Source organism: Protopterus annectens, chromosome 2.part1, assembly GCF_019279795.1.
Source record: "Protopterus annectens isolate FY-2018-M chromosome 2.part1, PAN1.0, whole genome shotgun sequence".
NCBI classification, from domain to species: domain Eukaryota; kingdom Metazoa; phylum Chordata; order Ceratodontiformes; family Protopteridae; genus Protopterus; species Protopterus annectens.
The window spans coordinates 1,573,469,241-1,573,541,329 of record NC_056729.1 but is presented as its reverse complement, the minus strand read 5'-3'; positions in this window follow the sequence as shown (position 1 = coordinate 1,573,541,329).

Sequence of the window (72,089 nt, the reverse complement as noted above, 5' to 3'; positions counted from 1 at the left end):
TTATAAAATCCAGTTTAAGACCTAAAATTGAATGAACCCAACCATTGTTAAGGTCACTTTGTGCTAAACAGTTTTCCAATTTACAGTTTTTTTAGTAACATTTATGGTTGCAGAGATATGAACAACTGTTTGAATTGTGAGGCAATAGCTTTATTTTTAAAAGGCTCAGGCCATGTAGATTGGGAGTTAAACACATAAGAGTATCACTGGAGGAAATTAATTAAAAATACATAAAGGGTGGACGTAGGACTTCTCACCACTATTCCAAATGGAATGCAAATTACCAAAATTGAAAACCTTAGAATAGCACAAATTTAATAGCTAGATTGCAGAATATATACAACATCCAAAGCTGTGGCATTTCAAAGACTCCTCAATGTCAAGGTTCAAAGTAAGAATTAATATATAAGTTATGTGGGCTGGGGGAGTAGAGTTTCTGACAATGTTAGGGTGCAGCTCCTCTCACAAAAATGATTGAAAACTGTAAGAGCAAGTTTCATAATTTGCAGTTGTTTTATTGAAATTAGATCTTATTTGTTGCATTTTCGGTCTATTAAAATATGCTTTCATACTTGTAGTAGGGGTCCATTAAACCAAGGTTTGTGTTGTCGCCTCCGTCATCATATTCCAGAGCTTATGGACTGTATATCAAGGAGCAGCAGAGGGTTGTTTGCAGATGATTGTGCCCTCAGAGTCTTGGTCTGCTGTGATCTGCAGTTTGCAAATAACAAGTCACTGCTGATTTAAAAATGGATGGGATGAAAATCAGCACCTACAAATTGGAGGGAGTGGTTCTTTTGTGAAAAAGAGTAGAGTGCTGACTGTGGGTAAGGGATAGAAGCTATCTGAAGTGGACAAGTGGATAAATTCAAGCAGCATCCATCCTTGTACATGAGTAAATATACAATGAATTGGGAGATCAGCCAGCAGGTAGATGAATGGGACCGTGGTGGTGAACTGAGAACTGAGTCATAGAATGCACTTAATTATCTTCCTCATCCTCACCAATGGGAAGGAGCTTGGGGTAGAGACTGAAAGGATGAAGTCATGGATGCAAACGGCAGAAATAACATTCATTCATTCATTCATTCATTCATTCATTCATTCATTCATTCATTCATTCACAGAGGCAGCCATACTCACTGTCCATGCTAGAGAAAGGCACTTGCCAATCTGGGAGAAATTCTGAGTATAGCCAATCCTTCTCTGAGCTGATGAGTCAACTTATGTGATTTTGGAACCTAATGAGGATGACTCTTGGTATCTTCTACAGCCCATGGAAGGAGGCTACAGGACAGACACAAGAAATGCTTAGGATTACTCTTGTGGTTCCCACAAGATCAGATGGATTTTGCTGCTAAATAAAGTCTGGTCTAACCCGCTCATTTTGCTATTACTGCAGTCCTCGAAGGAAATCATTGTTGCATTGATGTTATGTTACTGATTTAGATTTAGTTTGTATTCCTTTTAGACAACAATTCATAGATCAGCTATAATAAGTGAACTGATGAGTAACAGATTTATAATAGCCACTATTTATCACATTCATTACTTCAGCTGTTATAATTTTTCATATATGACTTTCCCATTTCTTGGTTCTCAACTCCTCTATCTCTAGTTTACTTAACTCGGTGTGCATCAGAACATTTGGTGGATGTTTTGTGATGCTGTTCGTCTTTATCTGAAAACAGTTGATAGTTTATACTATCTAATTATTTTGAGTATGAGAATGTTTATCTAAATGAACTAGGTCCAGGATAATATCACAGATGGAGAGATCCTGTTTGCAGTGCCAGTGACCAGGGTTCAGTCGGAGGAGAACTGGAAAGAAGAGGAACAAACTGAAGGCTCAACTCTTTCAGAAGGAAACTCAAAAATAACAAGTCACCTGGTTTCCTCTTCATGAAGAACACATGGACTTGAAGCTGGTAAGCAGCAGATAGCATTGTACCAACATGATATATTTGGCATCTCTGCATGTTTTTCATTCGGAGGAATGAATAAATGATAGGGAAAAATAAGAAGTCATTCCTCAATATAACAGAGGAAGAATGTGCTCAGATGCTAAGATTTTAAACCTATTTAATAAGGCATCCACCCTGTTTTTTTGTCTAAAACTGGTGCTAGAGACAGTGGACAATTTTATACCTTAACCCAATGACTGCATTTTTTTCACAGTTACAAAGTATCAAGTGAAATACTATTAACTTTTTGCCATCTTGGAACCTTCCTTAATGAAATTTCAGGTAGGTACATTTAATTATTTCTAATGTGTTTATTAAGTGCAAATATTTTGCTGGCACTGCAGTGTTCTAATTGTCTGTGCATTATATCTAGGGGGAGCACAAATATCTGCTGAATTATAAACAAAGGTACTGAGTAAATTCCTCCAGTCATGTAATGCTGTAGCCATAATGAAAAAAATACAAAAAAAGAAAGAAAAAAGCAACCAGAATAAAATAAGTAAAAGCAATACATTCTTAAAGGAGAAGAGTGGATGCTTCCTGATTTTTAGACTAAATTGTTTACCCTTAAATCTTAATTCAAATGGTGAATGCAAACACCTGCTGAATGGAAAAAGAAAGCTGAAATCTTCCATGATGTAGATGGGCAATTTGATATGAATAACCATCACCCTTTTCCATCTTTATATTATCTTCATATGTGGGATGTGATGACAGTCTACAGAAAATATATTGCTACTTTTTCTCTTATTACACTTGTTCTATTAAAGTGCATATGAAATAACTTTTAATTATATTGTTGGTGAAAATGTATGCAGGATCTGAATTTCAGGGCTTTTAAAGAAATGTTAGTAATAATTAGCTTTGCACATAAGCTGTTTGTCTGTTTAAACCTTATATTTTCAGCTGTAATATAGCCATTTTTTATTTATACAAATGAAAAGATCATGTTTGCTAGGTGTGCCTGGTAAACTGAATGTGGATATATCTTATGTCTTTAGCTCAGTGTAGCAAACTGCAAGCAGAAGCGTGAAGATGTAAGAGAGCTTCTACTAATTTTGTAGTATTCAGAGCCTCTCATGATATAGTAAATGAGAAAAAAATGGGAAAGCATCTAGGAGACAATAATTTCTTATCAGCACAGGAATTTGCGTTCTTAGGAAAGTCATTTACTATTTCAAGTATGACATTTCTTGCAATCACATAAATGCATCAGTCTTTGAATTTCAAAACGCAGGTTGTCCCTGCGGGTGGTGCTTTGAATGAATATATATGCATAAACAGTGAATGCTAATCATAAATTCTGAAAAAAATAGAAAACTGGGGAGTACATAATGAAATAAAGGTAACAACTGCAGTGATCTGCAATTGTTTTTTTTCTTACCCAAATTTCCAACAACCTTTTTATGAGACTTCATGAAAGACTTAAAAAAGTCCGCTCTTTCCATTTTGAATAGTTCTCATGCTGGATTACAATTTTCAATTTGGACCTGAAAAAGTAAACACTAACACATTTACGAGTTACTCTGGAAACGGCATTTTCCCAAAACATCTTATGGTCCATGCAGGATAATACTTTTATTCTCTGCCCAATTCCAAAAGAAGGCCACTATGATTCTTCTCAAGAGTAGGCAATGTGAAATCACAGAGGTCTAGTTATGTTTCCAGATGTTATTTGAACAAAGCTTACTTCAGTACTTTGCAAGTATATATTGGCATACTTACTGTGGGATAGTCTGGCCCACCTACTCCAGTGGGGGTGTTCCAGCATTATTTAGAACCTCATGTATGCTGGTACAGTAACTGCAGACATTGCATGTGGGAAATGCCCACACACCTACAGCACCACTGCCTACACACAGAGGAGCATCCCACACTGGCTAGCATTCATACAGGTGTCCTAGGTGACATGGTTTGTTCTTATGCTACAGTTTTGTGCCTCATTGACTTTAATGGAATATTCCAACATTGTTATGATCCCTCATATGTGAGCCGAGTAACTGCATACAATACATGACAAAAATGCTTAGAAACACTGCTGACAGAGACAGCACCCAGACTGGCTAGTGTGAACTGGTGTCATAGTTGACCCAGTACTCAGGTGCACTGGACTCACATGGTACCTCAGACATGTTGAAACTGGACCTGTATTGGACAACTGTCAACATTATAAAGGTACTGTTACAATCCCAAAAACAGGGCTACCATTTTTGTTTTATTATTTTTAGCCACATTTTTTAAAATTATCATTTTATTATCTAATCAGTCAGGAGGGTAAATTTACACAGAGAATGAAGAATCATTATGACAGAATTGCACACTGGGTTCTTAGGACAAAATTGTTAAAGAAACTATCACAAAAGCCTTTTATGATGAAAACAATCAGTGCAAAAGAACAATTATAAGTTCAAAAAATTGCTTTTCTGTGCAAGGGCAAATCCCTCAGCACAACCAACGTAGAGGATGTTATTTCTGCCCTTCCCAAACATAACATAATCAATGTGAAAATCATTGTGCTTTAGAGCAAAGGATATTTCACCCAGCTGCCCCATTTGATACTGGTACAGTAATCAAATCAATGTCCAGCACTCTGCTGTCCATCTGCCTTTCATATTCTTGTAATTGTTCATGCAGTGGTGTCCAAAAGAAATGTGCTGAAAATTGGCGATCAGCATTAAACAGAAATGGACATGTCATACCACCAAGAAGAAATGCACATTGAAATCCATGGAAATTAGTACCATATTAAAATTCACACTTGCAGTTACCCTTGCAACCAGCTTCTGAAGAGTGAAAACACGAATGTACACATGCATTTGGTAAGTATGGGTAAGAAGGATGTGACGCGGTAAACACATAGCGTGACACTAATCACGCATGTACACATGCATTTGGTAAGTATGGGTAAGAAGGATGTGATGCGGTAAACACATAGTATGACACTAATCATGCATGTACACATGCATTTGGTAAGTATGGGTAAGAAGGATGTGATGCAGTAAACACATAGTGTGACACTAATCACACATGTACACATGCATTTAGTAAGTATGGGTAAGAATGATGTGACGTGGTAAACACATAGTGTGACACTAATCACGCATGTACACATGCATTTGGTAAGTATGGGTAAGAAGGATGTGACGCGGTAAACACATAGTGCGACACTAATCACACATGTACACATGCATTTGGTAAGTATGGGTAAGAAGGATGTGACGTGGTAAACACATATTGTGACACTAATCATGCATGTACACATGCATTTGGTAAGTATGGGTAAGAAGGATGTGACACGTTAAACACATAGTGTGACACTAATCATGCATGTACACATGCATTTGGTAAGTATGGGTAAGAAGGATGTGATGAGGTAAACACATAGTGTGACACTAATCACGCATGTACACATGTAGTTGGTAAGTATGAGTAAGAAGGATGTGACATGGTAACACATAGTGTGACACTAATCATGCATGTACACATGCATTTGGTAAGTATGGGTAAGAAGGATGTGATGCAGTAAACACATAGTGTGACACTAATCACACATGTACACATGCATTTGGTAAGTATGGGTAAGAAGGATGTGACACGGTAAACACATAGTGTGACACTAATCACGCATGTACACATGCATTTGGTAAGTATGGGTAAGTAGGATGTGACGCGGTAAACACATAGTGTCACACTAATCATGCATGTACATATGCATTTGGTAAGTATGGGTAAGAAGGATGTGATGTGGTAAACACATAGTGTGACACTAATCACGCATGTGCACATACATTTGGTAAGTATGGGTATGAAGGATGTGACACAGTAAACACAGTGTGTGACACTAATCACGCATGTACACATCCATTTGGTAAGTATGGGTAAGAAGGATGTGATGCGGTAAACACATAGTGTGACACTAATCACGCATGTACACATGCATTTGGTAAGTCTGGGTAAGAAGGATGTGATGCGGTAAACACATAGTGTGACACTAATCACGCATGTACACATGCAGTTGGTAAGTATGGGTAAGAAGGATGTGACATGGTAAACACATAGTGTGACACTAATCACGCATGTACACATGCATTTGGTAAGTATGGGTAAGAAGGATGTGACGTGGTAAACACATATTGTGACACTAATCACGCATGTACACATGCATTTGTTAAGTATGGGTAAGAAGGATGTGACGTGGTAAACAAGTAGTGTGACACTAATTCCTGTTAAAGGAACAGGATGCTTACCTAGACCTTTTGCAGGAAAGGAATGATGTGGGACTGATTAGCTTGCAGTACACTAAAACTGGAAACTGAATAATGTCATATTAAGCACACATATCATTTACAAAGAAGTGTTGAAGACTGTAGGGGAACAGGCAGTACAGACAAACTGAGAAGAAACTATATCACCTTTTCCTGTAATCAGCACTGGGTGATTTGTTAAACCCTGACCATTGTCATTAAATTGTTGGTGACTGAGGGAAAAGAGTGTAAGGAGTGTGCATCATAGATTGGGCGTTACACTATCAAAGTAACTGTTGTTGGGGGGGGTGAAGAGGGAATAACATGGGAGACAGTCTGTAAATCGAGTCTATGGATTTTGTAATAACTCTATGAACAATTCGGTACACCTACTCAAAAATCATTAGGTAGCAATGCAAAGTTATCCTGCTGCTCACTTCAGCTACTTTCATTTTTTTTCTTTTAAGTCCTTGCAGTAAGTTCCATAGAACAGGTAGGTTTTAGGAAATGCTTCCGTGACTATTGTGCTGGAAATCAGAATGCTCCTATCCATATAACCGGTAAGAAGACAGTTACAGCATATAGGCAGCTTTACCAAAATGTTTTATATGTGTATACTTTAGTCTACATTTCATGTTAGAGGCCACACATTCCATCTCCATTATTTATTAATGAGGTCCCATACCTAAAAGTAGTATATTGCACTTGGTGCATGCACATACTTCTGCTGTTTTCTAGTCTAATTATGAGACAGTATAATACCACTCCAAGATGTTATGGTTTGTGAAAACAGAAGGCAAATAAGCATAAAAGAAGTTGCAAAAAAAATGCTCCTTATGCACGAAGATTTTTAAAACAGAAAGTACTGGGGAGACGACTATATAGTATTCATGCCTCTTAATCTCTTAGCACAAGAAATCTGGAAAAAGTGAAAACTAATGGTGGGAAAAGGTCCAAAATGAGGGACAGATATTAAATATTGCTCTTTTGAACATAGAAAACCGATAACATGTTTTTCATTGCAATGCATTTTCTGAAGGATACGAAGATTGAAACTGAAATATTTGCGATTATTTAGTGAGTTCATTCCTTAATGATTTGCTAATAAACCATAGATTTTATGAGGAACTAACCAAAATATGAGGCCAAAATCTGGACAGAAATTCTAGACAGTTGAGAGGTATGACATTACCAACAGGATATAAACTGTAAGAGGAATGCAAGCTAACTTCATCAAAAATATTTTTTAAAAACTTGTCTCAAAAGTGTCAGTCTCTTTCTGAAATGCGAATTCAGACAATCTCAAATGAGATGTTATTTTGAGACATGCAAAAGAAAAAAAAAAACTGGGAATGAAGACTGGATATCTTCCCTTTTATTTATTTTTTTTACTTCATCATTTTTATCTGTGTTTGTCCTCTATGCACAAATGTCTCTTTTCAAGGATAATGCAAAAACGCCACCCAGTTAAGTGACTTATTCACATCTGCACAGTATTTAAATGGAGACAAAGGGAAACAAACCCATGACTACAAGAGTGAAGATTGTCAGCTGCTGCTCCTAAACTTAACCCTTTTAATCTCTTTAAATTCTTATGCCATTTTAATGTAAATGAGCACTTTGCTTCACCACATCAACTGCCAGTGGGGGACTACAGATGGAATAATTTATTGAAACTGTTATGTATTTATTTACAGTTTATTATTTGAATCATACTACTGGGTTTTGGCCAATTACCAGTGAAGGATGAAGGATAAACGCTTACAAGAAATATAATATGGGGATAAAAGTACATAAGGGAATATATGGGGTAGTAGAAGACGAAACGTATAATGAATGCCACACTGTGAGATGTGTCTGCTGTAAAATATAAACATCAAAACACCATAATGATGAATTTCTTTGTCAAAGCATGGAATAACATGTCATGTGAAAATAGACTGTACTGTCCGAGAATAGCATAGTTTACTGAAGTGCTTCCCACTGATGTCTGATCTTGGAGTAGTTGTTACATACGTAAGGGGTGCAAGTGGGCCTACAAAAATGTCTTTGTTGCTGTTTTATTACATTCTGTGCTTTGTTGTTCTGCTCCATTGTTTTGATGGCTTATTCATATCTGTTGTAAATGTCGGTGATGTCCTGACATTCAATGTTGTGGCATTCGAAATTATAATGTCAATCGAAAGGAAGCATGCCACACAAAACAGATTTTTACATTTTTTAATTGTGTGTTATTTTTATTTATTTATTCATTTTATTTGTTTGACTATGCATTTATTTATCTAGTTATTTATTTATGTTAGATCCTAATCCCGTTCCATTCAAAAATAAAACAAAAATATTGCTCTTCTCCCAATATTTTGTACTCCTTCATCCAATCCTGATATCCCCCATCTTATAGTTCACCTTCTACTTTTCCTCAATAAAAATTATGAATATACTGAAAACAATATTTAAACAAATTCCTGCTGCCTCCCCCAGTACAGATAGCCTTCTTCTTTGGATTATTGCTATGTGTCAATAAGAGATAGCTTTCCCCATGTCATCACATCTATAAGGTCTGCCTTTGCAATAATACAATGCTAATATATAAAAATAAACTGTTTTCACTCCTCCCAAAAATCCTCTATCCAAACTCACTCACTGACTTTTGGACAATCTTAATATTTTTAATACTCAGTAAGCGTCTTGAGAAAACAGTATATATAATTAGCCAATAACTTACAAAAGTATGCAACCAACGGTGCTTTTGGTCAGGTAGAAGCACAAAGACTGACCTATACACTTTTACTGACAACATTCTACTCAACATGGACAAAGAAAACCTGTCAAGGTCGATTATCATGAGCCTCACATAGACCTTTGATTTCATAGACCATGATCTTTAACTGTTTAGTTATCGCTACTATTATTTTCAACCTTTTTTGAAGTGCTCCCATCTGCTTTAGCTGATTTAATAATCGTTATGCACAGATAACATGTACATCTGCAGATGTGGCTCCCTTACCTTCCAATATTAAGAAGGAGCTGGAAAATGACCTAAAATAACTCCCATGAAATTTATTCTAAACTTAAAACGAAGACCATGATCATAAGTACCCCAATAAAGCTATCCACAGTCTCCCCATTAAGAAATAGTTCATAATAACCATCAGTCCATTGAATGAACTCTTCAGTTCCATTACCTAGGTGTCTGGCTTGGCATTCATTTTAATTCCTGTCACTTCTTAAACAAGACTAAATCAAAGGTTAGCAATCTTGTTCTTTGGCCAGAAAAATAGTGGACATTCTCTCTCTCTTAAAGGTATAAAAGCAGCTTCTGGGCATTTGGTCTGTTATATCTATATTTTTCCATGAAACAATCCAACAATGTTTCAGATCATTGTCAAATTTGTAGATTTATAACAGTCTCACTTCAATGGGAATCCCATTATCTGATCCTTACAAAGGCTAAATGGTTACTTATCAAACATATACAATGCTTACTTGGTTTACTTCTACTTAAATTTCTAAATTTAGAATCTTTCCTGTTTCTTACCAGCTACCTCACTATCTGACTCTCTAGTTACCACCTTAGAACTCTCTCCCCAGCAGTATTGCATTACACGCCCCTTGCAACAACCTTCACTTCACATATCACATTTATACATGATTAGCACAAGAATTTGGAAGTCTCCTCTTTCTTGTTTAAAATCTCTTCACTCACATCCTCATTTCCAGTCAGAGCTGAAAAAAATGCCTCAAAGATAAATTAAATGTTCAGATTTCAGCACATTTCAGTTAAGTTTCTTAATATACCAATTCTGGAAGAAAATTTTATTCTGCTTTCTCTAATATACCCTTTGCTAAATATTAAAATTATCCTTCTTCCCCTCATTTCCCTTAACCCCTTCTCTCCCTCTCCATTTTTCATCCACTTAATTTGTAATTGGCAGTTGGTGTCATAGTTTACATGTTTACTTCACAAACACAAGGTACAGGGTTTGATTTTTGTCTTTGCAGGAAAATTATCCTTGCCTATGAACCTGTTGTATATACTGTAATTGCTGTGTATATCTATTGCATTCTATCTATAGAGATATTTTCACTAACTATGAACTGTATATAACACAAAGAAATCTTTCCTTTCACTTTACTATATTACTATTTTATCTTTCTGATTTATCAGCTATGTTACATTCTTTTCATATTTTGTGTTTATTGGCTATGTACTGGGCTGAAAATGGCTGCAAGTGCTGATAAATGGTGTGTCAATAAATGCGCATCTAGTTTTGTGTGGCTGGGAAATGAAGGCTTTTATAAATGTACATCAGAATGAATAATACACTTCTAAAACAATATTTTTATAGGATATCTATCTATCTATCTATCTATCTATCTATCTATCTATCTATCTATCTATCTATATATATCTATATTAACTTCAGAAGACTGAAAGCCCAAAATCTTGAATTTCAAAAGACTGAGACCAAATCTTGAAAGTTAAAAAGACTGAAAACTCAAAATACTGAATCTCAGAATGCTGAAAACGCACAGGATACCAATGCTTACTATATTCCAGCATAACTACATACAGAAACAAATAAAAGATAAACTGTTTACCACTTCAACAAGTATAAGCAGGGGGAGCAAGCCCCCTTGCACCCCCCATGTGGGGGGCTGTGCCCCCATACACCCCACACACATCCTGCTACTTAAATATATCAAGTCCGAGATTGCACTCCCAGTGGTGGCTGGTGACTTCAAATCAAAGAGGGGCTGCAGCAGACAGCTGAATGGGTGGGGTCAATGGGAAGGGGTGCAGACAACTAGAAAGGGGAAGAGCTATGCTCAAAACCACAAAAACTGTAACTTTAATTAAATACGCTGCCCTGGCTGCCAAACCGTCATTATGAGAATCCAATCAAGACAAAATGAAGTGCAAAAGAAAAAATATTTGAATGCATTGGCTGCATGACAGCTTACTTAATATGGAAACAAAAAGGTTGTGAGGCATGAAAAAAATAAATTACTTTTTAAATACAATACTGGAATGCCAGTCCAAAATCAAGTATAAGAAAAACAAGCAGCACTCAACTCAAACCACTTCTACTTGCACTCCAGTTCTAACTATAATTTATATTCAGCTTTATTAAAGTACCAAGTAACATGCTGAAAGTAGCAATCTTTGTGATACCCCCACTTGTAAAAATGTTTCTTATCCAAAAAAGACCTGCTGCCTGACAACTATCTACTTGTTTCATGGGGAAACATGATCAAAGTAAAAAATGAAAAGCAAACAAGAAACAAGCTCAAGATACATTGGTTAAAGGATTACTGCACAGGTTATAGACCACACATGATAGATTGGCATTCTGTTTAGTTTACAGGTAAAGCCTGCAAAGATGACTGTAAGTCTCCAACAAATGTAATGAGCTTCTTAAAATAATGTAATCCTGCCCTTTATTACAAATACTGTCATATGCATTTCAATACCCAAGGCTTATACATTATCTAGTTAAATATTCTCTGCATGGCAACAACAGGTTTTCAATGCTGGCAATTCTTTAACAGTATGCTTTCTAAAGCTTACTTGCATCTTACGATCTCAGACAAGCTTACCTGATGGTCATTAAAGCATTGCTACTTAAACACAGAGCAACAGGCACTTTCTGAATAATAATAAGCATAAATCAACAGTATAAAAATATGACAGAAACCAAAACATTTTGCAAAATCAAGGACAAATGAAAAGCCACTGTAGTACTTGTGTCTACCTTGGATGGGGGGAGTGGGGTGCAACAAGTATGTCACAATTTGAAATGTCTCTGGCTGACTGTGATGGCCCTGACACATTTGTCATACCTCTCAACCTCAGACCAAGAAATCTGGACAAAGCCATACATAGAAGTGGGACAAAAGCCAAAACATAAGGGCAATTTTTAAATATTGCTCTTATAAACTTAGAAAGATAATAGAATAGTAGGTATTACATTAGTATGAGTTTTCTGAAGGGTATGAAATCTGAAACTCAAATGTCTGTCATTGTTTTCTAACTTCAGTCTTTAATGATTTGCCACTAATTTGCCCAAAAAACACAATTTTATGAAAAATGGACCAACAATGTGATGCAAAAATATAAAATAGCCACACAATACAGCTGGGAACCTGTCAAAAAAGGACACTTTTTTTAATATTAGTACTGCTTACTTGAGCAGCTGACAAAATAAAAGAATCTACATGCATTTCTGAAATAAAAGTAATCGATAACTCTGATTATTACAGTTATTTATTAATTGTAAACCCTCCACGTTTTCTTCCAAAATTGCCATTTTGTGGAGGGATTATTAGGGGAAGAGCAACATTTTGAGCCAAAATCAGGGACAGTTGAGAGGTTTGGATATGCCTAATTCTATATAGCAATTTATTTGCACGTACCTCTCAACCTGTTAATGTAGAAAATCTGGACAAGGCCAAATATATTGGGGGGACATATAAACAGTACTAAAAACTGCTCTTGTATAAACTGAGACAGTTGATAGAATAACAGGTCTTGCTTTAGCATGCATTTTTCTGAAGGCTATGGAGTCTGAAACTCAGTGTCTGTCATTTAGTGACTTAATTCCTAAATGATTTGCCAGAAAACCACAAATTTTATGAGGAACAAACCAAAAATAAGAAGCAACAATCTATTCATTCTGTGAAAATCTGGACAGTTGAGAGGTATAGTTCAGCTGGGGTTGTCTGAGTTTGCCACCCTTCCCCCTCACAAATTCATGGTTGAATGGAGCCTCCCCCTTGCAGCCATTCCAATGAACCATTACTTGGCTATTTCATCCCATTTACCATAAACACTAATATGCATACTGCTTTACTTCTATGATGATATGGACTTCATTTGAAAGTTTTATTTTGCATTTTACAGCACAAACACTAAGACATCTGCTAAACAAAGAATGCAGTCTCACAATAAAAACAGACTTAGCATTAAAACTTCTCTGCCCTTGAAACTCACATTCATTGAAACAGCATTGAAACCCACGTTAAAAAAAATACATTTGGCTAGTGGCAGATAAAGGTTAACTTTGGGCTATTTTCAAATGATAGGCCCCTTGTACGCAAAACATACACATGTTCTGTGTTGCACCTTCCTGATTGCATTAAATTATATTCCTTGTATAATACAGTAAAGTTGTTAGAGGGTGTTTTAAATTTATTGTTTTGAACATTTTTCCAGTAAGCAATGAAACAAAATGCATGCACCAATAATGACAATACTGCCCAATTGAGAACATTTCCATCATAAAAGTCTACTCAAACTTCTACAATCCACCAGTATCAGTAAATATGCACAGTCTCTGCAGAAGTAAAACATTTTAATAATTCAACAGTAAAAAGATCTGTAACTAATGAAGAGGTTGCTGCTAGCAGACAACTTTATATTTCATTGTTTCATCTACAAATAAAGTGTATGCTGCCCTTGAGGAATAAATTGCCTGTATTACATTAAAAAAATAAGCTAGTAATCTTGCAATAGGGAATGGATGGCAAATAACGGACAGGTTCATAGTTACTAGGTATCCTCACCAAAGAGGACATTCTCAAGACGGCAGCATCCACCCCATTTACAACACAGTACAATATCAGCAAAGCATCTATATACTGTGGGAGTAGAAGCCACAGCCATCTGCATCAAAAGCAAGCACACTACCTGTTGTGCTATTAACAACACAAGCAGTCTCACCATAAGCAGCACTAAATTTCTCTTCCCCTGCACCTCTCAGCTCCTTGTAAAATCTACTTGACACTCAACTGTATCTCTCAACTTTACAGCACAAGAAATCTGGAAAAGCCAAAATATATTGGGGAGGGACAAAAGACAGGGACACATTTTAAACATTGCTTGTATAATCTTGGAAAGTTGCTAGAATAAAATGATGTGTTACCACCATGCATTTCACTGCCGAGTCTTGAACCCAGGACCCTGTGTAAAACAGTCAGAGAAACATATCACTATGCCATATCAGCTGCTTTGTGAAAGAGAGGAAGACTGAAACTTAAAAGGCTACCATTTAGTGAATTCAGTTCTCACCATAGCTGTCAACCTCTTAGCACAAAGCACCTGGACAAAGCCAGTAATGGGGGAATACAGCCCTCAAACATATTCAGTGAATTCAGTTCTCACCATAGTTCTCAACCTTAGCACAAAAAACCTGGGCAAAGCCAATAATGGCGGAATACAGTCCCAAAATTAGGGACAAATTTCAAATATTCATCTTATAAACTTAGAAAATTGCTAGAATAAAAGGTTTTATGTTACTATGTTCTTTCTGAATAATATGAAGTCTGAAATTCAAATGCCTGTCAGTTTTATTTATTTAACATTTGTTAACCAGAAAAGTCTGACTTGGAACAAAAAACAATTTTCAGCAGAGGCCCAGGGAGAAATACTGCAGACATATGTCTTTGTAACATGGGAGGACACCAGAGCAAACCCACACAAACACAGGGAGGACATACAGACTCCACACAGAAGGCACCCCAGCCAAGAATCAAACTAGAGAACCTCTAGCTGTAAGGCAACAGTGCTACCACTGCAGCATCAACTACTTAAGGAATTAAAAGCTCAGAAACCACAGATTTTACGAGAAACAGAACAGAACAAAATATGAGGCAAAAATCTGCAAAAATTTCAGAAATGGTGGTGGGTAGGGAATTCAGGCTGTTGTTACCTGCACCCAAGGTACAGGGTCAAGCCTGAGGTATTCTCTAACCACCACCAGCAATCTCTCTAGCCACCAGTATAAATCAACTGGGGATTACACACACACACACACACACACACACACACACACACACACACACACACACACACACACACACACACACACACACACACACACACACACACACACACACAGTCTCCCGTACCTGCAATCGGTCCATAACTCTTTCTTCTGCAGTAAACCCACAGCTGAGTCTCCTGTACCTGCAATCCATAGCTTTCTCCTTCATCCCGTAGCAGCTTCAGCTTTCTCCTGCAAACTGTAATCCTGCATTCGTGCCAGAATGCACACTTCCAGTTTCTCGGCTCTTTACAATGTTCCAAGACTGCTGACTCTGCAGTATTATCCCCTTTCAGTCTATGCGGTTAGCACAGCGTAGACTTCTGGGGAATCAGCAGTCTGCTTCCTTCTTCCTGAATCTGGACCGGTAAGGCAGCAGTCCTGATTCACTTTGTATGGAGGATTTGTAAGACTGTAGGACTGTACCCATTGTGGTTCACAGCTGGGGGGCTGCAGTCCGATATCATGAGCCACCACTGCGCACTCCACAGAACAAAACGGCAAACATACCATTACGTGTTTCATGACTTCCTGTTGTAACCTTACTCATGTTCCCTTCTAACTTGCCATACTACAACATAACTCATGTTAATGTAGTGAAGTGCGATCTCGGAGTTGATATATTTAAGTAGTAGGGGGCGTGGGGGGCGCAGTATTCTGAAATTCAGTATTTTGAGTTTTTAGTCTTTGAAGTTTCAAAATTTTGGTCTCAGTCTTTTTAAATTCAAGATTTTGGGCTTTCAGTCTTCTGAAGTGAATCCATATATACATGCATACATACACACACACACACACACACACACACACACACACACACACACACACACACACACACACACATATATATATATATATATGTATATTATCAAATGGTTGGGAAAGATCCTGATTCAGCTTTGGTTACTGCGTCAACCTTTGGTAGGAGAGGAGTTCAGTTTAGATCCTTTCGTTAATTCTGTGGAAGTAGTCAAAATGCATTGTACAGGTGCAATATTATAATTTGCTTCTAAGAAAAAAAATCAAGACTTATATTGAACTCATCTAATTGTGTTAAGATTTGCGTAAATACAGAAACAGTAAGTGCAGTATTTTCCCTTACATTTTCATTACATTTTAACCATGGATTGCTGTAAACTACTATAAAGTCAGATGCGGTCGTTAATATTTAAAAGAAAATCCTTAGCTCATGACAGTTTTCAAAAATCCCTACTGAGTTACTTATTGGAAAAAAACAGTTCTTCTATAAGCACTCTAGTCCCAGTCGTGAGGGTCTTGCAGCTTGTATGGAGTGCCACTTACACTCAAACTCAAATATGAGCTCGGGAAAGCAGCTACCATGCCTTACCTGAACACTATTCGAGTTCAAGCAAGGAAAGTGAAGCAGCCATGGGGAGGGAGCACGAGGCGGATTTTAAGGTTAGGGAGCAGGATGGGAGCTTTAGGGCTAAAGAGTGATTGGTGAATTTAGGCTTAGGGAAGGTAAATGGAGTTTTAAGATAAGGGAGTGAAGACTTGGGTTAGGAAATGGGTGCAAGTTTTAAGGTTAGGGCTCTGATAGGGATATACAGTTTTAGAGGGTCAGGTGTTAGAAGAGCTATGTAGCTATGAGAGACTGACCTAGTGGGATTTCGAACACTTGCTTATTTTGAGCAAGTGGTAGAGAGCAGGTGTGTCACAAGCTACTAGCATGCGATTACCTGTAGTCATTAGATAACAGATACGTTCTTATGTGGATTCATTTGTCCAAGATTTTAGAGAAGAGGAAAGTATAGCTATGGGCCTGTAGTTGGAGAGTTTGGAGATGCTGCCCCCTTTGTGAAGAGGTAGGATATAAAATTTCTTCCAGAGAGAGGGGACATAAGATTCTAGTGTAGATCTATTTATGAAACTAGAGACAAGATAGTTTTTAGCAGCAGTTTAAAGATAGTTCCCTTGAAAGCTATCAGTAAGGTGATGGGTTTACGTTTGAGGAGTCTTTAGGGTACAGGTGGGGATAGAGCTGAGGAACAAAGCAGTGGAATTGTAGATGGGTTGAGAAGTATTTTGTGGATTGTAATTGTTGTTTTTATTGAGTAATGATTTTATGATGCTTATGAAGCAGGAGGTGTATAGACTGGCAGTACAGCATGGATTGGGCTGTTGACATCTACTGGAGTTAATATCTTTTGATGGAGCTCCACAACTCTTTTGGGTTATTATGGTAAATGCTTTCTCAGTCACCTTACTAGTTCTTTTTGTCTGGTTTGAGTTGTTTTGGTAAGATTGTAGTGGTATCTAAAGTTTTGATGGTCATAGGTAGTTCAGTTTTGTTGCTAGATTTTCAAGACCTTATCCCTTTTATGCATGAGCATTTTGGTGACGGAGGACATCAAGAGATGCTTAACTCTCTTTTATCTGTTTAGAACATTAAAGAAAACTGTATTAAGGAGAACAACAAGATCTAGAGAAATGATTCTTCATCAATTCTAATTGATTGATGAATTTTAGTGTGACTATGAATGTATTGGAATTCAAGCTGGTTAGTTTACCATCAATAAATTGAGGTTTCCTGGATACATTTTCATACTTCTAATTTAAATATGGGGGGGTGATTGCTAAGTGTGTCTGGTAAGGTTCATGAGGATGATATTTTGTATGGACTGGTGGTCAGTATTCTGTCCAGAAGAGACCGTTTATTATGGGGCTTGTTGAATCTAGTTAGAGTTTAGATAATTTGAGTGTAGACAAATAGATTTAGTGATATGGTGGGGGAGTCAGTAGTGATGGAAAGCCAGTCTATGTTTGGGTCCCCAGAATGATTGTTTCATAATAGATGTTTAATGGTGTCTCCTGGGGGGATATATAAGGCAAGAGATACATTTTTCGTTGTACTTAGTTTGAGAAGGGAGATGAGGATTTCAGCATTCTTGAAAGCTGATGGACTTGCCAGGGTATAGGTAGAGTTCAAGGGTATTAGAAAACATTATAGCAATGTATACTTCTTCTTTGCTATATAAATGAATTTACAAATGCTGTAACCAGGGGAGCAATTTCTATATCTTTGATGCTTGGTTTCAGACAGGTTTCACAGATGGTGAAAATGCGTGTTTAGCTACATATGTAGATGAGTTTTTTTGTTAGCAATGCATCTTATGTTAATATGGAGAAACATCAGGTCTGAATGGGATGAGAAGTGGGTATACGAAAGAGGGAGGGTCATATTTTGTTACTGGGGGCAGTCCAGGATTAGGGTGAATATCACCACAGAGCTGGAGTTTAATGGGTGAGAGGCTGCAGGGGAACACCTCCTTCAATTTTAAATTTGTTTTAATGCAAAACTTGTATTGCAGAGGTGAGGATGCAGCACAGAAGTGTTTAAAGAAGTGAATTTAGGAGGTGCTATATAGGCATACAGATATATATATATATGTGTGTGTGTGTGAAAAATGCAGTGTGATTAGGGCAAGGCCTGTGGAAGTGTGAGGAGGGAAGGTGAACTTGATGTGAGGAGCTGTATAAAAGAATAATACATAATGTTAGAAACATATAAGACCCTTTGGTGCAGAAGGCCATGGGTTATATTCCCACATTGGGTAGATTGATTGCTGACACTGCAGTGTAGCATACTGGGGGTGCTGCATTTGTGAGTATGTCATCTTTCAGATGAGATGTTAAACTAAAGTCCCATCAGCTTGAGTTTGTGGAAGAAAAGGTGGATGTAAAAGATCCCCTGGCAGTGGCACCTATCAAAAAGAATTGGGGTCCTTTATTTAACACAACATAAAAACATTATTTCATTATTTTCATATTTATAAAATGTACATATTTACAAGCATATATATTTCCTTTTTGTCCAATATCTTTTTTTAAAAATGTGCCCAACAACATATTTATTAAGAATATCAATTAGATATACAACAATCAAAAAACACAATTCCATAGCACTAACTATATACAAAAAAATGCCAAATGCTTATACATATTTTCAGTTCAGCAAATACGTAATACGGTAGACACTGCAGTAAAACCAATCAAGTAAGATACAAGGTAATCTTATGCTATTTGGTAATGTTATGTATTTGAGATAGTTCTAAGCAAGTATATACAAGCAGAAATACATGAAATTAATTATATAATAACATTATAAAGGTTTTCCCAGTATTGCTTGTAGTAAGCCAATTTAGTTTGATTGGGTATTATTAATTTATGTGCTGATATATATCTTATTGCTGTTTGCTTAAATCCATCCCATGTCATTTTTGATCTATCAAGCAGGTTTTTGGTAATATAAAATTCAAAACAATATAACATATATATGGCACATGGAATTTACATAATCAATATAATATTTATTTTGTTCCCACATTTGATGACTTCACGCACATACAAAGGCATATATTAGCTATATAAACATATAGTTTATTACTATTACTTTATGAACAACATTGACATTATACATAGTTAAATATGACACTTTTTATATATATATTAGTTTAATTGAGAACTCCATTTCTTTTGTACTATATATATATTTTGTATTATATATATATATATATTTTTTTTTTATATCATATATTTTTCATCAGATGCATTTATATATACACATTAATGTATTTATTCCACAAGATTTATTTATTTATTTATTTATTTACATATACATACACCTATATATATATTTATTAGAATGGTTTTAACTGAATGGATTTGCACATTTGAAACATATTTCACTCTATGCTACAGAAATAATACAAACATACTTTTATTCATGGATGTATTTTTAAGATAGAAGAAATAGAATGAAAAGTTTACTGAGTTGCTTTACACTGCCTTCCCGTGTATACAGTAATTTTCATTCATTGCCCCAAATTGATTGAATTGATTAATTGAATAACTATTTAATTAGATGCTTAATTGAATTGCTACTGGGTATATATACTCTCAACATTTATTGTTTAAATGTGAAGATCTGAGGAAGCGCACTTTCGGTGCGTGAAAGCGCTTATCCACTCGTTATTTTACTGAATAAAGGAGTTTCTTGCATGGCATCTTGAAGTGGTTTTTGTTTCCTGGTTGCCGAATCCGTCAGTGTTCTATACAGCATAATATAAAATTCAATCATTGAGAAAATGGTAATTAATACATGTATATTAAGTAGTAGTAATCCAGAAGGGGATATATGCAGTAGTGCAAATTCCCAAGATAAGGCAGATTTCTCATATGCCATTTTCTCTAGCCTAACATTCAGGGAACACCAAAGCTTATAAGACCATATGCAGCTCCAGAAAATGTGAAGTAAATCCGCTCATTGATAATTACATACAGAGCAGTTAGAAGGTAATGCTGAGAAAAATGTACTGAGTTTATCAGGAGTCATGTAAGCATTATTTGTTAACATTAGACAAGTATATAGAAGTTTTTTGAAGGTAGAAATGTTAAAGATGTCAGAATTGATTTTATTTTTTGATAGTGTGTAATTGAAGCAAGCACATATATTTCTATTTTTACTTCATCATTGTTATTCTTCCGTAACTGACCACCACTTTTTCTTCCACAACCATAATTTAATTTTTCACAATATAGCTGCCAAAATATATTTTCTATTAAACAAAATTGTATTCAGTCTTTCATTCCAAACAAACCATATTATATAAAATAAATTCTTATCTACCCTTCTCAGATATTCTTTTTTCTTGCTCTTATAATATTCATATATAATCAAATTCATATTGATATCGTTTATGTCATTAGTATTCTCAAAAGAATTTTCTTCACACAACTTTTCCAAGAGTTTCACCACTCTTTTATACTTCAAAAAAACATAGTCTGTTGCCTCAAATAAACACTCTCTATCAACTTTCTTTTTATATGGAATATTCCCCTTTACTGGTAACGTATTTATTACCAGTCTCCTTAAAGAATCCTTACACTCCCTCCACTATCTTGGTGCAACACATTTTCCTTAGTTTAATAACTTTAATCACTTCTTCTGGTAAAGTTCCAATGGATTTTCATAATACAATTGTTTTGTCGCATTATTATACCACATCCTTCTATCTTTCTCTATATCATCATTTTTTAATTTCCAGTTTAGTATTTTTCTTGATAATTTTTAATTTCTTCATTAGCATATTCTTTTTCTCCTTTTCTTATTCACATCATCTCCCAGAATTTTTGCACTTATATTTAAACATTCTCACTATTAATTTATCTTTCTCTTCCTTTACCTATTTTCATATGCTATACAAGTTTGAAGAAGCAGAATAAACAACTGAACTTTGTAAAACCCCCCCCCCCCTTCATCTTCCCTCATACAGTAGACCTGTTTTCACTGGGTTTAGTCTTGAATGCCATATGAAAGAAAACACCAATTGCGCAATTTCCTTTTCATATTTTTCCTGGGATTATATAAAAATTGACATATATGCTATTCTCCCATAAATATAGAATAAACTAGATAAACCTTTTTCCTGAATGCTGATCTATATGTCCAACACAGAAGACATATTTCTTTTATTTCCTCTATCAAACCCTCCCACTGCATCATAACTATATAATGGTTCTCAAATGTTATCTGTAGCAAAGGCATATCATTTAGAAATACATACCACCAATTTTCACCACATCACTCCAGTCCTTACTTTTAGCTTTATTCAAGGTCATTCCTATTTCCTTTAAATATCCATTTAGACAATCCAACCTTATACTCATCCATAGTTTGTTCTTAGCACTAAAAGTATCTCATCTGTGTATGTCAAAACTATTTGAATCACCGCCTCCTTTTGCATCACATGTCTAGCATCTTTCATTTTATAAGCTACTTCACTCACTATTGCATTCATCACCAGTGCAGACAATATTCCACGCATGGGACATCCCTGTCTTATAACATATTTCATGCATATTTTCTAATTAGCTACCCATTACTTAACACTCCCATGCTATTATTTTGATACTCCGACATACACACTCTCTTAATTCTATTACCTATTCCATATTTCTTCATAACATCCCACAAAGCATCATGTCCTACTGTATCAAATGCCTTGCTAATAAAACTTACCATAAGTTTTGTATTATTCCTTTTACTCAAAATATCATCCACAATTTCTCTCACCACCAATAATAATTCTTCCCCTTTCTTTTTATATTTCCCTTTAAATCACAATTAAAGTCCTGTGCAGTTATAATTTTCATGTTAACTACCAAAAAGTCTAATATTTGATTAAACAGATTCTCCCCTTCCTTGATAGTTATATAATTCTATAAACATGTTCTCTCCACTTCACACCCACAACAGTTATTCTTCCCATCCTTACCAATGTTATATCTAGTATTATCACTGTTTTATTGCACAACATTGTCACTTTAAACCAATGTTCACTTCCTAAGTTCCATGTTATAGTTCCACCCCACAATTTTTCTGTTTGCTGTCTTTTTTCACTTGTCAGGACTCTTGCGTCATCTAACATAATAACATTCACATCACATTAAGCACACAATCCTAGTATCCCCAGCCTTCTTATACTATTAATAATACTGTTCACATTTACAAAGTGGCTCTAAAATTGATGTTGTTCCTTCTTTTTAAGTTTAGGGGAAATATATTTAAATTTTCATTTTTCTTATTTTTTTCTCTTTTCCCAATTAAATATTTTCCTTGGTTTATGTACAAATAATCCTTGACCCCAGATTTAGATTTTTCACTGGCTAGAATAAAAAAAGAATTAGTTTTAATCCATTCTCATCACCTCTCTTTCTGCATGTACTCTCTCTCCTCATTTTCACCACCATAATTTTTTTTCTTCTATAGTTTCTTCTTCAATTAGTTTACTCTCTCTCCTAGCCTCTTGTTGTCCTAACTCATGTATATTTTCTTCTGTTTCCACTTCTTCTTCATTGTTTTACTGTTTGCTCTTGACAAGCCATCTAAAAGTGCCCCTTTTTTAAACAGCCTGCGTTTAGGCACATACATTCTTGCTGTATGTCCTTTTTCCCCCCACACTGGTTACATTGCATTGTGTCACAATCATTAATTAAATGAGAAAAGTCCACATACAAAAAACATGATTTAGGTTGGCCAGCATAACTTTATGTTGTTCTATTACCAGTCACAAACATAATTATTGGCAAGTGTCTCACCATGTTATTTTAACATTTCAGAACAGCTTCTACCCACTAGCCTCCATTCCATAGGTTTTTCTCATTTCTAACTTTCACAGTATCATCAAAAGTTTCACATTAGTCCTTGCATGCATTATTTAACATTGTATATTGCAGTTCATATGTTCTAAACTGCAAAGTATTTTTTTATTTAAGTTACTACCAGAAAACAAATAATTGTTCCATGGATAAATGTCCTTTTTTGTTACACAGTTCCAGAAATTCCATCATTAGAGCATCAATTTCAAATGTTAAGTCGCAAAACTTCTCTGTCCTAATATGTATAAAAGATCAAATTTCTTGAGCTTTAAAACCCAGGCAGTTACCAAATTGTCCCATACATAAAGCTATTACAGTGCCAGATTTTGTTCTTATCCTCACAGTTGTTTTTAAAAGCAGTGTTACTTAGAGTTTATTGCTTTTCTTCCTTTTTTTCCTGCTGTCACTGCTGCATATGTTTTAGTTACTGCATTATCAGTTTGTTGCTGCTTTCCTCTTTTACTTTCTATCACTGCTGTATATGTTTTAGTTACTGCATTATCAGTTTGTTGCTGCTTTCCTCTTTTACTTTCTATCACTGCTGTATATGTTTTAGTTACTGCATTATCAGTTTGTTGCTGCTTTCCTCTTTTACTTTCTATCACTGCTGTATATGTTTTAGTTACTGCATTATCAGTTTGTTGCTGCTTTCCTCTTTTACTTTCTATCACTGCTGCATATGTTTTAGTTACTGCATTATCAGTTTCTTGCTGCTTTCCTCTTTTACTTTCTATCACTGCTGCATAAGTTTTAACTGCTGAAGTCTCTGCTGCAACATCACCTGGTTCATTTTCCACATTACCATTCTCAGCACTTCAGAAAGTTATCTGCCATTTTACCCCAAGAAACAGCAGAACTGTCATCCAGATCATCCCGCTCAATCATTTTTAATACATCTGCAAGCCTTCCTGATGCCAGTTCTGTTATTTGCAGCACTTCAACAAACTTGCTTACTTCCTTCTCCGTTGAGACAGCTAAACACTGCTCATTTGTAACATGCACCACACAGGGATCTTTGTTTATATTTTGAAGATCCATATTGTACAAATTTTACTCCAAACTCTCACTTTCCACCTCCAAAGTCTCCATTTCTTTTCTCTCCTCCTCTGTGCTACCGCTTCTCTTAGGCCTCTTCCTGGCTGCTGTAGGAGCCCTTCAGATCTAGCTACCAGCTCCAGACAGTAGGATATGTTTTCCAGTGCCCTGGCGAAATTTTCTCTAGTAGTATAAATACTAGCTCAGGTCTTCCCTGAAAAGAAGCTACTAGCTTAGTGGGACTAACTAGGTCAACAAAAGATAAATAAACTAATAAAATAAACATACAGGTAATGTGGTGCATGGCGACAGGTTTTAATAAAGAGTACAACACTTACGATGGAGGGGAAGGAGAAATTCAAAATAGGAGGTATAAATGCCGGGGATAATAGCTGATAGAGAGTACATGGGTAATGAACAAGTTAAAGAAAGGGGAGAATAAGGAGTTATGCTTATAATGGTTGATAGAGCAGAAGTTTAAGTTAGGTGCATAATGTAATGGGGGATACCTCCCGCTGAGTTTGTAGTGTTTGCTCCAAAACACTAGAGCTTATTATAAAATATTAGCTTAAAAATCAAATATCACGCCACAGATATAAATGTAAATCAGTATATAAAATGTGGCAAAGGAGTAGATGTCTATTTATGGGCATTAACTAAAAAAAAGACTTGGTAAGAAACTGTATGCAAGAGTATTTTTCAAAGGGTGAAAGAATCAGAACTGGAGAGAAATGACTTACCATGACCTGGGGGAAAATAAGAGGAAAAGACAGATAAATTAAATACATCATGAAAACAGCAAGATGGATGGAAATGGACCAGAATAAATGGGAGTTGGGCTTCTAAATGTTAGACCGAACAAAAAAATGACTAAGAGTGTGGAAAGAGCATTTGTGGATCCCCCACAGATACATAAACATCTGTAAAAAATGAGATGAGACGGCCACATGATCAAGGATGAATTTTAGAGAAGTGGATCTAAGTTGGTGGGTTTGCTGTACGTGCTGTGGGAATGCAAGTGGGCACACAACATTTGAGGAAATGTAATGACTGAGTGAAGAGTAATTTGGAGTACAGAAATTAGGAACACATGGCAGCTATGCATTCTTACATTAAATATGCAGTAGGCAAACATCAGTCCAGAGTTTAAGTAGAGTAGCTCAACAGGTTAAGCACAACAGCTGTAGCCTGGGAAACTCCCCCCTCTCCACTCAGACACTCCTCAGGAAATGCCCTCAGCCATAACTGTCATCCCTCTGCATAAGGACAGACCATCTATGGATCTAGCCAATTACAGACCCATAAGTCTGAATAGTTATGCTAAGCCATGGAAAGAATTATCATGGAAATGATAAACAATGATTTAGGAAACCTTCAGATACTGGATCCAACCCAGTTTGGTTTTGTCAAGGGCAGGTCATGCCTACTCAACCTGGTGGACATCTTAGAGAGGGTCACCAAAGCAACAGACAAGGGCAAAGTGGTTACCTGGCCAAAGCATTTGACATAATACCCCACTTAGTACTGCAGATTAACTTATGAATTAGATATAGGCCCTTCTAACACCTTCTGGATAGGCAGCTGGCTCACAGATAAGTTCTAAGAATTTAGGGTATGGGAGCCTACCTCCACAAATAAGACAGTCAATAGCAGAGTCTCCTAAGCCTTGGTGCTGTGTCCACTCCTTTTTAGCATCTACTGCACTGAAGTCAAGACCATCATCTAGGTACAGTCACAGAATCCCACGAACGATGCAAATACCCTCCAAAAAAGTCTGACACAGACTAACAGCTGGTGTAAGAAACATTGTCTGAAACTCAATGCCAATAAATGCATGATAGTATCCATTGGGAAGATAACTACCTCTTGAAACTATGACATTGATAAAATACCCCTAAGAATAGACCATATTGGGAATACATGTAGACAGTAATCTGGCCTTTTACTATCACGTGTCTATGGTAGTTAGGAAATCATTCTATATTGTGCAACTTATAATCAAACATATGTCATCTACATCCAAAGATGTCGTTGTTTCTTTCTACTCAGTCCTTATAAGACAAATCATTGAGTACACCCACTACTTTGGTATGTAACTGAACAGGCATACACAAAACTGAAGCATCCACAGAGGTACCTCACAGAAGGAATACATGGCCTAAACAATATGCCCTATGCTGACTGCCTCAAAACACTGTTTCTATACACAGTCCCCTCCAGATTGCTGAGAGGCGATCTATGCTTGACCTACAAAAGCTTCCTCTGATCCCACTCTGATGAATCTGGTGTATATCTGCAAAACAAATAGAATCATAATTACCCAGGCTAATTAAATCTGCAATATAAATAGGACATGTTGGAGGGCAGGTATGTCAGAGACTACCCCTTCTGTGGAACAGACTTCCCATCCATGTAAAGCAGTGTTCTTCCCTTACTCAATTCAAGTGTAACTTGGACCAGTGGATGGGGAATCAGAAATTTACCCCTGCTCTGGCATCTTATGTTTTCAGCAGACAGAGGCAGCCCGTAAATAATTGACCACACATACTTAAGGCAACAATAACTCTTGGGAATCACAACTTGTCAGATATATTTGGGAGATATGGGTAGGTTTAAAAAGGTCCCTTGGGATTGTTAGCCTAGTAATCACCTATGAAGCTATGAGATAACAACTTGAATTTCCTATTGGTGGGAGGGATCAAAGGTCATATAATGGCAAACTGGAAATGGGAAAACATAAGGGAGAATCTGGATATCATACTCAATAATGCGGCTATTCTAAGAAGCATGACTCAAAGCTTGACATTACTTAAGGGGGATAAGACAGTAAAGGCTTGGAAAAGTGGTCAAAGGAAAAACTAAAACCAGCTCTTCACTGAGATACTGAAAGATCTTTGGCATCCATTGCTTCCAACTAACCATAAGTGCCTGTTTCTGCTCTTATATTGCACTATTAATTTGTATTTGCATTCTAACATGTTTGAATTGTCGGAACTGTTTTTGGCCACATTTTACTGCATATTGTACTAGTTCAGCTGCTGCTATGCTGCCTCTGTACTAGTTCAGCTGCAGCATAGCCCACTTCCAGGCTTGCTGTTTCTGGGCTACATAGCCAAATGGTTAGAGTAACAGCCTCATGTGCAGTGGGTGCAGGCTTTGAATACACAGACTGGGTCTGTTTTGTAACCTGTGAACATCAAATTCAAGCCACCTTTGCTGGAGAAGGCCTTTCTGCACCCTTGTGGGAAGGGTGCTGTCTGAGTCCCATCTAATTGAGGGTGATTGGACTAGAGCTCAGAGAGTATATCCTTATTTGCTAGTTTGAGTTAAAAGGGTTATTTCTTTACATAAGCCATGCAGCTGCACTTCTTGCATGTAGTGCACCATTGTGCATTACCACCTAGTGGTAGTTACAGTTGGAGGTTATAGTAGCAATTAAAATTTCCCTTAGCACTTTGCTTGTGGTCCTCCAGAATTTTTTTTTGTGGCTCAGCTCTACTGTCAGGTAGAACACAAAGCCTAACCTCAGAGGTTCCAATACACCTCTCACCTACTAGCCATTCCTAAGTGTGACCTCTCTTCTCGAACATGTAAATTTACCTGACACTATGGATGTACAATTTCCCACAGTTTTTCCTGCCAGCTTGGCCGACATGGGCATCCTGAGACAGTGTAACAACTGCCTCATGTTCACCGACAACCTTCTGCTTCTACACTGCACAAATTCAACATGTGAGAGATGCATATCATCTACTCAGAGGCAATCTCTGCTTAACATGCAAGGCCATGTCAAACCCAGAGCTGTTGGACATGCTACACTTAAAGAAATCCCAATCCCTCAGAGCCACATGCTCCAGGGATCTAAACCTTGTCATCACAATGAACAAAACATGCTGGAAGGATAGGTTCCTGACCCAGAGACTCCCCAGACTCTGGAATAGACTGCCCATACTTGTCAAGCAGAGCAGCTCTTTGGCCCTCTTCAAAAGGAACCTTGACAATTGGATGAGAGATAGGAAATTCACCCCAGGGATCACATCAGTCACCCTTCTAGACAGCGGTCCAGGGAAGTAAATATTGTGGGAAGAAATAGCCAGGGAATTGTTATGGCTAGGCTTGTATAGGCCCTAGGGCCGATAGCCTAGTACCAAACCTATGAACCTTTGAACCTATGCAACTATATTAAGAACCTTGAATCCATGCTCTCTCACACACCAGTCAGTACATATGACAATGAGCAGGTCGTCAGCATGCACACCTTACCTCCTACTCCACCCAAACCCTCATCCTACACACCTACATATGCGGAGGTCCTTACCAGAAACATACCTAAACACCAGAGACCTCCCAAACACAAGCATGATACACATAATACTTCCTCTGCAGGACACAATACACATAATAGCTTACATACCAGTGTCTCTCCTGTCAAGCCCTTAAGGCAAAACACAAAACCAAACATATTAGTCATAGGTGAGTCCATAGTGAGACATAGAGATGTCCCTCTCACCAGGCTGGATAAGCAGAAGGTCACTGTCAGGTGTCTGTCAGGTACCAGGATCAGCCATATCACACATGCACTCAAGTTTCTCAACAACAGGTACTGATATGACTCTGTCACAGTCCATGTTGGTGTGAATGACTTGAGACTTACCTCTCTGGACTATATGAAGAGAGCTATGATTAAGCTCTCAGACTAAGTGTCTTAGGCTGGTATGCCCTAGCCTTAAGCAGCATTTTGCCTTCACCTAGGATGATGCCTTAATACAAACAGAAAATGATTGACTTCAATAATTGACTTTGTTTCTGGTGTCATTCCAAGGGGATACAGTATCTGTCAGCCTGGGATGACATGATGGAAAGACCTCAATGGTTTGTCAGAGATGGTCTTCATGTGTCACCCTTGAGATTTTGGCTACTGGCCAAGGCTCTTGCCATCTCCATAGTGCTTTTTTTAGACAGTGTCTCAAGGACAAAATTCCTGATGCAAGAACTCCATCTGAGAACAACCTCAAGGTTGTGCTGCTAAATGCTAGGAGTCTTAACATTTATTATTTATTTATTTATTATCAGTTTGATTACTGGGGAAGTCCACAGGGCCAAGAAGTGCCCATTTTCAGTGGAGGCCCGGGGAGAAAAGCTCCATAAGCAATACAATACAATAACGGTTAAAATACAAGAGGAGAAAAGCTCCATCAGCAATTCAATACAATACAAAGTGACATACAATACAATAAAGGTTAAAATGCAAGTTGAGAATAAGCTCCATCAGTAATACAATACAATAAAAGTTACAAAGTAGAAATTTTTTTTTTTTTTTCAGATGATTACAATATTTACATGTTTGGAGTCTGCTAGATCTGGATCTTGGAGCAATAAGAATAAGTAAGAGAGTATAGTGGAGTGGGAGTTAGCAGAGCCTAGTGGGATCCCAGTATTTTATGTGGGGTGAAGGCAGGAGCATTTCCATTTGGAAGATAGGTGAAGGAAAAGTTGAGTCTTGAAGGATTCAGTGTTGGGTATAGTCCTAAGTGAAGGAGGCAGGGAGTTCCATTTTTTACCTAGGGAGAAGGAGAGTAGATGCTGGCCAGCGGGACGTTTGGGTTTATGCATGGAGATTAGGTTTTGGTGTTCAGATCGTAGTGATCTGTTTGGGATGCATGAAACTGCATTCACTGGAAGTAGTCCTCACCTTGGAAGGCACAGACATTTGTGCAGCCACGGAGACCTGGTTCAAGCCTGTGGAGAGCACCCCAGCAATATCAGCCTATACCTCCTTCCACATGTTCAGACCACAAACTGAAGGCATGAAAAATAAAGGAGGCGGTATATCAATATTCATTAAAGTTAGATATACCTCCAGATTGGTTATACACCATGATTCCCTGGAGCTACTTCAGGTGCAATAACTGTTGGTAGGACACCTATTGAAGTCATTGGCAGCTAAAGGATCCACCCTCCATGAATCAGGACACCCACTCTTCCTATTTGGATCTACCTGAGTCTATCAAGATACATCAGAATACCATGGTGTTGGGTGACTTTAACTACCTATCCATTGACTAGGGAAAGTACTCACATGGAAACTCACTTACCTAAAGTTTCCTTGACTTCATTAACTCCTATGCCCTGGACCAGCTGGCTGACACCCCCACAAGGGGTGCTAACATCCTGGATCTGGTGCTTACCAATATGGGGGACCACTGTGGCACCCCCATTGTGAGGTCTTCCTTGGTGAGCTCTGACCATACATCAGTCTCATTAGAACTTACTATCACACCTGACCCTCCCATAGTACAAACTAAATTAAAATACTTCTCCGAAGCAGATTATAACCTCTTATTGGATGGTATAAATAGCTTCACTGTACCTCCTCCCTCAGATGGAACTGGCAACTATACCTAGTTCTACACAAATGCTTTATACAAACTCCTGAACAACTCAGTACTCAGTAGAGTATCTCTACTCTTTCACTGTTGCTAAACCCTGGAATGCTCTTCCACCTCTTCTCAGGACCATAACCAGTGCCCCCTTATTCAAAAAGTCTCTACATCAATATCTCTCTTCTCAATGGCTCTGCCCATGCACCATTTCCAATTCCTCTATAACCTGATGTCCCGATTGACCCCTTTTATCCCTATACTCATTATTCTCCCATCTTAAGTGCCACCCCTGAAAAGCGAGTGTATAGTACGTTATCGAATTTTTAAAAGTTCGAACGTCATAAGGTCGAAGCCATATGACCGAACTTTTAAAAGTTCGAAAAGCGGAAAAAAAATAAACAACAGAAAAAAACCTACCTGACCATTTTAAGCAGGGGAGCAAGACCTCTTCACCCCCCACACCCCCCACTCTTTAAATATACCAACTCCGAGATTACACTACAGTACAGGAAAGGGAAATCTTTCACTTTTAAAAGTTCAATCGTGTGGTGTCGACCATATGACATTCGAACTTTTAAAAGTTCAATAACATAATATGTACCCCTGAAAAGCATCTTCTTCCTCATTCTGCCTCACGTGGTATATGAAAACTTGTGTAGCTATTCCCACTTGATTTATGTATATGGTATAAGCTATGCACTTAGTCTATCTGTCTAATATGTACTATACAATTGCATATGTGTATAACCTATCTGTCATTTCTGTTACACTCTTCATATTCTGGATACCTTGCCATCTATCAAAGTTTCTTTCATAACATCCAGCCATATAATTGTACAATGTTCCAAGTGTTTCTACTGTTTGTTACTCTTTGTAAATAATCTAAACTTTGTATACACTTGTTTAACAAATGTCTATTATCTTGTAATTTTTGTTACAGAGCTTTTCTCCCTGGGCCTACACTGAAAATGGGCTCATTTTAGCCCAATGGACTTTCCTAGTCAACAAAAGCAAATAAATAAATAAATAAATAAATAAATAAATAAATAAATAAATAACTGCATTGACTTGGCCATATCTGATAGGACCAAAGCTAGCTCCTGAAGGAAGAACAAACCTGTTTGGTGGACAATTGCCATTAACAGGCTTTACAATAAGAGGAAGAAATTGCTGTCTAAGTGTAAGAGGAAGTGGGCCCCAAATTGTAAACACTCCCTCCTCAACTTAGACAAGCAAATAAGAGTCCTTGTAAAGTCCTCCAAAGCTAACTTCTTCTTCTTTTGGCTTTTCCCGGTTAGAGGTCGCCACAGAGGAACTCCAGTCCGCTAATGATTGACAGTAGATTTTTACGGTGCTGAGGTGCCAGCTCGACGCTCAAACTTCAACAAAGGCACGTCAGTTTACGCATGTCTTTCGAACGCCACTCGACCATGGGGAGGACATGCAGACTCCACACAGAAGGCGCTCCAGCCGAGAATCGAATGGGAGAACCTCTTGCTGTGAGGCGACAATGCTACTGCTGCACCACTACACCTTAAACTATGAATCCAAATTAGCCTCCTCAACTAAGGACAACCATAATACATTTTTAATTGCATCCATAACCTAAAAGGAAATGCTCAGATGTGTACCAAACTGGTAGTTGATACCACATATACTGAGCCTGTGGACATTGCTAACCTGTTAGCTGACAGGTTCTGTGAAAACTTCACTCCCCTATCCCTGCCAAACTTAACCCAAGATATTCTTGCTACCTGTCCTCTACCCTGTATCTCTAAAGACCAGGTTGTGAACGACCTCTCTAAGGTCAAAAATGCAGCATGCATGGGACCTGATAACATCCCAGGCGGCATCTTACATGGGCTCAAACAAGAATTAGCAGATCCATTGGGTACTCTTTTTAATCATAGTCTAAGTACTGCCTTCTTCTAAGCTGAATGGAAAAAGGCCATGGTTATCCTTTTGGACAAAGGTGGTGCTTTCACTGAACCCAGGAACCCAGGACCTATTAACCTGACTAGCCTTATCTGCAAGGCCATGGAGAGAATCATTATGGACCTTATCAACAAAGACATTGGTAACTCCAAACACTTGACCCTACTCAATTTGGGTTTGTCAAAGGAAGATCATGCCTGTTAAACCTGGTGGACTGCTTTGAGACAGCCACCAAGGTGCTTGATGTGGGAAATCTTTGCATATAGCCTTCCTAGACTTAGCCATGGCTTTTGACACTATCCCCCACTCAGGCATAATTGACAAACTCATCTAGCTAGGTATCAACCCGTATATCATTAGATGGGTCACTAACTGGCTCACTGATAGAACACACACAGTCAAAATTTGAGAATCCACCTCCAACAGCAGACCTGTAACCAGTGGTGCTCCACAGGGATCAGTCCTGGGACCTCTACTATTTGGAATCTATTTCTCCGATGTGCAAGCTAAAACTGAAGGTCTGTGGCTGAAAAAGTTTGCTGATGACTGCAAACTGGGAGAGGTCATAGAATCTCGAAACGATATCAACATCCTACAAGAGGGTCTTATACAAACAAATGACTGGTGCCAAAGTCATGGCCTTAAACGCAATGCAAAAAAAAATGTATTATTATCCATTTTGGTAAGAGTGATGTTCCTGCTAACTACCACATACGCACTCAGGGGTGAGAGACCTGAGCACACAGGTTGACAGCAACCTTACCTTTTGATCACCATATCTCCATGGTGGTAAGAAGGGCATTCTGTCTTGCTTATCTCATAAGTAAGGGCATTGCCTCCAGAAAAAAAGAAGTTATAGCCTCCATACCACTCCACAAAGGAGGCAGCTCCATTGAGCTGTCAAACTATAGACCAATAGCTATCCTTTCCCTTCTGGCTAAAATTATGGAAAAGTGTATCCATGAACAACTCTTACACTACCTTATTCAATATAATCTTCTGGCCAACTCCCAGCATGGATTTAGACTACAGTACAGTACCACCTTAGCCCTCCTCTCCTTTTCTATTGTCATAAATTCCAACCGTAACAACAACAAACTATCTTCTGCCCTATTTCTCTATCTTTCCAAAGCCTTCAACATGGTTAAGCACCAGCTACTCTTACTTACTCTTAATAAAATATCCCTAAACAACCATGCCATACAATGGTTTCAGTCTTATCTTAGTGGAAGACAGCAGGCTGTCCTTTGGCAGCACAAACTCTCCACCCTGCTCCCCATTACCGTTGGTGTCCCTCAAGGCTCCATATTACATCCCCTTCTTTTTACCCTCTTTATCAATGACCTCCACACTGTAATCCCAGACACAACCTGTATACAATATGCCGATGACTCCACCCTGATTTGCTCAGCCTCTACCCCTACAGATCTCCTTAGTTTAACCCAGAAAATCTTTAAAACAGTGGAAAACTGGATCTCTAATCAACAGCTGATATTAAACCCTAATAAAATAAAGCTATTGCTCTTCTGCCCTACTCACAAATCCTCTCAACCTTCGTTTACTATAACATCTAACAATGGGACCATAATCTCACCAGATATGTATACCAAACTCCTGGGTGTTATAATAGACAACAACCTCAAATATGATATGTATGTAAACCTAACTATTAAAACCGTTAATAAAAAAACTTGGCTTCCTATACAAAAACAAACCTTTTCTCACCCCTCTAGCTAGGACTGCCATTGCCTGTACCCATCTGCTTTCAACTCTACTCTATGCCTCGCTAATACTCAATACACAATACTCACTAATTTGGCCAAAACTGATCTCAGCAAACTCTCTAGCTGCTACAATCAAATTGCCAGGTTTGCCACAGGAACTCCCTACAGGACACACCATTGTCAAAACGTAAACCTCTTAGGATGGCTAGAACTCCCCAGGCTAATTCAATATAATCAACTTACTGTAGCATTCAAACTTATTAACCATCCAGAAAAAATGCCCCCCCCCCCCTTAAAAACATTATCCATCCCTACAAAAATACTAGGCCACTTTGTTGCACTACAAAACTTTTGGTTCAATCTGTTAAAGCTAACAACTTATCTGGAGAATCTTTGTTTGCAAATTTAGTAGGCAAAACCTGGAATTCTCTCCCATCTGACCTTACTCTGAACCCCTCCCTTAAACAGTTAAAAAAAAATCTAACCCAGTATTTTAAAACTCACTGGTTATGTCCTTGCTCTAACCCTGACTAAAGCCTTATCTACTTCCATATCCCTGCAATTTCTTATTCACAGCGACTAACCTCTTACACTAAAAGGTTTGAAAAGAGAAACTGTAACATCTTTGCAGATACTCTGTACATAAGTTGCACCTATAGGTTTTATAAGAGAAACTGTAACATATTTGTATATATTTCTGAATATAAACTGTATTCTTCCTAGGCTTGAAATGTGAGACTGTAACTTGTATGTTAATACCATATGGTTGTGCATATATTGTAACTTGCTTGTCTTTAACTGTTCGTAAGTTTGGAGCTTTTCTCCTCGGGTCTCTGCTGAAAATGGACATGTATCCAGTCGGACTATTCAGGTCAACAAATGTAAAATAAAATAATAAATAAATAAATAAATAAATGTGCTCTTCCCTCATCAGACCAATAATTGAGTACAATGCTCCTTTTGGTATGTACCTTTCCAAGCACCTGCAGCAATTGGAGAGATCACAAAGATTCCTGACAAGGAAAATTCAAGGTCTTCATCATCTGTCCTATGAGGATTATCTGAAATCACTGTCACTTTATTTGTTTCATACAGACTACTCAGAGGCAATCTTTCACCCTGCTTTATTGGAAATGCTGCATATCCGTAACTCAAATGGTATATGGGTTACTTGCTCTAATGGCCTTAACCTGGTATGTGACATTAATAGAACCTGCTGGAGGACAGATTTGTCTCCCAGAGGTTGCCACACCTTTGGAACAGAGTCCTGCTTCATGTCAAGCAGAGCACCTCATTGGCCTCTTCAAATGCAATCTGGACAATTGGATGGGTAACCGTAAATTCACACCAGGGGTTCCACCTATGTCTCTCTTTGACAGGGGTGATAGGTGCTGATCGTGGAAATAAGGGCAAAACCTGGCAAGGCTTGTAAGGGCCCTAGGGTTATTAGCCTGGTAACTTCCTGTGATCTTTTGATCCTATGATCCTCACCACAAATTTCTAAAGCCACAAACCTCTGGACTCTCTAGGCAGAAATGACCAACTTTAGAGAGTAGTTCACCCAGGCTAACACTGTGCTAAAAAGCAAATAAACTGTCTGTGCAATCCAGTAATAAAAGTTCTGTTAAAATCCAGAATTTAATGAAAGTAAACAGACAGCACTTCATTCCTTTCCTGCTATTTCGGGGACTTTAGGGCAGAAGTCTTCTTTGCTAGGGACCTCTAGGACCTTTCCAGTTACTTACTGTAATGCATCTAGAAAGGTACATCCTGAAGGGGATGTTTTACTCCATATTTGATGTAATTAGGGCTGCATACAAAGGGACGATAACTTCTTTTGACCTGGATTGTATGCCTTCGGATATCAGTTGTGCATTCACCGATTACTGTTGTTACATGGCATGGCAGTTGAAGGAGAGGGTATTATCACATGCCAACTTGGCATCAAGGTATTAATCATAACACATCTGTTTCAAAACAAGTAAGTGAAAGTATATCTGTTTATGGTTTTGGAATTTTTTGAGAGTGCTTTTATTTATATATAAACTGGTCATAAAAAGTTTAGCTTATATCTGGATGGTCTTATCCATTATGCTTCTCTACTTTATGTTTGAGCAGTAGTGTGTTCTGAGAAATGAATGAGTTTATTCTAATATTTTTAAAAACACTGTGCCTGTTCATGGCTCTTTCATCTATTTTGTAGCATTTTTATTTGATAGCCCAAATCTTTTTTTTTTTTTCTAATTATGCTTTACTTACTTTTTAAGGCAGGTATAAAGTAGGAAACATATCAATTAGCAACACAGAAAACATAAATCTTAAAAATACAAAACCTAATTAATGACAAACGCATGTTTCTCTTTCTTCCCTTCCTTACTTGCTGCAACATTTCAATAACTTATTTTTGAAATACACAACTTCAGAAAAGAAAAAACAACAGTTTACTGGAAAATTCTTGAGAGAATATTGGTTTATAAATTACAATAGTTGTTGTAGGCATGGAAGCTAGAAAAATAATGTTATTAAATATTGACACTGACTGAAGAATCAAACCAAATCCAATTATTCATATTCAGAAATCTAATGGTATTTTTACTGATTATAACATGTAAAAGTTCAATGTCTTACTTCAAAATGGCTTAATCTTTAGGTAAGCTCACCATACATGATACCAAATGCCAGACTGACCATAATTATGTCAGCAGTATTTTGAAAAAAAAATGAATATACAGAACCTTTTCTAGATATAAAGAAGACAGATGAAAACATTCCATTAAAGTAATATAGTTATCAAAGTAATAATAATTTTTACAGAACTTCAAAATTGTTAACAGATCTGAATTTAAAAATTACAACCAACTTCTATCCCATTTCCTTGTTGCATATGAAATATTAAGCCATGAATGAGATCTCAGCTTTTTTATAAAATGGGATAGAATGCTTCCAGTGAATGATTCATAGTAAACTAATATGCAACCCTTTTCATATTTTTTTGTTTTCAGCACTTCTGATATTGATAATTGAAAAACTCCCACAACTTCCCCATATTTACCCAAAAAGTTTTAGGGAATAGTATCTCAGATATTTTTTAAATAAATGTTGTAATGTTAAGAGTTGGATTTCAAACCTATAAGGAATATAAGATCAAGAAACGGGGCTGGAAGTCAAACTATTGCTGCCGTTACAGAATAATCTCTAAGATGAAGATAGGTTTGTCCATTAGAAACTTTCTGCTAACAAATTATCTAATGTGCTCTGTCTGTTATAATCTGCACTCCAAAATAAATGTGAGCAAATCTCCAGCACAGATTTCGTTAATGAGGATCAGAAACCTGCTAACCAGCATAATCTTTACTGGCTATTAAAATGCCCCACAGTATATAAAAGGGCCTTACTCTCCAAGGTAATTTCTTCCAGATCTTGCTAAATGATCCAGTAATAATGTCCCACAGTATATAAAATGAGCTTATTCTCCAGATGAATTTCTTCCAGATTTTGCTAAATGATCCAGTAATAAGAAAAGAGTAGCAATACAAAATTATCCATTCGGATGCTAACTTCTTATTTAATATCAAAACAAACTGCCACTTAGACTAGAATCTAAATAGGTCCAAAATTTATTAAGACAAATAATCCAAGGTAAGTGCTTTCGTTTTGTAGCTATCACCAAACGTCTTCAGACAAAGTAATAGAGCAAATGCAATCCAAGTTATACTACAAAGAACACACCCTACCTCATTAATCAATTAAAATCATACCACATTTTTAAAAGGACATATTTCCTAATTACACATATAAATACAATACATACATAAATAATGCAATGAAAATTTTTTTATATATTTAAATAATGTAATGAAAAGTTTTTTTATATATATGTATATATATAAACTCACATAAAAACATTACTTAAAAATATTAATAATAATAATAGTAATAATGCTAATAATGCTTATGTTTACAAAACATACATGCGTGAATGGGCGTACCTTTGTTGAAGGTTGTGCATCAGAGCCGGCAACTCGGTATGTAAAAATCTACTGCCAATCATTAGCGGACCGGAGTTCCACTGTGGCGACCTCTAACCGGGAAAAGCCGAAAGACACAACAACAACATATATATAATTATAAAATATGTAAACATGTTATCTATCAAAGACTTTCAACTTCAATTTACTGGATATAGAGATAAGATAATTTAACCCAGGTAACTGGCAAGCATTAAGGAAAACCTGCCACCAGGTTTCCTTCTCCTCAAGGAATAATTTCCAAGGCCCCTTTCTATCCCCACATTTGACCTGTTGTAGCACTATGAATTTAAAAGAATGATTAGAAAAACTCTGAATATGGGGTTGGAAGCCAAACTATTGCTGCTGTTACAGAATAATCTCTAAGCTGAAGATAGGTTGGTCCTTTAGAAACTTTCTGCTAACAAATTATCTAATGAGCTCTGTCTGTTATAATCTGCACTCCAAAATAAATGTGAGCAAATCTCTAGCACAGATTTCGTTTATGAGGATCAGAAACCTGCTAACCAGCATATTCTTTACTTGCTATTAAAATGCCCCACAGTATATAAAAGGACCTTACTTTCCAAGGTAATTTCTTCCAGATCTTGCTAAATGATCCAGTAATAATGTCCCACAGTATATAAAAGGAGCTTATTCTCCAGATGAATTTCTTCTAGATCTTGCTAAATGATCCAGTAATAAGAAAAGAGTAGCAATACAAAATTATCCATTCGGATGCTAACTTCTTATTTAATATGCTAAATGACTCAGAATGTCTATAAATGAGTTAAAATGGCTATACTATACTGAAGAAATCTGTTGCTCTGTAGTCAATAGCATATCCTCAAATGTCTATTCCAGGCACGTCATATTACTGATCCTGTAAGGAATTGTAGTTAAGTTGGGGCCGAGAAGAATGGCAAAACTTCAGTTGATTTATGGCTTGTAGTTTTCTATGAAGATTCTAGCAAGTTAAAAAAGAAAAGATTCCATAGATTTAATAACCTTCAAGACTGTTAATAATATGTCATCTGCAAATATAAATAAATTGTTGGTCTCCTAGTTTACTTGGACATCTAACCAGGGTCAGTTATAGAACATGGGTATAACATGTCTAGGTTTGTAAGGGCTCTATGACCATTAGCCTAGTAAACTCCTATGAACTTATGAAACTGATACCCTTAAATTTATGAATGACAATTAACAGAGTATTTAAAGTCAAAATGAATAGGGCTGGAGACAATGGATATCTGCACCTGGCTCTGACATGTTCTTCTTGAACTGTGGATTGCCAACCAATAACTGATATAAGATATGGGGTGTAAGCAAAGAGATCCTTGATGATATTTACAGATTCTGTGGAATTCTCATTTCATTACAAATTTGGAACAAATAGAATCCATTCACTTTATGAAATTCCTTATGAGCATCCACTGATATCAAAGCCAAACTGGAAATAAAAGTAGAAAAATGGACACATTTGTACATTTAACATAATAGCTTTTGTCGACTGTGTGTCACATTTTAAAGGTAAAAGTACTGAATAGGATTCACTATTCGATATGCTCTTGATATGAAGTATTTATTCATTATTGAAACACAGATTGTATAATCGGGTCTATATTAGAACACCGAACATTCAAAATTTCGAGTGTTCTAATATCGAACCCTATGAATCAAAAATTTAAAACATTAAACATTCAGAACAGCGAATTTTTTCCTAGGGAAAAATTTGCTGTTCCAAAACACATACACACAACACAAGCACACCAAACATACAGCAATCCACACACATACACCTAAACTCTTGCACCTAACCCTACACTAAACTATACATACACCACTAACTATCCACTTACCTTAACCCAAACCCTAACCCTAAGTTCTGTCACTATCGCACAGTCACCTCACCCGCTCTATAACCCTAGCTCACCTACCCTGCCCTAACCCTCACGTGCACACAATCGCACACTTACCTGACCCGCGCCCTAACCCTAACTCACCTAACCCGCCCTAACCCTCACGTCCACACAATCGCACATTTACCTGAACCTGACCCGTAACTTTCCACCACAGCACTGAAAATACTGAAGCAACAGAAACAGACACCGGATTCTTTCCCTAGGAAAAAATTCGGTTTTCTGTTTCTTCGATATTTTCAGCATTCGCTGAAAACGGGTCGATATTAGAACACTCAAAATTTTGAACATTCGGTGTTCTAATATAGACCCATATAATCTGTATTGTAAAGTAAAACAAGGTGATAACTGTCCTGATATGATAGCTCCATTTAGGTTATGACCAAAAGAAGAGTTTTAGCCAGGGCAAATACTTATATACCCTTTAATTGAGAAAAGTCTGAAATAATTGTATACAGGTATGAGACAAATGCTCTTTACAAATTTTGCAAAACTCATTTAAAAACACATTGGAGTCAGGTGGTTTATCACTGGTATGATTTGTACTTTTACCGTTCTCTAAATAACTATGAAATTCTATTGTAATTTATCTGACAGAAACTGTTCATTAGTAAATGGAGGGACTTTAACTGAGGTAACAAATATTTTGGAATAATCTTTTGTCAGACATTGAGCTGTACACCTTAGGTCTTAATAATTTTATCTCACCATCTGAGTTCCTTTATAGTATTTTTGGTTTTTGCCCTTGGATTTCTTGTGCAAATAGCAGTGTGTAGTATTGCTTCTGTTGCTTGAAATTGAAACATATTTTTCTGTATTGAAAACAGCATTATATGGAGTAATGATTTTATTTGATTAACACTGTTTTCCTTAAACAAGAATACTTGTCTGAAAATGACAGAGACAACTTATATAAAATTTCTAATTTTTCAAATAAGGAACTCGATTATATGTTTGAAAACAACCCATTTATTACTGAAAAGTGGAAGGATATCCAATAATTTGTTTCTAGAAATCATCTAGTTGAGCTCTAATAATATATCTGCAGTATGTAAATATAAATTGTTACCCATTTAATAACAGATCACTCCATAGTAACAATAAATATCTGAAATATAAGAATCAAGTGCATATGAATTAAAAATGGTCAGTTTTAGAAAACATGGCACATTTTAAGTCCATATAGATATAATCAGGTTCCAATGGGCATTTTTGTTCTCAAACAATCTCATAATTCAAAATTTATCCAAAATGTTTGCATATATATCAGATGTGCCAAAGATAACATTTTGTTCAGTGTTACATTAAAATCTTCCACAAGCAATATATACTGCACTTATAATTTCACCATATCTACTGACACATCTTGAAGAAATGATGGATAATTTACAAAAGGAGTATATAGTGACCCTAAAAACCACTATTACTGACACATAAGAAAGAAATGTTTAATAATGTATAACGGGAGCATAAATTCACCCTAACATTAAAATAAACTCATTAATGTGAAATTTTAATACAATAATATGAGAACTATTATCCTTATACAAATCTAAAATATCAAAACATTTCCTCTATACCAAAATTACCATTCCTCTGGATTTATTGCAGTGAGCATTCACAAAAAAAACATTGAAAATCCAAATTAATCTCTTGTAACAAAGAGAAGTCAGCATCTACATATTACAATAATTTAAATAGTTGATTTCATTTAGTTGGATGGTTGACCCCACTCATATTCAATAAAATCAGTTTAATTAACATTCCGGAAAAGATACAACATCCATAAATTATATCTATACATCTACAAAAGACTCCCTCCTTTTCCCACAAGTCCATCTCAGTAAGTATAGTATTAATGTACTATAATTTTGCTTTAATTCATAAGTATTAAAAATTATAAAACAGATTACAGGACAACTTCAAGCCATAATCAAGAAGAAAAAACTAAACTGAAAGAGGCCTAGGATCATAACCTGGCTTTAGCTTCCTGAAAGGTTTGCTGTAACTAAATTGAAATAGCACTAAGAAAAAAAAACTTTTCTCACTTTAGTCAATAAACATCTTTGTTCTATGACTTCTTAAAGCAAATAATTGAAAATAGAATGTGCAGCTTCAATAAAAATAAGCCTCATGTTTTTAAGCTTCTTGAGGAACTATATAGTTCTGAATTAATAAAATACATTTTACCATCACAGTCCTGTTTGGACCAAGTTTATATCAAATGAAGATTCAACCTCATATAATTTCTTTTTCAGTAAAGTTATACTAACAGTATTAATTAAAAATATAACTGTTTGTTGAGAACACCTATGTTTGGATATGCTTAAAAGATTATATCATCTAGATTCAAGGGCAATATAGATAGATGGATATATATTGTAATATTTGAACATTTTCTCAGAATTCTTTAGTGTGCTATTTAAACCAAATAACTTGTTTTGCAAGTCCTAAAATCTTAGATAAAGTCCTCCATTTAGTATTTATCAAACAGTCAAAATTAGCATGACTTAGCGCATTAATATCAAGTGACAAATTCTAAAGGACAGAAACAGCTTTATTTAATGTATCTACTTTGTTACTTTGATTAAGCAGACACTCTGAAGACCAAATGTACTTCCCATTTGAGAGACTACAGAAAAAAGACCTTTGTAATAGCTGTTGAAAATGAATTTGTAGACTAGAATAAAGTGTTTAAAGTGTCTCGTAAAACAGTTTTCTGTTTTGTACAAAGTTCAGATCTGATTCTATTAAAAAAGGCATAGCAATCCTATTAAATCTGTTTACATTTGATGGTGAAGAATTTGTCTCCATTGACTTAGAGTTCTTTTTGAATGTCTTCTTGTGAACATAACTTGAGGCTGTTAATCCTTACAATATTGCTGCATCCACTGGACTTCATGGTTGCTACCTCTGCAGAAGAATGAACCCTATAATAAACAAATGGAGGACAGAACTCATCAATGAAGTACAGTCCCATGTATTGTAAATGACTGGGCTCTACAACCAAACTGAAGAATAGAAAATACACATCGAACCCTAATTTTGTGTTAAACTATCCTGTGTTAAAAATTATGTGCAGAAAATGAAACAATCACTAAGTGAGCAGTTTTGTTTCCTTAAGGCTTTGTAAATGAGTTTCCTAGCACCTCCATTATTTGTGTTGCAAAAGATGATGCTTTAAGTGCAGGCTGCTTGAAAAAATAAAATTAAATAGATAAGCCTTTGATAAATTGAATATTAACATGTTAATTCTTATGCATACATATGTGTATCTTCTATGGTAAATGTCATTCTGCCTTTTTGGCTCAGGATATGGCTGAAAAAGGTCCTAACACCAACTCACCTACTAGATTAACAAACAAATAGCCAACAACGAAATAAATAAATAAAATAAATAAGTGATTTTTTTTTGCCAGATTGATTGAGCTCTTATAACACTAATGTAGCTAAGGATACAACTACAATGTCCTTAGGATACCCTTTATCTTTATTATCTTTGGCTGAAGATGCCCCCTTAATTTGATGCTCTTTATTCATAATTCATCAATGACATGATAAAAGGGACAGTATTCTAAAACATTATGCATTATACATTATACAAATGAATTCATTTTATAAATGTAGCTTGTACCTTACCACAAGATCACAATACAACACACTCCTGAGCAAAGCCAAAGCCCACAGGTAATATCCCTTGCCAACTTTTCAAAATAGTTTCACAAAAAATGCTGCAGAAGATTTTTACAGTGTTAACTTCACTTCTTTATAATGTAAAAGATGACAAATTTCCATAAACTACTTTAGCAATATCCCATGACTGGGTGGAGATATCACAGGATTAACTCACAGCTGATGCACTCTCCAGTCCAGCTGGTAAATCTTGGTATCCTGAGGCAATGTTACAGCTGCCTCATGTACACAGACATCCCTCCCCTCCTACCACAAAAAACTAACATATGCGAGAGATACAATTATACAGCCAAACTGGAAGCTAACTGTCTCCACCCAAGACTGGAACAGACAGTCAAGAGGAGAAGGTTAACACTTGCACCACAACTCCAGCTGCACACAGACCTACTAAAACAGCACTGGCAAAAAATACACATAAATACACAAAATCATACTTGGAGGCTCTAAATAAAAACCTGCAAAAGCATCAGAGACCTCCAAAGCAGACACCCAAACAACCTGCACTTCCCGTCACATAAAACACAAAATCAGTGTGCCGCACAATCACTGCACGTAAGGTGAAATAACATACCTAATACACTAGTAATAGGTAACTCTACAGTCAGGCACACTGATGTCCCACTCACTAGGCTGGACACGTAGAAGTTTACTGTTAGCTGCCTGTCGGGAGCCAGAATCCACCACATAACACAAGCACTCAGGTCACTCCAGAACAAGTACAAATATGACTCTGTCATTGTTCATGTTGGTGTGAATGACCTGAGACATACCTCCTTGGACTACATGAAAAGAGACATGGAAGAGCTCTTTGATCATGTAGCCCAGGCTGGTATGACCCTGACCCTGAGTAGCATCCTGTCTCACCAAGAATGATACCTCAGTATAAAGAAAAAAATGATCAATTTCAACAATTGGCTAAGCTTCTGGTGTCATTCAAAGGGGATCCAGTGTCTGTCAGCCTGGGACGACATGCTCGACAAGCCTCGTTGCTTCACAAGAGAAGGCTTGCACCTGTCACCCCTAGGCTTTTGAATACTGGCCAAGGCTCTTGCTGCCCCCATAGTGCCTTTATTAGGCACGGCTCAAAAGTCAAACCCACCTCCGTAAACAGCACAATTAACAAAAAACTGAGGGTTATGCTACTCAACGCCAGGAGTTTAAATCTCAAAATGCACACGCTCGAAGCACTCCTCAGTATGGAGAACGTCGACATCTGTGCAGTAACTGAAACCTGGTTCAAGGCTCAAGAGAGCACCCCAGCACTACCGGGCTACAACTCATACCACACGTTTCGGCCACAGAACACGGACCGAAACATAAAAGGAGGGGGTGTATTCATATTCATCAAGGATACCTGCACCTCCAGGTTAGTGGCGCAGCATGATACCTCTGAAATCATCCATGTGCAACTAACATTGGGAAAATCTGCAATGCAAATTGTGATCTGCTACAGATCACCCTCCATGACCCAAGACCACCACTCCACCTTTCTGGAGACACTGGAAAACATGAAGGTCCTAACAAACACCCTGATATTGGGCGATTTCAATTACCCTACCATTCACTGGGAAAACTACTCAAGTACAAATTCCCAGGCCCAGCGCTTCCTGGAATTCATCAATTCAAATGCCCTGGATCAACTGGTAAATTCCCCTACCAGAGGTGAAAACATATTGGACCTGATTATCACCAACATGGGCAAAAGGTGTTCCACACTGGAAGTCACCCCGTCACTGGTTAGATCAGACCATAAACAAATCAATCTGGATGTCCACACCCCACCACCACCCCCAACTAAGGAAACCACAGTAAAAAACTTTTCTAAAGCAAACTTCACCTTACTTAAGACAGAGGTGATACGTTTCACAGCCCCCACGCTAAAGGATAATGCTGCCCAAGATGCAGAAACCTTTACAAATGCACTCTATGAGCACCTACAATGATGCATGGATCATGCCATCCCTAGCAAAACCAAGACTCACTCCTCTAAGAGAAGGAAATCAGTTTGGTGGACCCCTGCAATAAACAGGCTATACAATAGAAGGAGGAAACTAATTCAGAAAAAAAGTAAATCCCAAGAAGGAAAGACATCCCTGATCAGTATCAGTAAGAACCTGAGGTCCCTCATGAAATCATCGAAGACTAACTTCGAAAGAAACATAGCCAAGGATTCAAAAGATAACCACAAAGCCTTCTTTAGCTATGTTAAGAATCTAAGTGGCAACTTGCAGATATGCACTGAACTAGTGCAAAATAGCACAAAATATACTGAACCTACTGATATTGCTAACATCCTAGCAGATAGATTCAGTGCAAACTTCACCCCCCCCCTCACCTCCAAAAGGGCCCACAACAATACTGGAAAAGTGTAGTGTCCAAAAAATCACAGACGCACAGGTGAAAACAGCCCTTTCAAAAGCCAAAAACACAGCGTCAATGGGACCAGATAGTGTCCCAGGCTGCGTCTTGCACAAACTACAGAACGAACTAACCCCCCACCTAAACATGCTGTTCAACCTCAGCCTCTCCACAGGCTACGTGCCCATAGAATGGCGCACAGCAACAGTTATTCTTCTCCACAAAGGAGGGGCCACAACTGACCCTGGCACTATCACCCCATAAGCCTGACTAGCCTTGTCTGCAAGGCTATGGAGCGCATCATCATGGAACTCATTAACAAAGACATTGGGAACCTCCAAACACTTGACCTAATCCAGTTCGGCTTTGTTAAGGGCAGATCATGCCTACTAAACCTGGTTGACTTCTTTGAGATAGTCACCAAGGCCATAGAAGAGGGAAAGGTGGTTCACGCAGCCTACCTTGACCTCGCCAAGGCTTTCGACACCATTCCCCACTCAGGTATTACAGAAAAACTCACCAGCCTGAACATAAACCCCTATGTCACAAGATGGGTTGCCAACTGGCTTACAGACAGAACTCACACGGTAAGAATAGCAGGCTCCAGGTCCGACTCTAAACCAATCACAAGTGGTGTTCTGCAAGGCTCGGTCCTGGGATCCCTACTGTTTGGCATATACTTCTCAGAAGTACAGGCAAACGCAGGAGGACTATGGCTAACCAAGTTCGCCGATGACTGCAAACTGGGAGCCATAATTGACTCTCTGGCTGACACGGACATCCTCCAAAAGGGCCTTGCTGAGATGGGTACCTGGTGTCAAAGTCATGGCCTCAAGGTAAATGCCAAAAAATGCATAGTCATCCCATTTGGGAAAAATAAAACACCCACGAATTACCACATAGGTGGCAGCCCCCTTAATACAGAAGAGGTAATAGGAGATCTGGGGACCCAGGTAGATAGTAATCTCTCCTTTGACAATCATATTGCCAAAGTAGTTAGGAAATCCATCTATGTGGCCCATCTAATTACTAAAGGGTTCACATCTAGAAATAAAGAGGTTATTGTGCCCCTCTACTCATCACTCATTAGACCTATCATAGAGTACAATGCCCCATTTGGGATGTACCTCACAAGACACTTCCAACAGCTGGAAAGACCACAAAAGTACCTCACCAAGAGGATTACTGGTCTCAAACATATGTCCTATGCAGCAAGACTGAAAAAACTCCGGCTGTACTCAGTGGCATATCGCTTACTCAGAGGTGATCTCTGCCTGACTTACAAAGCCATGTCCAACTCAGAATTGATGGACATGCTCCACCTAAAGAAATCAAAGTCACTGTGGGCCACGTGCTCTAGTGAGATAAACCTCACCACAACAATAAATAGAACATGCTGGAGGGATAGATTCCTGTCACAGAGACTCCCCATGCTTTGGAACAAAATTCCAAATTACATCAGGCAGAGCCCCTCACTAACACTCTTCAAGAGAAACCTTGACGAGTGGATGGGTAACAGAAAATACACCCCTGGGATCACTTCATTGGCTCTGCTTGACAGAGGATCAGTTAATTAATCAATGGGGTGGTGAAAGCCGACATACTCTGGCTAGGCTTATAAATGCCCTCGGGCAGCGTAGTACCTACCTATAAACCCATGCACCTATGTGCTTTGATCATGAGGATGAAGCCTGTGTGATTAAACAAGGTTTAAAAAATATTACTGTTATACAATGACATGTTTGTATAATGGCACTGCAGTGCTCCTCCACATTCTTTCTTTCTTGCTGATGGACTCTGGGTGTGTATGGGAGTTAATGGACTCTGGGTGTGTATGGGAGTTAAGTTCCCATGCTCGCACAATACATCACTGCAGTTCAGGAAAAGCAATGGAGAAAAGGAACGTCCAGTGCTGTTGTGTTTTTTTTTTTGTTAGTTTTGTTTTTGTTTTGCAAAATGCAAGAAACCTGTAACAAACCCAGCATAATGGGGGGACAAAAGTACAACTATTGCTCTTATAAACTTCGAAAGTTTCTGGAATAACTTTTGTGTTAGTGTTAATTTTTGACATTAAGCCTGAACCTTAAATGCCTGTGTTTATTTAATGACTTCAAACCCCACTGGCTTTCCAGTAAACAGTCATTTTTATGAGGAACAGTCCAAAACTATGAGGCAAAAATCTGGACATTTTGTGAAATTCCAGACAGTTGAAAGGTAGAACAGTGTGCTGAGATTTTAGGAGGGTCAGCAAAGAAATACAAGGAAAATCTTTTGTTTTGTGGAAGGTACTTGATTTTTCTTGTAATTGCTCTGTCCTTTAAGCATATCCAAATAGAAAAGCCTGGCTGAATAACGATAACTCAGTGTCCAGACTTTTTTTCTATTAGAATACCATGGTGGTGCAGCAGTTAGAGTTGTCGCCTCATAGCAAGAGGTTCTCCGGTTCGATTCTCTGCTGGGGTGCCTTCTGTGTGGAGTCTGCATGTCCTCCCTGTGGTCGTGTGGGTTTCTTCCGGGTGCTTCGGTTTCCTCCCACACCCCAAAGACATGCAGTAGGTGGATTGGACACTCTAAATTGGCCCTAGGTGTGAGTGTGTGCGTGTGTGTGCCTTCTGTGGAAGGTTGGGCGCTGGGCTGGCAACTCGACACTGTAAAACTCCACTGCCAATCATGAGCAGACAGATGATCTGCTGTGGCGACCCCTAACCGGGAAAAAGCCGAAAGAAGAAGATGCTTGATGTACAATGAACATGCTGGTTGGGCTGTCCAATCAGCATGCACGTTTTAGAATGACAATGAACCATTTTGTATAATATTAGTTCCATCACTGTCAGAATTTGTCCAGCATTCAGCACATCACACAGTGTGCACTCCCAAGCAGGCACCCTAGGGGAGTCAAGAAGATGGTTTTATTTGCAATATGAAGAAGTCTATGGATTCAACACTATTTCATTTTTTATTTATTTTAAAATGCAAAATAAATATGGAGCTAGGCTTGACTAGATTGCTTGCATTTTGATGCATTAGTCCTGTTTTATGTGATTTGGTTTTGTTGTATTAATCTTGTTAATCTTATTAAGTCAATTTTATGCATTTATACTGGATTTACTGCAACTGTTTGAATCCCAAGTGTTTTAAAACCACTGTATTCATAGGTTCATAGGTTCATAGGTTCATAGGTTCATACTAGGCTATCTGCCCTAGGGCATTTATAAGCCTAGCGTGTGTTTGGCTTTCGCCACCCATTTTAAATTAATTTTGCTATGCCCTTTTTCGAGGTTAGTATACTGTGCCTCTGTCTAACAGTGACACAGAAGTGATACCCGGGGTAAACCTACGATCTCCCATCCACTCATCAAGATTCCTCTTGAAGAGAGTCAATGAGGGACTCTGCCTAACCTGGACTGGGATTTTATTCCAGAGTGAAGGGAGCCTCTGGGTTATGAATCTGTCCCTCCAGCATGTCCTATTTATTTCAGTGCTGAGGTTCAAGTCTCTCGAGCGCGTAGCTTGATGGGATTTGGATTTTCTGAGGTGCAGCATGTCCATTAATTCCGGGATGGACATGGCTTTGTATGTCAGGCACAGATCGCCTCTGAGCAGGCGGTATGCCACTGAGTAGAGCTGGAGTTTCTTTAACCGGGCAGCATATAGCATCTGTTTGAGCCCTTTGATCCTCTTGGTGAGGTACTTTTGGGGTCTTTCCAGTTGCTGCAGGTGTCTGGTAAGGTACATCCCAAAAGGGGCATTGTACTCAATTATGGGCCTGATGAGGGATGAGTAAAGAGGCACGATGACCTCCCCTGATCCAGATGTGAATCCCTTCATGATTAGGTGGGCTATATAAAATGTTTTTCTAACCACTTTGGCCACGTGGTTGTCAAATGAGAGATTGCTATCAACTTGGGTCCCCAGGTCCCTAATTACTTCTTCTGTACTTAATGGATTACCACCTATGTGGTAATTTGTGGGCACTTTGTTTTTGCCAAAGGGGATGACTATACACTTTTTGGCGTTTAGCTTGAGGCCATGGCTCTGGCACCAGTTGCCTGTTTCTATGAGGCCCTTTTGGAGGATGCTTGTGTCGGCTGTTTGAAGCCAGAGACTCAATTTTATGGCTTATATTTGCTGCTGTTCATGCTTGAACTCATATATGAGTCCGGGCAATCAGCTGCTGCTATTTATCTGAATACATTATTCAAATTTGATTAAGCTAAGTGCTGAAGTCATGGGAGGGAGTGGGAGGGGAGTCTTAGTATTAGGGAATGGGAGGGGGATTTTATGGTTATGATTATGGAGCAAGAGGGGATTTTAGAACTAAGAAGCAGGAAGGGAGTTTTAGCATTAGGAAGCGGCAAGTGAGTTTTAGGTTTAGGAAGTGGGATGGGAGCTTTAGGGTTAGGAAGCAATTGGAGAATTTAGTTTTAGGGAGGGGGCTGAAGTTTTAGGTTGAGGGAGCAATCAAGAACTTTAGGTTTAGGGAGATGAGTGGATTTTTAGGGTAAAGGAGATGGTTTGGGAACTGGGCTCGGTTTTAGGGTTAGTGCTACAGTTTTGGTAAAACTATAAAGTTTTGTAGGGTCAGATGTTGAGAAAGCTACATAGTAACAGAAGTTTGCTCTAGAGGGAGTTTAAGCACGTACTTTATCGAATAAGTGGCAGTGAGCTAGTGTGTCACAAGTTACTAGCATGTCAGCACCTGTAGTAGATGTGTTTGTTACAATGTTTTTTATGCAAGCTGAAGTTTCCAAAGGGTATGTAAACAGACTGTTTTAAACATGAAAATAACTAAGGGGTTTTAAATGGTTGACTGCACTGTTTATATTTTAATTGCACTGGTTTATTTGATCTTGTTTTATTAACCTTTTTAAGTCAGCTTTATATATTTTGTATGTCATTACAGTGTATTTCTGAATGGATATCTTAACAGTGTTATGTGCAAATAGGTATGGAGTTTTAAATCCTTGACTAGACTGTTTAACTGGTAATTAATTGGTTTATTTGGTCCAGTATTATTAACATTATTAAGCCAAAATTGACCCCGTTTTACTAATATTACTAGGTCAGCTTTATATATTATATCACTTGACTCAGAATTATAAAAGCTAAAGTCTCTTAATGGTATGTTATGTTAACAAGATGGAGTTTTAAATGGGTGACTGGACCGGATCCATTTTAATTTCACTGGTGTATTTGGACCTGTTTTAGTAACTTATTAAACCAGCAGTATTTGGTTATGTTTTACTTTAATAACCTTACTAAGCTAGTTTTATATACTGTGTGTGGGTCATTAAAGTGTGTTTTATATTTTCATTTTCTGAATGTGTTTTAACTGCAGGTATGTATGGAATGTTAAGCAGGTGACAGGACTGGATCTGTTGAAATACATTAATATGTTTATTCTTCTTATATGTTAACATTATTAAACTGACAGTATTTGGTCTTGTTTTAGTAAATGTATTAAGCCAGCTTTATGCATAGTGTATCTATTTGCAGTGTGTTTTACAAAATCTGAAATTACTGAATGATAGGTTAACTAACACAGTTTGACATGTAAAAAAACATGGAGTTGTTGGATTGGAATGTCTGCATTTTAATTACCCTGATTTATTTCTATCTGTTTCATGAACATTACTATATAAGCATTATTTGCTCCCATTTTACTAAACTTATTAAACAGCTTTACGTATGTTGTATCTTGTTATAACATGCTTTAAAGTGCTGAACTCTCTGTATAGTATGTTACTAGTCTGATGAAAAGACTGTCCTCATATTTCTGGAAAGTTTCTGAAAAAAAACAGGATTAGTTCTTAAAAGAGGTTGTAATGGTTGCTGGCACACAGGCAGTGACTTTAAACCATTTGAAAAGCTATAACCTGCTGAGAATTTTACAGGATGTTATACACAGCGAGTGCTTTTCCTTGAGCAACTAAATGACGAGAAACTCTTATGTGACTACCTATGTTATTTTCCAAAAACTGGCAAGCATTTTTTTTTGCTCACTATAAATTATTCTCCTCAGAAGAAAATGTGCCATTAGAAATAACTGGCTAATCAAACTGCCATCATAAAAAGATCTATACCATCATGAAAACAGTTCACTATGTACAAACTGTCTTGAAAAAGTTATTTTTCAAAAATTAGTTGGACAGAATATGTAGAATGATCTCACAATATAAGTCAAATAAAAGTAATGGACTGAAATCTTTAAAGGACTTTTAAGTGTAAACAAGTTGCTTTTATCAAAAGGCCTTATCTTCCATGGAAACTGAAAGAATTGATGAGACTGTACTATACTGGAATTAACTGGAAACAACTGAAATGAGACTGGAACAAAAGTCCTTATCTGTTAATCTCCCAAACTCATGCTGAACAGGTGCCAGCCTCTCCTTTATGGGCCAAGTCATGTGTATTTTTCAGAATGAGTTCTCCAAACACTGAAGTTCATTTAATAAGGCTTTAGTAGATGTTCATAATATCCAAATAGTGTCTTCATTAACAGTGCTGATAAGCAATAACAGTCTGTAGAAATGCTGGGATGCTGGTTAGTAATAACAGTGCTGTTAAATATATCAAAAGCTTCTGCATGTATACTCTGATTGTCCTGAGTAATGTAAACTTAAACAGTCTTTGTTTTACATGTCTTCTGTACTCAGGCTCAAATGTCTGTATAGCAGCTTACTTTCTGAAATGCTGGATATTTAATCTTTTCTGCATGTCAGGTTGAACTAACTAACTGACTTTTCTAACTGCATCTGAAGTATATTTTAATCATACCAAAACCCTGTAATGCTTTACATGCCTCCTTATCCTTGGTTCTCAGGCCTTGTTTTGTTTTGCAGTTTTAGCTGTCCCATTATCTAACATTTCCTTCATTCTTTCCTTGAGAAGGAGAACAGAAAAAGAACAGTCTGTAGCTTTCCCTTGGGCACTGTTATCTCTCATACTTGACCAGCAAGGTTATTCTTTCCTTCTGCTTAACTATCTTTTCTAAAATGTATGCATAAATGAAACACAATTCTGACACTACATTTATTTTACTTTTTAGTCTGCATAATGCCTAACTACTTTAAAATGGGAGTCCCTGATCTAATAGTTGCCCTTGAGGTCCCTGACGAAAGTCTACAGGGGCCTACCTTTGTAGTTACCTAATATCTGTATTGCTAATTATTGTTTACAGCATTATGCTACCTGACTCAATAATCTGAAAATATTTTTTATTTGGTCAATAATCTTGCAATTTTCATTTTGACCACTAGGTATCACTTGAGAATTTATGGCCTGTTCGGACTGAAGATGCTTAACTTTATCATTTAATTATAACTAGGCAATTGTTTTCCTTTATCTGGTGAATAAACTTGCAATTTTAATTTTGACCACTAGGCTTGAAGTCTATTAACTTTATGATTTAATTTTCATATTATCTAGAGTCATAGTCTTTAAGTCTAAGTTCTGATGTATGAGTGATATATCCAAAGCCTGTACATTATTCTGAAAATGAGTGTCTTTTAATTTTGTGGCTTTTAAAGGTGATTAGAAAATGCCACACACATTCTTAACCTGTCTTTGTGAATCTTTAAGTTAGACAGTGAACAAACTGTTAACCTTGCCTATTTTTCTTCCCTATCTCTGTATGCTGTAATAGTAATATTACACTATCTATTGTCTATGTTTTTTACCTTATGAACTGGTGCCTTAGTGTACCATACTGTCTCTCTATCATAGCAAATAGAACTTTTCCCTGTTGTTTATAAATTTAAATCATTAAACGTTGTATTGTTTAATCCATTTCCTTTTTTATTGTATAGCCTATCAAGCATGCTGGCTATTTTCTGAAGACTAACTGAAATCAGCACTAAAGGGATAACTTTATAATTGGTCTTGAGGCATAATTATCATATATTGTATTAACGTGTGTCTAAAAATTTTCATTTAGATTTGTTAATAATGCTACTTACCTTTTTTAATGTTTATGTGCTGTAATAGATGTCTGTCTCCTAAGTTTGTGTCTGAAATATTTTATGAATGTTTATGAGTTATAATAGTTTACTAAAACCTATGCATTCTGTATTTCAGGTCTATACCTTTGCATTTTCTGTTAGTGTCTTTTTTAACTTTCTGACTAATGTACAATAATTATGTAAAGTGTACTGTAATCTGTAAATTAATTAACAAATTAAGCCTGCCCTGTTATGCCTTGAGTATATTGAATAACTACTACTTATTATTTAGATAACTTATTTTAATAGTCTGTAATATATAATTCTGTCACTTTACCCTTAACTAATGACTGAATAATGTGAAGGATGATGTAGCACAAATGTATGATGTAATAAGCCTTTTACAAATAAGTCTGTCACTTTACCCTTAACTAATGACTAAATAATGTAATTCTGTTACTTTACCCTTAAACTAATGACTGAATAATGTGAAGTAAGTGAGTATTAATTTTATATTCTGAAATGTGACTGAAATGTACTATACTGAATATGCATAACTGAGTATGAATGTCATATTCTGAATCTTGACTGAATTTTACGTTAGCGTGATATATGTTTATACTGAACATTTAAAATAGCTGTGTATATTCTGGAAACTAACTAAACTAATACTAAAAGAATATCTTTTGCTAGTGTTAACTGAACACAGATAAAAGCATAACTGAAAACTGGTAAATGGTATATTCTGAAAACCAAGCTATTAGTACCTTGTCCTGTCAGTATAGTCTGAATATAGATAAACTGAAAACTAGTACTGTTGAAAACATGAGAACATTTTGACAGTGTTACCCGAACACAGATAAAAATAAGCCAAACAAGAACAAGAAATGCCGCCAACAACCACGTACCTGTGCCAAATAAGCACAAAGTCCAAATAATAAAAGCCAACAGACGGACTCAGGTAAGGCTCTACACTCCAGCATCAAAGTTCACATTTTATTCACAGAGTAAAAAGCACAAGTGCTTTCACAAACTGCTTCATCAGGTGCTAAACAAACAAACATAAAAACTTCCTTTTATATACATATTAACACATCATATGATTGGTCCCCTTAATAGTCACATGATTACAAACCTGCACACTAAAATATCATATAACATCCATAAAAATACAATACAAATACACTTAACTACAACTAAAAGTTAATGAGATGTTAAAATGAAGCACTCAGTATATAATAAAACATTGCTCATCTAAATAATGGTCTAGATTTCAATTTTGGTCTCAGGGGAACATGATCATTTAATCCATGTCCTGCATCACCTCTTAATCTGACTATCCAAATCGCTTCTAACTCCTCAGTTCGTTTACAAACATCACCTGCCCTAGGATTCACATATTGCCATGAATTTAAATGTATGTGTTGAGTCTGTACTAATGATGTGTTTAGCTAACACACTCACTTTATTCTTCTTACTTATATGATACATGTGCTCTCAAATTCTATCCTTAAAACAGCTATCCATTTTGCCAATATAAAACTTTCTACAACATAAGCAGTGAGCAAGATAAACTTTATGCTCAGGTTCACATGTAGCATTGACCTTGAACTTATACACCTTCTTCTGATCAGCATGATCAGATTCTGAACCTGTATCTATTAATCCACAAAAGGAACATCTGCCACATGGCATAGTTCCTATGTTACTCTGCACTGAGGAAATACATGTGAAACTGAGCATATAGTTTATCTTGCTCACTGTTTATGTTGTAGAAAGTTTTATATTGGCAAAACAGATATTTTAAGGATAGAATTCGAGAGCATATGTATCATATAAGTAAGAGGAAAAGTGAGTGCGTTAGCAAACCACATCATTAGTACAGACTCAACACATACATTTAAATTCATGGCAAGGGCAGGTGATGTTTGTAATTGAACTGAGGAGTTAGAAGCCATTTGGATAGTCAGATTAAGAGGAGATGCAGGACATGAATTAAATGATCATGTCCCCCTGAGACCAAAATTGAAATCTAGACCATTATTTAGATGAGCAATGTTTTAATATATATTGATTACTTCATTTTAACATCTCATTGACTTTTAGTTGTAGTTAAGTGTATTTTTATTGTATTTGTTATGGATGTTATATGATATTTTAGTGTGAAAGTTTGTAATCATGTGACTATTAAGGGGGGCAATCATGTGATGTGTTAATATGTATATGAAAGGAAGTTTTTATGTTTGTTTGTTTAGCACCTGATGAAGCAGTTTGTGAAAGTGCTTGTGCTTTTTACTTTGTGAATAAAATGTGAACTTTGACACTGGAGTGTGGAGCTTTAACTGAGTCCATCTGTTGGCTTTTATTATGCAGATAAAAATAAACTGAAATCTGTTTTCCTGCCAGTATTGTCTGAACATAGATAAACGCATAAACTGAAACTAGTACTGTTATATAACAGAAAACATACATACTAGTTTTAACTCACACATTTTAACTTTAAACAAACATTGAAGAAATAACTGAAACACATATACAGTCAACTTCTGCACCACATGTCTTGCCAAATTTTACTCTGCATTGTTCCAGTCACTGATGAGGTAAAGGAAGGCCTGCTTTAATGTCGAAGTGTCCTTTTTATAGTTAGGCCTTTTATACCTCTTCTTTTCATTTCTTGTGCAAGGCTGGGTAGCTAAAGTCTTTGATTGTATTTAGTATTAGGTCCTTAAAATAACATTTGCATCTTTAACGGTTATAAACTGATAGCACTACCTGTTGCCCTCACCTTATTTACATTTTCTGCATGAAATAAACATTTGCTGCTAATAAAATTTTGCAAGTCTGTAAGCAAACTGATAACCTTAAAGGAAACTAAAGTAGTAATTTAACACTGTGCATTTTTGCACATATATACAATTAACATTACATTTACTCTCATGACACGCATATTTTAGCATATTGTTCTGTGAGTGAAACTCCACCCACTGTCTCACCATAACTGTTTCTTTAGCTGACGTCATTTAACTTTTCAGTACTACTGAATGCTGCAAGAATTTATCATTACTGTCTACAATTTTCTTGGCTAAATAGTAAAACTGTAAATGCATTAAATAGATTTTTACCATACTGCCTTATGGCATATAGTACTGTCCTTAATTCCATTTGCTAAGCTGGCTGTAATCTGATCTGGTGTGCTTGGTAAACCTCAATTTCTGTATGAAATATATAAAATCTTAAACTGATTGCATAAATACATTTATTGCCAGATTTAAACTGATCTGATTCCTGAACTTTATTTGTCTATTCTTTATAACATAAGAGTTGAAGCTGTGGCTTTATTGACACATAATATTTATGATATACTGTTTTTATACACAGGATTTGAACTTTTGACCGTACTGTCATTTTTACAATGTGTAATTGACTTTTACATTCTGTAAACAAACAAAACATTATTTAATATTTGTGAATGCTTTTTGTCTCTATCTGTAGTAAGATATTGTTTATGCATTGCAACACTTTAATACAAAGCACTTAACTAATGACTGCTAACAAAGAATAACACAAAAATCCATTCACCAAATCTGTAACAGTGAACCCTTTATTTTGTGAATTAACTTGACTGACATTTCTGATTTACTTTACACAACATATATGCATGCAGTTACCATTTTTTTCTAACTGGCCACACCCAATATGTCTTTCTGAGCACTTTAGCTGTGTCAGTTGAACTGGAATTTATTTTTATCTTTAAACCATAATTCTGCATGTTTCTGTCATAACCAATTCTTTAAAATCTGTACATTTACACAAACTACGCATGCAAATTTTTACAAGTGATATCTGTGTGCACTACTGTACATTCTGTAGCATTTTTATTTTTTTAAATCTTGTTACTGAAGTCTAAAACAACATATAACTTTGATGACATGTTTATACCTAGTACAGAGATGTTACATATTGAAGTGTTAGCTGCTGTAATCCTTGACCCTCTAAATCCTGAAAAGACTGCATTTGTGTCCTGTAATAAAGGTCTATTTGTAACTGGAGTTGACTTGTGTGTATTAATCAGTACATTACACCATAATTTTCCTGTAAACACTGAAATATTGTAATTTGTTTAACCTTAAGCAATGACAAATAAATGCTCTGGTTTGGTGCTGGACTGCCACACCCTTCACAGATAGCTATGGAATAAGTTTTTTGTTTATTTTTACTCTGCATTAGTAAATTGGTGGGAGGACGACAAAATGGTTAAGGTGCTTACCTTAAAGACACAAGGTGCAGGGTTTGATTCTCACATGGGGTAACTGGCTAGGCTTCAAATGGCCCAAAAGAGCAGTTAGCCTAGTACTAATCTAATCTAAAACAATTTACTTTGCGCTGAACTCTGTTTTTTATTTATGCTGGAATTTACTTTACCAAAATCTGCACTCTGATCCCTCTTATCCCCCTCAGTGCAATATTTGCACTTGCTTATGAAAATAAGAAACTAGGTGAAGTAATGTAAACTTCAGACATTGCCTGTATGTTATGGAAGTTGACTGTGTTGACATCTGTATGTTTAATACTGCAACTTAATTCTGTATTTTGAATTACATGTAAATAAAAATATATTGCATTCTGAACATTTGTATTTGAAACTGTACTACAACTTAACTCTATATGTTGAATTATGTGTGTTATTAAAATCTGAAACTGTACTGACATAAGCTGACTCACTATGTGAATGCTATGCGGTAGCCTGCTTCTGTGATTTAACCCTTTTGCATTTAGAAATATTTAACATTCCTGAACTAATAACCTTTAACTTTAAAATAACATTTCTTGAACACAGATGTTTAGACTGCTTCACCCAGTTTTTAACTTTAAACCAAACATTTACTGACATCCTAACTGTAGAAGTATTACTTGACATGTTTATACAACAGGTATGTAAATGACTTTTACTGATGAATTTAAACTTTTTTGAGCTGTTAACTAAAAAAAAAATGCATATAAAGTCTTACATAACTTTATGATTTTGGAAGAATGTGTCCTGTCGTCTGCAGCGTTTTAACCTATTTCTTGCTTTTTGGCTGTGTGATGTCACACTGGAAACTTGAACGTTTGTAATGTCTTTTATGTTGTGATGAAACACTGATGAAGTTTGTTGATTTAGTGCTGGTCTACTGAAGTTCTTTGAAGCTTTTTCTGAAGTAAACACTGGTGCTATGCAGTTTGTCTAACAGCTGCAATTACTGTATGTCGAGGTCGTCTGCTGTGGCTGTTTTCTGTATGAAGTTTATTACCAAAAGGTCTGCTCTGCAAGGAGTAACTGTAATGCTGTCAGCTGTGGCCTCATTCTGTATGGAGTTTACAGTCTATTATCTGGAAAAGTACTGGTGTGCTGCTGAAAACTCTGTTATGAAACACTTGCTGTAGTTACTGATAGACTGGAAAAGTGTGAATGTAAACTGTTAATAAAAAAATAAACCAAAAAATAAGCACCCTGGTAGTCAGTCTCCAGTCTCCAGTCGGTTTTATTGTATAAAAAATCAGTTAAGCGCTTTCATCAAACACAGTTGACTTCATCAGATTTTTTGGTTTATTTGTTTTTTTGGTAAGCACTTTTTCACCACTTTATTGGTTTTATACTGTTAATAAAACCTTGAAGTTAAGCTGTCTGCTGCACTAAAAAATGCACTATAAAGGTTACTCTCTACAGCTGTGTCCATTAAGGTTCTGAAGTTGTGTTCTGAATGAACACAGGTACATGTCTTGGAATGAAACACTGCTGTAGTTGAACAAAGCACTGCTCTTCTGTAGATTTTTTGTAGAACACACATAGTCTGACTGCAGATGCAAGGTTGATATGGTGTTTTAGGACTTAATTTAACTGTTTTACCCCATTCATAGTGGCTCGCCATTTGTGAAGACTGGTGGAGAAGGGTGAAGGCTGCCAGGCCAGTCAAATAGAATTTGATGCATAATTCTGGCATTTGTAAATATAAATGTGAAATGCAGGCTTGTTTCTTAAATGAAAGAAAAATACTGTAAAATGTTGAACTTCACGATTGTAGCAACATTGCCATCTGCTGTAAGGAAAACTAAGTCAAGCATTTCAAATCTTTCTTTTGAAGTTGAAATTATTTAAAATCTGTCCTTTGATCTAGATAGTGGTGCTGAAGAGGCTAGCTGAGCACATTTGTTCTATTGTTTTAACTTAAGGAATAATTACTAGAGTGTACATGTGAAATGTCTTTTATTGCTGTAGTTTCCTGACCAGGTGTTAGCTTGCTAAATAATGTAGCCTGTTGGCCTGGGAACTCCCAGCTAAGTATCAAAGAAATGATGTAATAGGAACTAAATGAGAATGATGTAATCTGGGAGGGCCCAGCAGAAATGTTTGTTAGTGATTTTAAAAACTATTGCTCAGAGAGAGACTGTAAGCATTTTGATTTTGGACATCTAACTCAGCACTGCCTGTTTTCTTAAGTACTTTATCTTAGAAGTACACTAACTGTGTAGTATTACTGTTTTTCCCCCTTCCCACAACCTCCTAGTGGGATTATAAAGCCTCTTCTTCTTTAATTTTCTCTTTTCTGTGTACCTACCTATGGTACATACTTTGGAACCCTACTCCTGCTCCAGGCACTTGCATTGTCAGTTTTGTATGTATACCAACTATGTTATATAAGTGTAAAATTCTGAAAAGACATAATAAGTAGCTAGAATCTTTCATTTCTTCCCTACTCTTCTACAAGTCAAATGTTAACATCTAAACCTCAGATATATGCTTCTAGAACTACTATATTGCTAAAACCTGCACACATTTTCTTTTTGATGCTAGCTTCTACTATGTTAGCCTACAGCAATATTGTATTTAACATTTTTAGTTTTATGTTTCTTTACTGCTTTTTTATTCCTGTTACATTAGTTTAATTTTGGAACTTTTCTCCCCGGGCCTGTACTGAAAATGGACATGTATCCAGTTAGACTAGCCTGGTCAACAAATGTAAAATAAAATAAATAAAATAAGTATGTTTTCTTGTAGCAATAGCTAGGAATTAGAAAATGATTAGACTAAGTATTTTTCTGTTATGTCAGAACTGTACTACTGAATTATTTTAAGTTTATGTGTTATCTCTGAACTCTTGAATAGCACTGTGGTGTAGTAGTATTGTCTTGTATTTTTAGTATTTATTATTAAATATTTTTAAACCCTTTTCAACTGTAGCTGGTTTATGTAGAGATAATTTAAGCTCTAGAGTACATTGCATGCTTATAAGTGATCCTGGACTAAGCCCTTCCAATAAGCCTTATGACTGCTTAAGTTACGCTACTATTGGATATTCATATTGCACAGTAATAATTGGACACCCTTTTAAGGGCCTTTGGGTACATGATAATTATTATCTGGTGGTGGCAGTAATTACTACCGTATAGTCTGGGTATAGGGGCATAGCTGGAAAATTTGTGTCATCCTTTCCCAGGAGTGTCTGTGAAGTTGTATAAATACTTATCTCAAAGTGTGTGTGTGTCAGCTACTTAGGCGGGGACATGAAGCACTGGTTGGACAGAGAGGGTACTGGAGGTTTTAGCTTGCTAGCTAGGCTGAGATCTGGACCCTATAGCTGTGCTAGTGGGGAGTCTTATTGGGGACCTGGGGAGCAAGGGAGCAACCAGCCCTGGACTGACTGTGATCTCTATGTTCTCTTAAGGGAAATTGCACTTTACTGTGTGTATTTGTTATCCTTTCCTCTCATATGAGATACCCTCTCTGGTGTTAGTGGTGAAGATTGAGGCTCCTTGATTGCTGGGCCAGGGCACGGGTGTCACACCATTGAAAGAATTGATGAGACTATACTATACTGGAATTAACTGGAAACAACTTAAATGAAACTGGAACAAAAGTCCTTATCTGTTAATCACCCAAACACGTGCTGAACTGGTGCCAGCCTCTCATTTATGGGCCATGTCTTGTGTATTTTTCAGAATGAATTCTCCAGACACTGTAGTTCATTTAATAAGGCTTTAGTAGATGTCTGAATACTGTCTTCATTAACAGTGCTGATAAACAATAACAGTCTGTAGAAATGCTGAAATGCTGGTTAGTAATAACAGTTCTACTAAATATATCCAAAGTTTCTGCATGTATAGTCTAATTGTCCTGAATAATGTAAACTGAAACAATCTTTATTTCACCTGTCTTCTCAAATTAGGCTCGAGTGTCTGCATTGTAGCTTCCTTTCTGAAATGCTGGATATTTAATTTTTTCTGTAGGTCAGGTCTAACTAACTGACTTTTCTAACTGTATCTGAAGTATATTTTAATAATATATTTATCTATAGTATATTTTAATAATACCAAAGCCCCTATAAACCCTAGGGGCTTTGGGTGCTGACTTGTCTAAACATGGGATAAACTCTTGGATAGGCTTATAAAGGCATCAGGGCCAATAGCCTAGTAACTTCCTATGATCCTAATATTTTTCATGCCTCCTTAGCCTTGGTTCTCAGGCCTTGTCTTGTTTTGCAGTCTTAGCTGTCCCGTTATCTAACATTTCCTTTATTCTTCCCTTGAGAAAGAGAAAAGAAAAATAACAGACTGTAGCCTTTCCTTGGGAACTGATCTCTCTCAAGGTTTTTCTTCATGGGTGCCAGAACCATAGAGCCAGGGGGAGGGGGACCCCCCCCCCATTTCTACAGCTGCAAGACCTGTCAGAAAAAATTAATAAAGTGGAGTTTTCACGCTAACGTGGATTCGCACGCAGAAGTTAAACTAACTACACTAGCTGTTCTTGTTCTCTTATTCCTCTGTGTTACAGGACTTATGATGCCACTGTTTTGTTGGTACTGCCAGAGCTAGAGTTATGCCGGTAAGGAGAGTTTTGTTATTTTATTTGCAGGAGTTATGCTGCTCGTGTGTGTGTGTGTGTGTGTGTGTGTCTGTGTGTGTGTGTGTGTGTGTGTGTGTGTGTGTGTGTGTGTGTGTGTGTGTGTGTGTGTGTGTGCATAAAATGCCCCAGTTAGGTATACCTGGTGGTTAGTGTTACTCAGGTTCAAACAAGAGCTTGAATTCTCTACCCATACCACCACTTGTGATTCAGGGAGTTGAGTCCATAGCTCTCAACTGTGCAGATTTTCACAGAATATTTGGCTCATACTTTTTGTCTGATCTCTTAAAATTTGTGGTTTTCTGGCAAATCAATGAGAACTGAATTCACTAAATACTGATAGCCCTTTAAGTTTCAGTCTTCCTATCTTTCAGGAAACACATGGCAACACAAAACACTTTATTTTAGGAATTTTCTAAGATTTTGCAAGCAATATTTAAAATGTGTCCCTGGTATTGGGCTTTTGCCCCCCCCCCAAAATAAATTTGGACTTTTTCCAGATTTCTTGTGCTGTGAAGCTGAGAGATTTTGTTGAGTATCAAGTGGATTTTACAAGGAGCTGAGAGCTTCAGGGGAAGAGAAGTTTAGTGCTACTTATGCTAAGTTGTTTGTATTGTTAGTAGCAAAACAGGTAGTATACTTACTTTTGAAGTAGAAGGCTATGGGTTCTACTACCACAGTATGCAGATGGATCACTGATACTGTACTGTGTTGTACTTTAAAGGGAGTGGATGCTGCAGTCTTATGAATGTCCTCCTTTGGAGGGGTTACCTAGTAACTTTGTTTCTGTTATCAGTTTGCCATCCATTTCCCATTGCAGAATTACTAGCGTATCATTTTTTAATGTAACATATGCAATTTATTCTTCAAGGGCAACAGGCACTTCATTTGTAGATGAAACAATGAAATATAAAGTTGTTTGCTAGCAGCAACCTCTTCATTAGTTACAGATCCCTTTAATGAGAAATGAGATGACTTACTTCTGCAGAGATTTTGCATATTTACTGATATTGGTGGATTGTAATGACAGAAGTCTGAGTGGCCTTTTATGGTTGAAATTTTCTAAAATGGGTAGTTTTGTCATTATTAGTTCATACATTTTGTTTCATTGCTTACTAGAAAACTGTTCCAAACTACAAATTTAAAACACATTCTGACAAGTGGTGCTGTATTATATGATGAATATAATTTAATACAATCAGGTTAATACAATCAGGAAGGTGAATCAAAGAATGCAGACATGGATGCTTGCTCACAGGATGCAGGAGATCAAAATAGGGGAAGAGACCAGTCACCAATAGAGTCCCCCAGGGTTCGGTGCTGAGACTTTTTCTGTTTGCCATATACATCTCAGAAGTAGAAGGAAATACCAAATGCCTTTGGCCAACTAAGTTTGAGATGACTGCAAGCTAGGAGCAGTTATGGAATCCCCAAATGACTTGGCCATCACGCAGGAAGGTTTGTCCCAAACAATAACTGGTGCCAGAATCATGAATTGAAACTAAACTCCAAGAAATACATTATTGTATCATTTGGGAAGTCATCTACTCCAGGGAACTGCCAAATTGACAATGCCCCCTGAGAACTGACCCAGTTGTTTGGCATTTGGGAACTTGTGTGTACGGTGACCTAACTTTTGACCAACATGTGCCCAGAGTCATAAGAAAGTCTTTCTATACTGCACAGCTTATAAATAAATTAATTTTGACTAGATCTAGAGATGTTATTGTCCCCCTTTACAAAGCCCACATTAGGTCAGTCATTTTGTACAATGCCCTCTTTGGCATGTATATGTACAGACCGATGCAACAACTGGAATACTCACAGAGATACCTTACTAAAAGGATACAAATCCTAAAGAATAGATCTTGCATGGACCACCTCAAAGATTTATCACTATACTCAGTATCCTACAGAGTGGTTAGAGGTGACATGTCTGGCATACAAGGCATCCTCTGACCCAATACAGATGAACCTACTGAACATCAGCAAGTCAAATAGCATCAGAAATACTCAGTCCAGGTATCTAAACTGAATGTTGTGGAGAGATGGATATATATCACAGAGGCTACCACTGTTCCAGAACAGACTATCCATTCAAGTAAAACAAAGCTCATCCCTGTCCACATTCAAATGCAACTTGGATCTAAGGATGGGTAATTGAGAATGTACTCCAGGATTGCCCCTCATGCACTAATGGATAGAGGTAGTTCCTAAATGCTGCATCCCTTACATGGGTCCCCTCAGATTATCTATAGTATGATCACATTTATTCTCACTAGGGCTAATATACAATTATCAGCCATGGGATAGGTAAGACCAATCAGGAAATGTTAATTCAAACACCAAAAGGGATGTCCTCCAAGTGAACCTATGTTGTGGTAGTAAACAGTTTTAAAATACTGCCCTTTTTAGATCACTAAGTGTCCTTCTCACCCCGCCCCCCAGTCTTCAACAGCTTCCAGTGCCTCTGTTATTCTTTTCTTCTGCTTAACTGTCTTTTCTAAAATGTATGCATACATGAAACACAGTTCTGACACCACATTTATTTTACATTTTAGTCTGCATAATGCCTAATAACCACTTTAAAATGGAAGTCCCTAATCTAACAGAAAACATGGACATCATTTGCAATATATAGAACTCCTGGAACAGAATGGTTATGGTATATCCCTTGTGAACACATTCAGCTACACATGAAGAAGGGAAGAGGACAGGGGAAGAAGATATGTTTTGTACTTATCCTCAACTATATGTGTCAGATTTATAGAAGTAGTTAGCAAGTTCTTCAGCAGAATGTTACGGAGATAAAACATACTAAATACTATTTAAACTGCATAGAACCCATTGTGGATAAGTGAGTCTCACACAATGATCAATGATCTGTTATTTTTCTGTATGTGTTTCCAAGTAATCCAGTTAGGCATTTCACAAAATGTATTCATATCCACAGTGATATTGGTGAGAACTTGGTAAATACTCTATGAAATTTAATTGAAGCATATTAAAAGCCGCCAGGATCAGTCATATAACAATGTATCAAAAATATGTGATAAATACACCATTTTGCAGGCTGTGCTATACATGAGAATAAAGGCTGAATATGTTTCATGTTGTGGACTCCCATTTACTCTTGTGGGACAATGTGCAGTGAAATACTGTCCATTAGCAGTGTACTTTTTTGACTTTGTAACAAGGTGGTCAGTGTTTTTGAAAATAATTCCTTATACTGGTCGGTCAGTGCACCATGATGCTCTTCTTTTACTGAAAAGGGTCATCATAGAATCAAAGGCATGTGTGTTAATTAATCAGACTGAACCCCTAAAGAAAGACAGAAGGAAATCGTGAAGGAAAGGGACTTCTAGATACAGTGTATCAATTAGAAATTAGAATTATGACAGCTTTGCTTAGCAGTAATTAATACGTTTAATTTAATAAGACAGGTAAGTGTCTAACTGTCTACAAGAACTGCGGTTGGTGCTGCGGTAGCGGTGTCGCCTCACAATAAGACGTTGTCCTGTTCGATTCTCAGCTAGAGCGTCTTCTGTGTGGAGACATGCATGAATGGGCATTCCTTCGTTGAAGTTGGGTGTCAGAGCCGGCAACTCGGTACGTAAAAATCTACTGCCAATCATTAGCGGACCGGAGTTCCGCTGTGGCAACCCCTAACCGGGAAAAGCCGAAAGACACAACACAACAACAAGATAAGTGTCTACAAGACTCTAACCATGATTTGAACACGACCATAGAAATGCATCTGTCACTGCAAGTGTATGTACATTCACTATATGGTCAATATAAAGAATTTGAGAAATAAAGTAAAATTACTTAATGTGAGGAGGAGTACAGGCAACAATACTTAAGAAAAATTAAAATAAACAAAAAGTGAGACTACAGTGATGCTGAAAAAACAGCAATGTCACCATCAGACAACTTCAAAACGAATATGTTTCTAACAGTAACTAATCAATTATCTGAGTCAAAGAAGCACAATCAGCATACAGTGTCACTTCCAGACCAGACTGGATCTTAGTTCCTTAAACCTAAACTAGCAAATGATTACCTGCCTGCAAAAGCCAGTTATTTACTAGAAAAGTACCAGGGATTTTTTACTAATGCCTGTTTCATGTGATTGTGTGTATTATTCCTCTGGAGAAGAGATCATGGCTGAGAAAGGTTCCCTGCCCTAGACTACCTTCCCATTTATCAAATTGCTAAATAAATGGACAAAAAATCATCTAGCAGTTGAAGATGAAGCTATATAGTTTGCTTCTTTGTGTAAACTATGTTTTGCTTTGTATCAGATAAGGGCACAAATAGGACCAAAGAACATCATATGTACAAATTTGCGCTTTCATACAAGTCACTACTTGATTTTCCAGACATGACAGTAAGATTTTGCTTGCCCTTGTGAGAATGCTCAGTAACTATACAGCAGAGTGCTTATTTTCAGCAGGTAAAAAATGTACTAAGAGCTTCATTAGTAAAACAGTATTTAAATACATAGTCGCTGTTGTGCACAATAAATAAATAAATATTACAGGACATTAGTACAGAATGCAAAATTCAAGAATTTGCAGGCTGAAATGCAAGAAGAATAGCTGTTTAATAATTCCATTACTCATTATCTTCAATCGTCTGCACTACTTAAGTATTTAAAAAGTTATGTCCTTCACTACATAAGCTTGTTATATACTTATAAAAATTGCAATTTTGATACAGCCCTAGATCTGTAAACCAAAGCTAATCTAAAAAGAACAAACTCCCAGCAAGCCAAAAAAGTAAACAAGACTTCGACTTTAATAATAAATATGTCTTTGTATTACTTACTGGCTTAACTTGCAAGAAAATATTTGTTCTAGTCAGACTGCAGCTGAATGCATGGGAGGTGGCATGAGTCATGGCTGTCATATTATGGCAATCAGATGGTAAAAGAGTGGTTCTGGTTGTTCTTTTCAGCTCCCTAAGCAGAAATCTTACTCAAAGTTCAGGAGGGGGCACTGGGCCAAGAAAGAAACAGGTCAAGTTGTTAGATGTTGGACCATTTATTTATTTAGACCTGTGATGTTATGAGGTAGTGCCATCTGTGCCAGGGAGTAGGGCAGTACATGTGTACTCTGGAGATTTGTAAAGAATGTTATGTTATTTGACTGTCACACTGAAATGTACAGGTATTTGAGATAAAAATATATTTGGAAAGTTGTGTTAAAAATGCATCAACAGTAGGTCCTGCTGGAGAGAAAAAATGTGTGCATGTATATAAGGTTGCATTGTTATAACTGATCAAATGTGCATGTTTTATCAGAGAAACCTGGAAGGGTGGAAAGTTTGAAATTGTGTTATAGCTTTCAGATGAAACCACAGATCTTAGCAAAACTATGTGTGTGTGTATTGTACCAGAGTCAGGTGACCAGAGGTGATGTCATTCTCTAACCAGCATCTGGTTTGTTTGGGACCTTTGCAGCAGCACTTTAGAATCTGACAGGAAAGATTTCTGACAGGTTATATATCTCACACATCCACACAGACAAAGACAGACATCATCTGGCTTTTGCTGTGGTAAGACACTCAGCACACATCATCTTGTCTTGCTTAGTAAGTAGTCAAGAAACAGTGATTCTTTAGTCAGTCAGGGACATTTAGTGAGAATAGTTTAGTATTGTTTTTTTGCATCCACGAGAAACTATTCAACTGTATTATTTTCTTTATATCTCTGTGGTTGAAACTCTGTTGTTTATTGAATTCAGTATTCTCCTGTTTTATTATTTATCATTATATATTTTAATACCTTTCATTTTAGCTGGTCCTTTAGAGAAACTTTTAACATCTTGAGAGTACTTATGCTTGTTTTAGTGACACTGTGGCCACTCCTAAAGTCTTGCTGCTTTGGCCATACTTTACCATCCATATTAGTATTAATTTTACACAGTATAATTGGGTACCCTTTGTAAGAGCCTTAGGGTAGCTGACTTGTGACAGTGTGATTACCTCCGAGTCTGGGCAGAAAGGCCACAGCTAGTAAATTTGTGTCAGCTTTTCCCAGGTGTGTATATGTGTGTGTGAAACTCAAATATCCAAGTGTGTGTGTGTGTGTGAGTATGTCAGCTACTGGGAACAGGGATACAGAGCTCCAAAGTGGTCAGTGTGGACTTTTGTGTGGGTCTGGAGAGAGAAAGAGAGTCCAGCCCCCTGTCGGGAGCGTGTTCCCTGTTTGCTGTTAAAGGAAGTTATACTTGGTGCAACGAGCTGCATCAGGAAATACTGTGTGGATCCATCTATGCCTTAGTAACTGCTTCACACCAGTGGTGAGGATTGAGTCTCCTTGATTGCTGGCCTGGAGTAGAGACCCATTACAACTGGGATAGTGCACTAATCAATACTAAGCAATTTCAGGCTTAGCCTGGCTGAAATACAAAATGTTTTGCAAGTAAAAAAGGCAGAAATGTAAGCAATAACATGTTAGTTCAGATTAGTTATATAGAAAAACTGTATATGCATGATTGAGTAAACAAGCAGAGTATACAGTGTGTGTGTATTTTATATATATATATATATATATATATATATATATATATATATATATATATATATGGATCTATCTTACAACGTCGACAAGTCAAAACGCCGAAAACGAAATCACCGACACCACATAACCGACATTTCACAAACACGAAACCTCACATGCCCGACACACCATAATCCCGACAAGCAACAAACAAAACAAATCCCGGTCCAAAAGCACACACACAACACAAGCACACCAAAATCCTTACAAACCAACACTAAACCTCACATACACAACTACCTACAACCTTAACCCAAACCCTAACCCTAAGGTCCGCCACTATCGCACACTCACCTAACCCGCGGCCTAACCCTAACTCACTTAACCCGCCCCTAACCCACAAACTATCACAGTCGCACACTTACCTAGCCCGCACCCTAACCCTAACTCACTTAACCCGCCGCTAACGCACAAACTATCACAGTCGCACACTTACCTAGCCAGCGCCTAACCCTAACTCACTTAACCGCCTAACCCACAAACTATCACAGTCGCACACTTACCTAGCCCGCGCCCTAACCCTAACTCACTTAACCCGCCCCCAACCCACAAACTATCACAGTCGCACACTTACCTTACTCGCACCCTACCGTCCGTCACTACCGCATACATCCACAGCCTTTTCCCATGTCGATGTTCTCAGCGTCGGGGTTTTGATCCGTCGGTCTTCTCCGTTTTCGATCTTCTGGCGTCGGTGTTCTCGCTGTCGGTGTTCTGACTTGTCGACGTAGTCAGATAGAACCATATATATATATATATATATATATGTAATGGGTCAACCATCCATAATTCTGTAAAAGGAGAAGAAAAGAAGAAAGGTGATAGGGATAGTTGGTTAGGTAATATGTCTTGTGTTGAAGCAGAAACATTTGACTTGGATGAAGAGGTACGTTTTGAGTTGTATTCTGAATTTGGAGCAAGTATTATTTTCATTTAGGTTGATGGGAAGAGCTTGCCAAAAGCAGGTATCTGATGAGCAGTGCTGTGGATTTTTGTTTTGGGCTAATGAAAGCTGGTGTGGCTTCTGAGTAGTTTCTCAGGTTGCATGAGGTTGTATTTTTTTATTATGTTTAGCTGCAAGAAAAGTTAATGTCTGGAGATGCAATAGTTTGTAGAGCTGGGATTTAGCAGTAGGTTAGATCTTTGTTTTATATGTTGCCATTTGGCCTTTTCTAGGGTGATGCAGTGATGCTGACAGGTGAGTTTGTAATGAAGCAGGAGATGCTGTTGCTTGGAATGTGGTAGTATATTTCTTGGAGATGGATGCGAAAATGGGCGGTTCATGTTATTTTTGAATTTGTTAACTGGGTAGGTAAGCTTTTCTATTGACAGTTTTCAGCATGACCCAGATACAAGAGTACAACAGATAATTTGATAAACAGCAGTAAAGCTTGTAACACATATGGAAATGGCACAGACATTTACAATATTAGCACATATTGAGATCAAATATATAACTATTTACAAGACGTTCATTTACTTATATGTACCAGTTGTTATAAGCTGCAAAACTAGCCATCTACCTGATGGCTGTTCTGGCTGACTGAGAGAGAGAAAAGGAGAGATATTTGTAACCCAAAAGAGATCTCAATCTGTTTATGTGGAAATGGAAGTTTACAGATTGATTACGCTATAAATCTAGGCATTTGAAGGTGGAAGCTGTTTCAGTGGCATGGTTGTGTAAGTCAAGGACAGTTAACGAGTGAGGTGCTTGGTGAATTTTCCATGGAGTTCAAAAAAAGCATAGTTTTGGTCTTAGAAGGGTTGGAAAGTAATTTATGGTTTATGAGTTATTGGCAGAGCTCATATAAGTCAGTCTGGTGTTGTCAGAGTTGATTCCAGTTAGAAAGAAGAGTTGGGAGAAAGTGTCCAAGCAATGAGCCAGAAAAAGCAGAAAGTTAACTCATGCATCGCTGGGTACGTGAAAGAGAACTTTTTTTTCTTTTTTTCTGGGTGATATCTCAGACCCTACTGGCCATGAAGGGATGTTATTAAATAACTATTTGGAGGACAAAGAAGGAAGAGGAAAGCCTCATTAGGAAGGCTTGTATTAGAAAACTTTAATGATAACTGTGACAACGTGAGAAAAAACAGCATTTGAAACTGTGGAGAAAAGATGAGTCATTATGGCTTAGCTGGTCTCCCAAAGTAATTATAGAAAAGAGTAGAGGACTTAAAGTTAACTAGAACACAACAGTGACACTACCCAACTCGGGCATTATAGATAAGCTCACCAGCTTAAATATAAACCACTATGTCACTAGATGGGTTGCAAACTGGCTCAAGGACAGAACCTACATGGTTAGAATTGCTGGAGCCATGTCAGACTCCAAACCAGTTACAAGTGGCATCCCACAAGGCTCAGTCCTGGGGCCTCTCCTGTTCGGTAAATATTTCTCAGAGGTACAGGCCAACACGGAAGGACTGTGGCTGACCAT